We start from the raw sequence: 72,089 nt of genomic DNA, 5'->3' as shown, positions 1-72,089 counted from the left end.
GCTCACTGAAAGACCTTAGCAGAGGGGCCAGAAGCAGTGCATGTCTTGTCTAGGAAAAATTTTGATCACTGTGAATTCACATAGTATTTTTTGTTTTGTCTAAAAGGTCTCAAAGTTTCTCTTTGAGGTACCTAGTGATTGCCAGACTTTCAGTTCAGATGCAGCATTGTTGTGCCTGAATGCAGCATATTTCAATCTGCTGTGCTTGAGCACAGGGGAGGCCTTGAACATAAGGAGGAAACGGTTCAAACCCTGTCAGTAATTTTCAATGCTTCAGCTTTCAAAATTGCATTACTTTTCAGTATGTTTTCATATATCTTGACCAATTATTAAAGTTTAGAACTATTTTTCAGTAGGCTGTATTAGCATTTTAGTATCAGCTGGTACAGATGAAAAATTCACCTTTTATTTTACTTCAGTACAAAGTCTACTTTTAAATCATTGTGGAATTTGTTTTAAGGCATTAGCTAAAAGTCTTCAAACAGTTTATTATCATGAAAGTTTCATGGTAAAACCTAAAGTGATGATAAAGCTTTCAGAGAATTAACAAACACCTTATATTGCAAACAAATCTGTAATTCTCTCATTATCGAGTCCTTTTATTTCTCTAGTGAAAAAGTTATCTAGAATCTTAAAATAAAAAGTGGTGGTATTAAGCCAAACACTGCCTTGCCAAGCATACAGTGTTGCTTGCAGGGTTTTTTTTGGGTCTTTTTAGAAATCTTGATGTCTGTAGCATTCATGTCTTTTTTGGGTACCAGCTGACAAGCTTGGGGTCTGCAAAATACCCCTCCTGAGATCTGACATTTGATCTCAGCAAATAGGAGATTGCTATTTTCATGTACAAATAGAAACATAATTGCATTATCATAAAAGTCAGATTGCTGTTGGCTGTACTGCAAATGCCCATGAGTGTCCTCTTGATCCCAAAGATGATATCTAATGTAAAAGATTTTTACCTAACTGAAATAGCTCCCTCTGCTAATGTCTTCAGGATGAAAGCAGCAAAAATCCAACCATAAATATACTTTAACATCAGTAAAGACACAATTCAAAGTATCTTAAAATTTTTATTTTAAGTCCACAGTAAAATAAAGGAAATAGTTACCAGCAAATGGAAAGGAAAAGTTCATTATCTCAGCTACTGATATGAAAATTCAGACTCACTCGAATAAAACCAGTGGAAGTGTTTCACTGTCCAGTGCTGCAGCTGGAATCAGAATTGGGATCAAACATTGGAAGCATCTCTTAAAGGCCAGAAGAAACAGCAAAACCAGAAATTATAATTTTTAGCCTGCTTTCCTAAGGAGAGGAGACACTAACAACCATGCTGTATGTCTGTCCCATCCTTAGTAACCTGGAGGCCACTGGTCTCTTTTAAGGAGATTTAACAAAACAATATTAATTTCGAAGATGCTGTGTCTCTGTGTGTTTTCCAGAAATCAGAGGAAATGGGGAGACTACTACTGTTTGTGTGGACCAAGGACTGTGATCGGCTTCACTTTAACATGTCACGTCCAGCCGGGAGCTCAGGCACCAGCTGCAGCTTGTGAGTAAATATGGCTTGGCCAGCACTGCCCTCAGGGACTGATTGCACACCTCACCAGGTGCTGAAAGCTTTGTTGAAAGTCATGCACTCCTTTGGAAGTCCCTGCCCTGGGTAAGATATGTTGTAGTGTAGACAGATTGTCAAACAGGTGCCCAGTTTCTCTCCTCTGAGTTGTGTAGAATTGTTTCATCGGGTGGTGCTACACTAGTGGGCTCCCTGCCCTTCTCTTTTTCTTCCCCACAGTGAGCTGCCTGGCCTGACACAAAATCTTGCTGTACAAATAAGCATGAGTTAAAACAGAGATGGAGAAAGGACATTCTTATTATTCCTACTTTAAAGCCAGGCTCAGAGTCCCTGTGTGTTGTTGTTTAACCCCAGTCAGCAACTAAGTACCATGCAGCCAGTCGCTCACTCCCCTCCTCTGGTCAGGAGGAGAATCAGAAAGAAAGTAAAACCCATAGGTTGAAATAAGAACATTTTGTTAATTGAAACAAAATAAAATATTGTAATAATAAAGATAATAATAATAATAATGAAAAGGAGAAAGAGAGAGAGAGGAATAAAACTCAAGAAGAAAAGTGATGCACAATACAATTTCTTAGCACCCACTGACTGATGCTCAGCTTGTCCCCAGGCAGCGAGGAGCCTCTCGCAGCCAACTCCCTGAGTATGACATTCTATAGTATGGAATATCCCTTTGGCTAGCTCTTTGGGCACCTGCTCACAGGCAGAGCATGGGAAACTGGAAAGTCCTTGACTTCAAATAAGCACTACTTAACAACAACTGAAACGTGTGCGCTATCAACACAATTCTCATCTTGAATCCAAAACACATCACTGTGCCAACTAAGAAGAAAATTAACTCTATCCAAGCTAAAACTAGAACAGTGTGTTACACAGGACCTAAAGGGAGAGTCAGCAGCAGAATTGGGAGGTAATGCAGAACCTTGAATCACAGCCTGTAACCAGGGGTAAACTTTTTCAAAAATTCCTCACAAGCTGCTGTGGGAGAGAAAGAAGTTTTCTGAGGAAATGGACAAGTGCACAGAAATTTTCAGCAACACTGGATACATGGCAGTCAACAAAATTCCTGTAAAGGCAGTATCCATTACGTATTTCTGGATGTCCTTGATGGTCCTTCTTTGTGGGTTTAACTACACACAGCCCAGGTCTTTATTTTATCAGGAAGCCTGGGATTTGCAGCAGCAGCACTGATCGTGCTCCCTGCACACCTGCAATGCACCTCATGCCTCATCAACAAACAAAAAAAGACCTAATAATCTCTGGGATGTCATGCTGGTTCTACTTCTCCCTTTCCAAATCACACTCTGGTTTTTCCACAGGCAAGTGTGCTGCGGGTATCTGGAAACCCCTATCCTCAGACAGGGAGTCCTCAAGTCTGCATTGTCCTCCAGGACTTGGTTTCAGTTCCCTTAGGGAAAGATCCTGCAGCTGACCTAAAGCATAAGCTTTTCTCAGTGGGAGGGAAACAGCAGTGTTTTAGCTGCCTATGTGCCACCACAGGCAGCTCTCATGGACTCTTATTCCCTGCAACTGAGGTTCAGAAATCATTCCCACACAGACTTAGCAGGGCATCTTAGTACTGCTGTTTAGTGATTGAAATCAGGAACACACTGGCATCTCTGCCATGGTGACAGGGCTACACTCATAGGTGGAGATGTCCCTACTGCACTGAGCAGGTCCTATTCTCGTGTTCCACTCAGATGGCCAGCAGTACTCCCAGCAACATGCCAACAGTTCTGATGAGAGATATATAGCTTCTTCTGTGGCTGCTAGTAAATGCATTTCTATTATACATGCAGCTATCTGACTCCTGCAAGAATGGAAATTAGTTTATGTCCCAGACCAGACAGCAGAGTGGCTACAGGATCACTTTCTCCATACAACTTAATTTAGGCAATTATCTTCTACGCTGTATCCAACAATTGCTTAATAAGAATACCCTTTTATTGAAAAAGCTTTGTTCTGTGACTTTTTTTTTCAGTTCAAAGATCCGATACCCTTCATCAGTTTGGGTACAGTTACTGCCCTCATGGTAGTGGTAACTGCCCTGCTGGCTCTTTCCCTGCCTGGCTGATGAGGGACAAAGTATCCCGCTCTCATTCTTGCTTCTCCTCCTGGAGGTTGCTGCCCTGGGCAGCTGGAAGGGATGGATAGGAACACCCTGAGGTGGCACAGTGCTGCTTGAGGAAACTGACTCCTCATCCTATGTGAGGGAATGGGAATAAGACCAGGAGCTTTTGCAGCTGGTGACCAGTAATAGTGCAGCAGGCTCATGCAAGCAGTGCTGCCTCCAGTTTCAAACAAATAAGACTAATTTGAGTATGCTTGTATGTATTCATATGCTTTATTTTTTCTCTGAAGTGTCTGCAAGCCCTTTCTTTGTGTTGTGGTATGCTAAAGGGTAACTGTCGTATTGCAGGAGATCAAATGTCCCTGTGTGCCTCACTGGCCCAGCTGGTTAGCACAGCTGACACAAGCCGTAGCCAGCACAGCACAAAGACATACAGTGGCTCACAGCCTGTCCTTGTTTCCAAATGCATAGGGGCAGATCTCTCCCAAAGCCTACGACATGTCTCAAACAGTAGTCTCCAGTGGTTCTGCTCCTGTCAGAAATGACCAGCCTTTTCATTTGAAAGCTTTCAATCTCATCACAACCAGAATTACCCAGAGCTCAGTGGGTGCCATAAGTCCCTGCTTGCTTTAGTCAGGCAGGTGGTAACATTGCTTTTAACACCTTCAGTACTACAAGGAAGGTAAGCAGAGGGCTCTGAACAACCTTATCCAGTTGAAGACATTCAGTTGAAAGAGAATGTAGCTAGATGACCTTTACAAGTCCTTCCAACCCAAACTATTCTATAATTCTATGATTCTGTGATTCAATTTCATATGAGCAAAACCAAAATGCCCTATTTCAAATCTTACTCTTTTTATTTCTGGTCTTCAGATTAGGTGGGAATTTGTGCCCTATATTCAAGATGTAGTGTCAAATTTCTGCCTCTACTATCACAATATTCCTGTGTGCTAAAGCATCTCTTGGCATGCTACAGCAGTTATACATTTATCAGCCAGATCTATTTCCAGTTGAGAGGAAAAATAGCTTTTGCTTGGGAGCTTCAGAGTATTTTAAATAGCAGGGTGATTCCCTAGAATATACCAGATGAGCAATTACCACCTTTAAATCATGCACTGTATGCTACTGCTCCCATGAATATATGCCCGCCAGCATTATAAAATAAAACAATGCTACATCACAATATGGTACAGGGGACATAAAGCTACTGGGATCCTTAGGATAAGGGGTAAAACATAGCAACAGTCCTCACTCGGATAGGCATCACCAGGCAACATTGTCCATAGCAAGGAGAGATTCTCACCGTCTAATATGAGATGTCTACGGCAAAGAGGTGTGAGTTAGTGCTAGTAACTGGACACTGCCTTTTATAATCGCTGATGAGAAATAGGCAATTTCAGAGTGCAGTTTCTATGGTCAGTTTAATGTTTTCTTTATGATGACATGGTGCAATGAATCCTGTCTACTCATTCTGAAAATGTGCTTCTGTCAGCTGCAGTGGGAGAAGACTCTGAGGAAAGGGCTTACCCTTCTTTTCCAGACCATTTTTTCCCCAAATAGCTCTTTGTCCTTTCTTTCCTCACAGACTTCAGGAAAATATCTTAGAAACAGTGGATTTGATCCTTTCCAACGAAGAACAAGAGGGTTCTGCACTGTAGGTCCTGTGCAGGCAGAGCTGTCAATCACACAGGATGTTTATCAGCCCTTTGGCTTATACTTCAAACCTTTACTATTTCCCACAGCCTGTTTTAAAACAAACAGAAAAACACAATTGTCTGTTTACTGGCTTTCCAGTCAGTAAACACAGAGTTGACAAAACCCAGATCTTTTGTTGACCCATCACTACTGACATATGTGAGTGTGGGTCAGATCCTCAGCTGCTGTGAATGGACTTGGCAACACAGATGTCCTCATTTTGGGATTTGCATGGATATCTCCATGTCATGATCTGCACAGATGCCCCCATATCATGATCCAGCAGCAGTTCAGTTCTCCAGTGAGGGTGGGGTGGCAAGTCCTGCACATCAGAATGATTCGTAACTGAGGGTTTTCTCTGATGTGAAATTCAAATACCTTCAAGCAAACCAATAACTTTTGCTTGTGGATGGAAAAGGGAGAAATGGTTTTCTAGAGAACAATATTCACTAACATTTATATCATTCAACAAGCTACCATTTCTTGATGTCATTGTAGTAATGAGGAAAGGAAAAACACCTTTTTCTTGATAGATGGTCAGAGGACCCTATCAAGGAAAACACTGTCATAAAGAAAGCATTTTACAATCAAGTAGCCAATTATGCCAAAATGGAAATAAAACTGTGTAAATGACAGAATAATTAGAGCTGTAATAATTACAGTTTCCAGTAGAAATTCTGAAATGTGAAAATGTATGAAAAACTCAGTTTGTAAAAGATTAGCATAGTGCTAAGGATCAGATCAGACTAAAAAATAACCTTTTCCATCCAAGCAATAGGTCATTTTTGAACAGAAAGTGTAGGTGGCATGAAAGGTCAGGATTTTGGTACAGTCTTAAAGAAGTACAGGTACAAATCCACAGGTACAAGTACTGTCCTTTTGAGAACAAAGTGAAAGGGGCACCAAAGAGGATGAAAAAAGGTCTGCATACCCAAATCCTACAGAAACTTCATTATCCCTGAGTGCCAAAGACCAGATTTATAAGGGCAGCTGACTACATTTATCAGCCTTACCTGCTGACTCTCTCTGGAAACCGCAAGCTACTCATCTTTCCAGTAAAGCATATAAAGGAGTAAATAAGAGCCCTCTGAAAGCTGAAGACTCTGTCACAACTTTCATGTTCTTCTGTTTTCCCACTGCTCTTTCTTTGTTTCATTCACTTGTATTTCCAGACCTCTCTTCTCCAGCAGGCAGCCCCTCCAAGTACCGTAGACTGGGTGCTCGAGCCGGGGTACAACGTGAGGCACTTTCAGTAAATTCAATCTGCAGAAGCCACTCAAGGCACCCAGCCTCAGATGCTCCATAAAACTGATGCAAGCACAAAGCTGGGGGTGCAATATCAGAGACCTCTTTTGAAAAAAAACCCAAAACCCAAGACACAAAAAACCCCCTCAGGACAATATTTTAAGTCATTGACACAACTGAGCAGCAAAAAAGTCAAAAGCAGTCAATCTCAGTCAAACACAGTAAAAATATCAATGTCAGTCCAAAGTCACAATTTTCAATTTATGGGGGTGTGTATTTGTTTGTTTGTTTATTTAGGGTGAGTTTTCCATTTTTATATTGTTTACCGAGTTAAAGCGTGTCACTTCCTGCATCTCCCTTTTCTGAACACAGTCCACACGTGGGTGACAGGAGTGTAACCTGTTCTAGGCTTGGCCAGGTGATACTGTTGACATATAACCACACTTTTGTCGTTAGCAGGGCTGTCCCACATTATTTATTCAGCCCATTTACCATGGACTGATGCCATTTTGAGAGTGAAGGTGCTGCTGCAGGATACATCAGTGCAGCTCTGTCTATGTTTGTCTTCTCAAACAGCTCCCAACAAATCTAAATTTAGAGCACTACCAGCCTGTCTTATCAGCTAGACACATAAAATCTGGGATTAGTTTAATTAACATTCACACAACCCTGCTGCAGAGAGTCCCCTGAATGTGGCAGTGATGAGAATCATGTGCAGACAGCAAACACACAGATGTAAGAGGGAGCACTCACTTACCTTTTCTTGGTGCTGGCAGAGAGGTACTTGCAGCCCCTGTGCTGTATGCAACCCTATTCCCACCCTGGGTGCTGCCCTTGAGACTGGCAGCATTGAGGTGGAGGCGAAACTTCTCCATCCTCCTACTCAGTGGCTGCAGGGAGCTGTGGGGTACAGCTACAACCACCCCTGTGGGCACCATTGTATGGGACCAGTCCCAGCAACGATGGTGGCACCACAGTCGCTGTGAGACAAGGCAGCCAAGTTGAGGATGAGGGATGAAGGTCTTAGCACTAAGGAAGACCCCAAATTTGAAGGACATTTTGTGTGTCTCCTCATGTTTGGCATGCAGAGATAGCATGTTGTGCTATGGGCAGACTCATCCTCCTGCCTCAGCAGTTGCTGATGTCAGCCAGCCTACCCTTGTCCTCAGGGCTGCAGCATCCTGCAGGAGTAATAGCTGGACTGATGGATGGATTTGGGCAAGGGCAGGGACGGTGCTTTGGTAGGGTCATGGCATTTTCTGCACTTCTGCTCGGGTAACACACGGCTCATCCCAAGACATGATGTGTGTTTGGAGTGGTGTCATTAGGTTAAAGCAAGAGTGTCAGGCTGGCTGGACACGTGGTGAAGGGAGAGAGGGTCACCCTGCTGCCATTACCCACTGCAGCTGATATCTTCAGATATCTCTACAACAGAGACTGTATCTGCATGTTAGCTGTTGGGATTTGTGACAGCTGAAGTAACCTGGGAATTCTGAATTGCCAATGAGAAAGTATTCAGCTATTTCCATGTAGGAAGGATTCTATGCTAATAGCATGGTACTAGGCATATAGTACATGAGAAAAAGATTCTCACTATTTCATGTGCTCAGCCCAATCTTTAAACCACAATCAACAAAACAGAAAGACATGGAGGGAAAAAAATTAATTTAAAAATTAATTCAGAGGGAGTGCTTACACCAGGATTAGTGATTTAATTCAATGCAGAATTACTCTAGGCATGCATAATTCAGAGTCAGCTTTGTACTTCAACTTAAAAAGGAAAAAAAATTCTGACACTTGTACTCTAACAAACTGCAATGGGATGTGCTTAACTTTTTCACTCTGTCATTGCTACAAGGATTTCGTATGAGACTGGGGACCAAATGAAAAGCAGGAACTGTGATTTTCAGGATTTCAGAACAGCTTAGTAGCCACCAGCATTATGGACATGGTTTTCAGCAGTGACTTTCAAAACTGCAATAAGTAGTCCACAGAGAGAGCTGGACACCACATCAGTGGTATTTTCAATTAGTGTGGTGAGGACTAACTGGGAGAGACATTACAGGCTGGCAGCAGTCCACAGGCTCAACTACTTTAAAAACCACTGATGTAATTTGTGGCATAAATAGTGTTTTTCTGCAGCCTTGAAACCTTTCAGAAAATAAATAAAATTTTATTTTATGAATACACCTTACAAGTCTTTCCATCAAGCACATGTATTTGGGTTATACAAGATATGCAGTTTTTATGCCAAAAATAGGAATTCTAAATAAGTAAATATTAGTCATATCACACACACATTGGTCTTTTGCCTATGATAGTTATTAGTAGCTGCTAAGAGAGTACCAACTTATCTATTAGATATATGCATATATATACATATATGTATTTACATATATATACATATATATACATATGTATGTATATATGTATACATATACATCTATCTATCTATCTATCTATCTATCTATCTATATATATACAGTAGAATAGGTGAATGACAGGGAGGGATGGAAAGTTTTCCTGTGATTTTAGTAATCTCTTTCCCCCTGTACTCAGGAAATTTGGTCTCTGAAGAGTTGTTTTAGTGAAGTCTGCCATCAGTCCCAAATGTGACCATATGTCAGCCCTGGGGTTTCAATCCATACTGCCAGGCTCCTTGTAATTTTGAATCTAGAAGTTTTCAGTCTGCCACTGATACACAAATAGAGGGAAAGACTTTTTAATACCAATTACAAAGGAAAATATCATTGTTTAACAGCTGCCTGAAAAGCCTTTGCAAATGCCAAAAGATCTCACAAGATCAGGGGAATTTTTATGTTGCTCAGAATTTTATATAGAATAAAATAAAAAGAGGCTCTGAAGGGAAATGCTACTAATCTACTTAAAACTGGCATAGTTTTACTGAGTGCAGGACATTTAGTATTTTCTCCTTCTCCTTCAGCTTAGTTATTAATTTGATTTTTGAAAGCTCTGAAAGCAGGGGCTGTGGGAGATTTGAAAATATTTTCCTTTTAAAATAAAAGGAATCACATGTTAATATCTAGCTCTGGTAAAGAACGTCACAGCCACAGCCTTAAATTTCATTGCTTGGTTCCCAAAGGAGGGTTATATTATATCCCTCTTTTTGTTTCTTTGGCTCTCTGGCTCGGGTAAGTACAAGGCTGCTGAGTCTTCTTATGAAAGATGGTTAAAGAAGCATAACAGTAATGTCCAGTCATCTTACCTGGGAAGTGAGATTGGCTTTAGCAGAGGTGGGTCAAATACCTGTTTCTATGTACCAAGACAACACCCTCAACACAAGAGGCTGGGTGAACATAGGATCTCCTGGGCAAGAGCTGTGGGAATCACGAGCATGCAGGTAAGGGCACTTGGTGGGGAAACGAGGAATTTTCATCAACTTCATTTTGTCCTGTTCTTGAATACAAAAAAAGAAATGTCTCAGGATATGAAACTCCACAGTTCAGTGTTCCGAAAACTAAATACAATTTGTTGGCAATTTGGTTTTCATCAGTCTTTCTCCTATACTGTGAATTCCATTTAGATAGTGCTAGGTTGACAGTTGGACTTGATCTTAAAGGTCTCTTACAACCTTGATGATTCTATGTTTCTATTCTTACATCCAGTGTCGCACCTGAAAGTAGACCAGTGGCTTTATATCTAAAGAAATACTTACAGGCATGAACCTGTGGAAATACTCCAATGTTTGTGCAATGCAGGATTTTGTGCATACAAGTAAATGTGTGCAAACATGTAGAAAGAGTTAGCAGGCCCTTATTGTGTGGGAAGTTCATTTTTGATTCAAAAAAATCCCACGGAGTGGGAAGGAATCTGCCACAGTTTTCTTTTTAAAATTTCTGCTTCTTTCCATTTCTATAGTTGTTTCACCTAGCCTGCAGAGGCACACACAGTACAGCCAGGCCAGCTCCATTAACAACCCTAGCAAAAGCACCTTGATGAGGCACAGTTGCACTTCTTCTAACTCAAAATTCTCCTTAGAGTGCATGGAGCAAGCAGCATGCATGAAGCCAAAGGTGCCCTCCTTAGCCCTCGTTTGGCCTCAGGTCCCTTGGGGAACTCAACTTCAGAATATTTCCAGAGCAAAAATAATGCTACTCACTCCCACGAATATAAATCCATTGAAACACAGATTTCAAGCTATTGCTGTAAAATGCAAGTACATTTTCTAGGACTTAAAAGCACAAATTCATGAAAGACCTGCTCTTCTTGTCCATGTTAAATTCTTTGTGGGAAGTTTTATATGTATTCTTAGGCCTTCTCTGCACGGCACCACACTGGATGTGGGAACACACAAGGCAAACATAAGACCCAAGGCTTTAGATAACATGCAGATGCACTTGATATTGGTTATATGTTTTTCTGAATCAGATTTTACAAGTGATTTCCCTGGAAGCTTTTTGGGGCCAAAACCCCTGAGGAAATTTTGGCATGCACTAATCACAATAGTTTTCTGTGGTGACCAACATCTCTGGGCTGGCTGGTGCAGCTTAGACCCCCTGTAACATAATACAAAAGAAAATCCTTGGGACTTACTTCCTTGTGACTTACAGAAATATCACCCAATAATTGTCCTTTTGGCCTTTTGCCTGGAGAATGGGATTTCTTCTCTTTCTCTTCTCCAAGTCATTGCCTCAAAGGCTTGCCAGTTCCTAGAGTTGTAGGAGAAAAGCTGCTGAGAAAGGGTCAGGCAGAGGATGAGCTTTTATAAAGAAAAGGAACCCCCATACATCACCACACCAGGCAGTCATGTAGCTGAGTGAAGGGTATATCCCCTCTTTTTCATTTTCTGTTATTGTCTGACTCCTCACAAGAAGAACAGCTATAAATGGCTATTCTGGTATTTTTAAAAAATGAAATCATAAAAAGGGATATGCAAATTTCAGCTTATTTTTAATGCCTTCTTTAATAAGTACTGAATGTTCTCAGCACTCCAGGGGAAGCAGAAGGAGTGGTATATGCAGTCTATTTTTAGTCTCTCAAACGTTATTTCCAGTGCACCCAGTAATGTATTATGGATTTCCGGATGGTAGAACAGCCATTGAACTCATTTAATTTCTCAAAATCTATCTAAAATTCAATAATTGTCTTCAGCTGTCTGAATTTTCACTACCTATCATTAGTCTGACTGTGCTGAACCTTCCCATCACTTTAGCCATTCTACCACTGCCCACCCTGCAAATGCCTTGCAACCAGCAATGCATAAGGAAGGCTCTGATGTGGTGGCAGCTGCATAAATTGGCCTCATTTCATGGATCCAGCATGGAAGGGGTAGCTGCTCCTCTGACTGTACAGGGCAGCCCCTCACATTAAACCCTTCTGTTTCATAGGAGGAGATTACAAGATTACAAGGGGATGTTTTCAGAACTGAGATTTCAAATGTGAAAGTACTGGCAACACACATAGTGTGAGAGGTTGATTTAGCACAAAAGTTCCTACCAACAATTCTAAAATAAATTGGGCTACTGTGGATAGAAGGGAAGTTTCTTCTCAGGCTATTACATGATTAATAGGAAGAAGACAAAGCTTAGTTATCAAAAAACAGGTTGTTGGCAGGGTGCATGAGGTTCTATACTGGGAACATGCAATGCATTCTACATGTACCTACACAGGCCATTTCGTGTGAGTGTGACACACTTGGTTCAATGTGCTGATGGAAAAGAAGTCACATGTGTGTTACACAGCCTGAAGATAACACAAAATAAGTCAAGATAGTCTAATCTAAAGCTGTCTGCAAAAATTGTCACCAGAATACTAAATAAGAGGGCAATAACCTTGCAGGTGAAATTGAGCGCAAATAAAAGCATAGTCAAGCTCAAAGAGAAAGTTATCTTGACCACACATACCCATCCACATCCTCTGAATTACCCACTACGAGCCAGAGAAGAGCTCTTGATATTAATGTGACTAGTTGCCTGGAAATGTCACTCAGTGCTCAGAGACATTCAGAAAAACAATTAAACTATTAGGCATGTGGTCAGTAGTATGACTGTTGCAGTAGAGTACAAAATGTTTGTATATTACATTGTAGGTAGAAGGAGTAGATGAGTGTTCAGGCATGCAAACCCTTTTCTGCTTCTCAGGAACAGAGAGTGAAATGGGAAGCATATAAAAGCATATAAATATATCTTCAATATTGCTTCCAGTGTCAGTCATCCCAGATTAAAAATATGATAAATTTTAAAAATACAGAGATAAGACATATGGAACAGCTTCTTTTGAGAGCAGAAAAACATAGTTTTAGATTCTTCAGCATGCAGAAAAGAAATTCGACATGGGACTCTACACAGACAAGAACTGGTGCTCCAGTGAAAATTAATAGGGAAAAACAATTGATTTTCCTCACAATACAAGGATTGTGAACATCCAATGTGATTACTGGGCAGCAGGTTTTAAATAAACAAATTGAAGTGCTTTTTTATGCAATATCTAACTTAATTGTTCCATATCTGTGGAACACCTTTGCACTATTTTGAAGGAGAGGGAAATCAGAACAGATAGAATTGTAGCGATATGAGAAGATCAGAAATGTAGGTGTCACATTTAAAGGTCAATGGCTAGGAGAGGGAACAAATATCAAAATGCCCTTGTGTGCACAGGATATTTAGCAGATTGGTGAAAATAATTTATCCTGTGAAAACCCTTGGTGAAGATAAAGAGAGAGTGTTCTTTGAATTAGCAGTGAGTTAAAACTTGCTCTGATATGATACAACACTTAGTAAATCTGCAAACTAAGTTATGCCCTATTTTAAAATCCTGATTTTGTTACACTTTAAAGCTTTTTGCTCTGTGGCAAGCCAGTCAATAATTGCTGGGTTTAGACACAAAACCCCATAATCCATGGGCTAATCTTAAACAAACACACATCCCCAGACACCCTTTGTGTTGTTCCTCTCACTGCTGCAGTTGTATTTCTGCCTCCTCTGATCCATACGGTTTAGCAGCCACTGACTTAGCCACAAAATAACTTATTTCTTGTGACCCTGGTTCTCTATCAGCTCATGCTCAGGCTTCATTTGCAAGTTATTTCCTGCACAAGTTTGGCTTTTCCAACTCTTTTTGCCAGGTGACTAGCAGGCAAGAGCTTGTCACAGACACAGGCCGAGAAGGGTGGCACAGGGACACCTCAAATACACATTTAAGGAGTTTTGCCCACAGAATTATGTCAGCCTGAGGGTTAAAGAAGTTGCATGTTAGCTGACAGAGCTGTGCCAGGAGATGGCCTTGGAGAGACACAGAAATCTTGTTCATGGCAGTTTGCCAGGAGAGCTTATGTCGTTACTCCAACCATTATGAACTCCACTGGGAAAACAACTCACTCACTAACACAACCTGTGCAAAAAAGCATTTGCCACTTGAATTTGGACATTGGGCTTAGGTCGCTTTTGGCTACAGCTCAAGGCAAAGGGTGTATGTGGCAGAGAGGAGACGCCATGGGAGCTAAGTAGGACTCAGTCAAGTAAGGCAGAGATCAAAGAGTGGTCATTACCCAAGCTGATCTGCAAGAACTGGTGCAGAGTGAATGGCTCCTTGGCAGCTCCTCTCCTCCCCAGCAACTTTGGAGCAGCTTTTATCCAAACACAGCACTAGGTAGAGCAAAGCCTGTGCGTGAGATCTTGGCTTGATGCGGTGTTGAAGAGAAATATTGCACCTCCACTGCCTCGCCCCAGCTGCACTTGCACTTGCCCCACTCTTGCGCTTGTTGGTGACAGGCTATTTCTCCAAGCTGCAGAGATGCTGTTCCATACCACACTTGCCAAATTCATCATTTTGATGCCCCATTGAAATTTCCTTTTTTCACATAATTCCAGTAGTTCTGGGAACATCTTTTTACTCAGATCAAAGCTTCGGACTCTGCAAGGACAATCTTTCAGAGCTGTGCCTGCACTGGGTACTGGTTGCTCACTGAGGAGGGGCATGGACTGCTGCAGCACCCATGAGGCCTCTGGCAGCCACCTGTCTCCATGTCCCCTGTGCTCCTTACCAGTCTGACCAGGGATGTGAGGGTGTTTTGCAAATGTCCCAGAGAGCTGGGCCATGGAGGAGGAAGGGGCTGTGTTATATCCTGTCTTTAAAAAAGCTGCTTTTGGTCTTAACTTGCCTGCTTCCTCACCTTCCAAGTGCAGCACTGTGCGTCCTCTCCTCCAGAAGGTGTGAGCCATGAGGTGTTTGGGCTTCTCCTAACATGGGAGGACCAGATGGGCCAGTAGTTGGTGGCCATAATTATGCAGCCCTCCAGCAGCACCACAGAGGGGTGAGCATGAAAGCTACTTCCCGATGTAGCTGTTAGAGTACTCGTGCCCCCACGTTTGCAGACTGACATGCCCTGCATTTCACATTGCAGCTCATGCAATGAAACCGTAGATCCGATTTGTCGCTGCCCGAGAAGGAGCATCAGATCCATATTTAAACAGGTGAATTGCTCTTTCAGCTACAGCCTATAGGAGCAAACTGAGAGGCTCTGCTTTATTTCATGTTTTATGACAACCAGCATGTAAGCTTGTAGTGCTTGGCAAGCAGAGGATAAGAGAACTCCACATGACTTCCCTGTCCAATTCCTGCATTTCATTTTACTGCCTCCCTTTGCCTTGCTGTCAACACACTCCTACCTGCTTTGCCTTGCACACTCAACTCCTCCTCCTGCCTTCACCTGGCTGCCTGCACCAGCCCCTCCACCAGGGATGCATTCCCTGTGGCCAGGGCAAGGTGGGCTTCAAGGGGTACATGGTGGGGTAAGCGTAGGAGAAGTTAAGGGCATGTTGGTATCTGCAGATCAGAGAAGCAGCAGTTCAAATATCTGTCTTTAATGCCTCTAAAAAAAGGGCAGCAAAGTTCGGAGCAAAGAACAGAGCAACACCTTCATGCTACCATTTTTCTGTGCCTTTTTTTAACTGCCCACAGGAGAGAAGTGTGAAATGCAGCCCCAGAACAGGCTACCCATAAAAATTATTTTTTGCAATAACTTTTCCCTCTTTTTCCAGCACCTTGCAGTCTGGATAGATTTTTGAGTATGTTGCATTCAACTTACAAGTCTAAGGTGAAGTAGTGGAAGAAAATCAGAAGATTATGTTGCTTGCTAGGCAATGAATTATTATTTTTGTAATTTTTTTTCTCAAAGAATACCCAAGATTAATTCATAGAATTTACCTTCTCCCAGCTATAACAGACTTACATGACAGCAAACACAAAGGAATCTGATGGGTTTTTTCCTGATCTAAACATTTTGTAAGGAGAAAATATGTGTAAGGATGAGAGAAGTTGTCCCAAATTGTAAGTTGTGAACAGAGAAATTAAGAGGCAAGTCACCAAAATAAAGTCTAAAAAATAAAGAAGAGGAAAGGAAGAAGGGTGTGCTGCATGTCTTAGACACACCAGTGTGATGCAAAGCCTGGAAACAAGTGGTGACAGGAGAAACACAATTTATGCTGAGAAATAAGAAAGGTAGCCACAAAGGTAGATAGGATGTAAGAGACCCTCATTAGAGTCTACAGTTATGAGAGAAAAGTTATCCATCTACTGGAAAAAGTTTGACAAGGGCATAGACACCAAATTAAATTCCTTCAGCTGCACCCCATTTTGGTTTACTCTTTTATTGATGAAATTGGTCCCTATTAAGACTAGTGCAGCAAATTCCTTTTCTAGAAGGTTAGCTTGAACTATCCTGGACCTGGGGAGCAGAGTTTAAAGAAATCCATCTGAAAATGAGTTTCATTTGCCTCTTTGCTGTTTTGGACAGCCAAGTAAGCTTTTGCAGAAATTTTATGCTGTTATTGACATTTTTATGTCTTCCCTACAGCAATTAATTAAAGGTGGACACAACTGACATAACTGCATCCTCAGGAAACTGGTGGGTCTGGATATAAAGCCTGGAATGTGCATGCATGTGAGAGGGTGAGGAGCTGGAAACACTGTTAAGAAGTTAATGGTCCTTAAGACTTTAGACCTCACTTTGGATCCATAAGATATATTACCCTTAGAAAGGGGCATGATGTGAGTTGCTTTCAGCATTCCAGGGTACACCCTAGTGTCGCAAGAGTGGCTGCCAGGGAAGTGTCCAACCAGGGTGTTCTTCAAACACTCTACAAGTAAATGGCCTCATCACTGCGAGTGGTGACAGTCTTGGCACTACGTCACTCAGCTTGTACTGAGAGTTCAGTTTTGAGAGCAGAGAATCACATCAGTAAACTATAAAAAGAAGGTATAAGCCTCCTTAACAATACACATGAAAGGAGAAATAAAGACATCAGAGCTGTCATTCAGCAGATGTCTATGCAGAGCAAGCACAGTTACTTCCTTCACCAGGCTTCACAGCCCAGCAGACAGCAGAGAGGAAACTGCGTGACTCAATGCTCTGTTCATGAAAACTTTGCTGTCTGGGAGAGCAGGTAAATAAAACAAAGCATAGTCAAGCCTATTATAGTAAAGTCACACGAATTTATGTGTGTTTGTTCTCAAGATCATGCTCTGCAGGGTAGAGGTTTTCCAAATATTATAACCCCTCTAAAATGGAAAAGAATAGAACAGAATAAAATAATTCAGTGAAAGGGGCCTACAACAATCCCCTAATCCAACTGCCTGGCCACTTCAGGGCTGACCAAAAGTTAAAGCATGTTATTAACAGAGTTATCCAAATGCCTCTTAAACACTGACAGGTTTGAGGCATCAACCAGCACTAGGAAGCCTGTTCCAGTGTTTGACCTCACTCTTGGTAAAGAAATGCTTCCTAATGTCAAGTCTGAGCCTCCCTGATCCAGCTTTGAGCCATCTCTAGTCCCTCAAGAGAGTCAAGGGCACCTCCCGGTTTGGTATCTTCAAAAAGTTGCTAATGGTGCATTCAGCTCATTATCCAGATCATTGAAAAACATACTGAACAGAACTGGCCCAAAAGTTGAATATTGGGGAACAGCCCTGTTGACTTTCACCAGCCAGATATAGCCTCATTCACTACAAGCCTTTGAGGTCCTGCCATTCACCCAGCTCACCCAGAATCCATTCATCCCACAGCTGGACAATTTGTCCAAAAGGATGTTGTGAGAGACAGTATCAAAAGCCTTACTAAAATCCAGAAAAACTACATCCACCACCTTCCCTTCATCTGCTAGGTGGGTGACCTTCTTGTAGTTATCAAATTAGTTAAACAGAACTTTCCCTTTGTGAACCCTTGTTGACTGTGCCTGATCATTGCATTGTTCTTTAAATGCCTTTTGGTAGCACCCAATATGATCTTCCCCATAATTTCTCCTGGAACTGAGGTTAGCTTAGTAGTTCCCTAGCTCTTCTCTCACACTTGCAATTGGAATAACGTTGGCCAACTTCCAGTCAGAGGGGATGACCCCAGACTATCAAGACCTTTGGTGGATGGTTGAGAAGGGTCCTGCAATAACATTCACTAGGTCTTTCAGTACTCTGAAATGAACCCCATCAGGCTCCATGGACTTGTGAACATTCATCTCATACAACAAGTCCCTTATATTTATATACACATACTGCAATCATAATATATATGTGTGTATATATAGTGTGTATATATATATATAGTATATATAGTGCATGGGTATATATGTATAAATACTGCTTATCTATTGAATACATATGAAAGAAAATACAGAAAATAAGGGCCAAGACTAACCCTTGTGTCTGTATTACTTAAGTAAAGAATAGGTGAAGCCATTAAAAATTAAATACCAGAGATACACAGACAGGCACAATGAGTTTCCACCAAGGAGAGATGTTTCATGAAAGTATGAATTTGGGATGACCTCTAGCTAGATGCCACTCCTAATGATGTTATGTGTGTTATTATGTGTATGTGTTATTAGTGAAAAGTACCTGCTGCAGAAACTCTGGACTGAGAGTTTGAACACTGAATTATGGAAGTGAAAAGGACTTGGTTAACTATTTTTCTGGCTGAGGAACAGATCCTGATAATGAGGAGAATTTCAGGAAGAAAACTATAGAATTTACCCTGTGACTTGCTTTTTCATTTTCTCCTACTGTGTAAATGAACAAGGAAACAGCCTCTGCAGACAGGTCAAACACAGCCTTAGAAAAGAGACCTGAACAGATCCAAAGGCTGGGGATGGTCTGACCAATTGTGCATGCCTGCAACTGAAATTCTTGCATTTTCTGACTCAAATCTCAGTAGTGGAAAACAGAAATTGGATTGTCCCAGATCAGTGTGCCCCATAGAGCAATGAGTCACCTAAATGTGAGCCAGTTTCTTCCCATCAACCGCAAAGGATGGGAAAAACCAGACCTAGAAGCTCAGATTTGTGTGTCCGTTAAGTGCACTTGATTGTGAACAGAATGAGTAATTTCCAATGAAACACCTAAGGTGACAGTGTTTTCACCGAGCTGCTGTGAATACAGAGCTCACTGAGATGTAGGAAAAGACACAGAATTTCAGAGGCACAATTCCTACAGGGAAATATCCCTATCTGGAGTGAGGTGGCCCACATCAGAAGTGCTGTCACACACTGTCTTCATATTTGTGTTCACTTGAAGGTGCAGGGGTAAAAGCTGAAGGAAAAGGTTATAGTCATCTCCAGGTAGAAGATGAGGCATTTCCACACATTCCTCTCACTTCTAGGATTCCACCACTAGGTCTCAGCCTGGTCTCAGGATTATTGATAAGCCCTGCTCCCCTTTCAAGTTAATTCTCATGGGTAAGCATGGCTAGTTATTTATCCCCAGAAGTAAATGGAAACCTGACTGGAGCACCAACCAGTGCAAACCCATGGGGTGAGAGCGCCATACCTACCCACCACACACACAACTCAGACCAGCCAAGAGGCAACTGCTGCAACTCTACCCTTCTGTGTTGCTCAGCAGGTGACTTTTTGGATGCTGCAAAATTCACTTGTTTGGTATTTAGCTGCAGTGATTGTACTCAACAGCTTAGGATCTGTCTGTTTGAGCTTTTGTTCTCAACTAATGACAGCAGTACAAAAGGGATTATGTTAGTCAGGCTGATTTCTGTACATTTATCCCACTGACGTTTCAGTGGGGCTCTATGGATACAGCACGTGTTCAGAGCTCCCATTAAATGTGAAACAACTTTTGAATACAAAAGTAAATATACTGACTGACAACCTCCCCCCCTCAGGACTTTGACTGGGAAGGGCCAGCAGCAGTAAGTGGTGAAAGCCCCCCTCACACGCTGTTCTCCTCAGCCTCTGCATTTTGCTCAGCAGTACTGCAGCAGGTGTTAAGTTCACAAGCCACATGTTTTTCCCTTCCTGTATAGACTGGAGAATAATGAGCATGAAACATACACACATTCAAGAAGAGTTCCTTCCTTTCTAAGGTCTCTCTCTGGATCAGGTCAGTGGAACTTTAACATTACAGTGACTTTAATTTCTTTCCCCGAAAGTTCCCTGATGTGGGATTTGCAGATTTTAGAACTGGCTCAGGTGCACGCTTAGACTTATGCAGACAGTTCTTAAAAATCAGCACATATAAGCATATCCTAAGCATGCAAATGAGAAAGCTTTGATTTCCCCATTATTTCTTCCTTGATTACAAATAAGTGCTCATCGATCTCCATAGTTACATATTTACTATGGATAGAGCAACCCCATGGAAATATTGCATGGCTGTTGAGCACAACCTGAGTTATATTACTGTGAATTTCACACTTCAGGTAAGAGATATCAATAGGGGGTTTTTTGCCTGCAATGGATAGTAAAATAAGTTCATCTTAGATCTGTTGAAAAGTTTCAAGCTCCCATTTCTTGAAGTGTTTTTTTCAGCTTCACCCTGGCAGATTCCTTGCAAAGATATTCTAAAACAGAGAGAGCTTTTGAATGGATGATGAAAAGCACAGACAAAGCATTTCTTTTACGGGGGTAGATAAGATTATCTTTCCTAAGGAATTCAAATGATAGAGATTGATGAAGACTCTTTAAAACTAATGTGCAAGAATCATAACACCACTAATTATTCTGCAAATATCAGGTTGTGTTTCAAATATGTAACAGAAATTATTAACTCTAAAACTAATGTCTAATTCACCTCTTCAAAAGCTAATTGCAGGAGTCTCAAATATCAAACATCTGGTAAATGCCAAGTCTCCATAAACAGAGGCAATTTTTCCACTAAGCTGTTGTTATAGAAGCCGATAACACAATGTTTTCTTTTTAAATACACCCTACTCCTGTTCATGTCTTCCTTATCATAATTCTCTCTTTCAAAGAATTGCTACTAATTATGCCCATAACTAATAAACTACTGGAGAGTGGTCAAATACTGCTTATGCTGCCCCAGCACTGCTGCTGAGGCCACGTAAGTATGAGAGGGGGCAGCCCTTCACATCTGAACGGGCTGTTGCTGTTGGTTTTTTCAGTATAACCATATCTTTTCTTATGGTTGTGTGAGAAAAGTCAAGAATTTGATTTAGCACTCTCTTCATCTGCAGCTTCGCCGTGCTGCGAATGTGCAGAAGCGCTTTCAAAAGAATGTTGGTGTTGGTAACAAAAAAATTCATCCATTTGTTCTGTGCATGTTGTGCATATTCCTGCAACCTCCTTGCTCAAGGGTGATCAGTCCTCACTTGTCCACACCAGAAAGATGGTTCAAGGGCAGTTTTTTCCTCCCCATCAGCTCCAGGGTGCCCTGGTCAGGATATCCCCTACTGTCTCTAGTACCATCAAAAACAAGACAGTTATTTGTGGATTCAGTTACCACAATATTAAAACATAACTCCCAGACAGCTGAAGCTCATTATACTCTGGAAGGTGAAGTCAGGGCATTAGATTAAGAATGAGCTGAAAGAGGCCAGGAGCAGCCACCTTTCATCTGTGTGGTAGGTGCCAAAGGGTTACTGACACAGCAGGGCTGGAATGCATTAAAGCTTGAGCCCGATGACTGTAAGGCTTGTCTTCCTTCATGTGTATACTATTATATATATTGCCCACTTCCTATTGATTATGAACTTGTATCACTTATTCTCCATCCACATTTTAATTTGTTCCTGTTGTTGTACTCATGGCACGTGTGCATCTGCAGTCCAGTTATTAGAAACATTCCATGTTCAATGCAGAGGGATCTTCTTCCCACAAGGCTGGAAACCTGCATATTTCTGCAGCCTGTGCGGCACCTTGGCATGCCATTGCTCAGGTACAGATGTACCTTGCATACCCTTTTCCAGGTCTTGCAAGTGCCTTCCACCTGATTGTCTTCTGAAACCACTTGATTACAGCTGTGGCTGTCTTTCAAGACTGAGTAGCCACTATTCTTACTCTGCTTCACACTGCCTCCCCATCACAGCACAACTGAATGAAAGCTACTCCAAGCTATGCCCTTTCAGAGGCTGGTGCCTGGGCTGCAAATGGCTGGGATGCACCAAGAGGCAGCCACGTTCCTCTCTCCCAAACACGTGAACTGTCTGGGAGCTGGACACACATCGTGTTGCACTGGGACACCCATATCCAGCATTAACTCCCTTCCTCCACGCACTCTACTTGCGAGTGGAGATAAGGAGGGACTGCCCAAACAGGTGGCCACTCAAAAGGCATCAGTAACAGGCAGAGAAGATGTTGTAGGATTCCACTCCAGGATGCTACACAGACAGGTGCACATAAACAAAGGCAAGGAGACATGCATAAAAATTACTCCCCATGCTTTGTGCTGCACTCACTGTTGTTGTCAGTGGGAACTCCTTCATACTCTGCATAAGGCCAGACATGCTGGCAGCACTGCTGGTGACAGGAATGGTCTGGATCCTGTGTCATTTCAATGAGGGCTGCTGAAGAGTACCTGGCTCCAGACATCCTTCATTTCTGCTTGCTGCTCCAGTCCTGTTGCACCTCCAGAGTGGTCACTGCAAATCTGTATGATCGAAATGATCTCAGCCTGCAGTAAAATAAGATTTGGAAGAAAAAGATAAAACTGATAAGGGAAATGCTTACATACCGATGTATAAGAAAAACAAATCTTCTGGGGACATCCAGTATATTTACTAAACAAGCTGTGAAAAAAGGGAAAAGAATAGGCAAGTTTTCTGAAGTTATGCAGCATGGATGGGCATGAATTCAGGCAAGATCAGACAGGCCTGTAATAATCCATGTTTTCTGAATAAAGCAAGAAATTAAATTCTGAGCTAGAGCTGAGTTAGAGAATTACCAAGCACAGAGGAGGCTCCCCACAGCATGGAAAGCTATCTGTGTTTCCCCACATGGGATGTGAGATATTCCTCCCTTGAACTACCACTGTAACCTGGGCTCCCTGTCACTTACAGTAGAAAGGGATTTGTGTCTAAGGAATTTGAGTTTCACAGATCCAGAGGGGACAAATGACCCAGCACTGGGATGAGAGTTATTTTCCTCAACTGCCTGTCTGTCAAGTGCAGAAAGTGGCAAGTAGAAGAAAAGACGTGCCGGTTGCTGCAAGGCACAGCCCAGCCCCTCCGTGAGCAGTTACAGTAAGTTCATCTTTCTGGAGAAGCTTCCATTGAGTTTTACGTTGTGCAGACATTTCCTTTATTAAAGTTCCTGTATTACCATCCCCTCCCTGTCCTAGTTTGAGAGGACTCACCCACCTTGCTTCATTGAGGACTTTAGGAAACCATACTTGCCATGAACTTCCCCTAAAAGCAGCAACACTTGAACCATTCTCCTTTGGGGAAGTGGAGGTAGGTCACACAGATCCAGAACTGTGAAGTGGTTTAAATGCTGAACACTCAGTGTCCACCTGCTTCAGTGGTACCCTGTATATATTACAGGGTATTTATTATGTATACATATACATTATGTATGTCTTTCATTTATCTTCTAACCCTGGGTGCCCAAAGCACATATTACTGGACAAAAGTCACAGACTTATAAGATATTCAAACATTCACACTAATCTGTAGTCTCTGGAGTAAATCCTGCTTCTATTTTCAATCCAGCAAAGCTGCTGAGACCACAGCAAAGTGTGAATGCAAATGAAGACTCTGTTTGACTCACGATTTGTGCATCTTGACAGGCAGGGAACAAACGCAGTGCATCGTTGCCTCAGATAGTTCCTAATCTACAAAAGCAACCAAACAAAACCAGCCAGAAAGGGTTGGTAGGAGGGAAACGAAATTAAATAAAAGTTTTACTGTGCATTTTAGAAAAGGTCAAGGCTGGTGGAATTGCCTGCATATTGGCTTAAGCCAATTTTCCGGTAATGGATCATTCCTACTCTTATTCAGAATTATGTTCCTAAATGTGACAGCTAAGAAGAATTTTTGGGAAATCCCAAATAGAAATACAAGACTGTGCTCCCTGAAGACCGCTTACAGTGAGTCCAAAATCTGCAGTGTGTGGGTTTGCTGGCTCTGGACTGCACCTGCCACATAGATCCATCTCCCCCTGCATCTGTCCAAAGGCAGCAGTGATTTGGCCCAGGGCCACAAGATTTCAGTCATGGCAGCACAACAGTAGCAAGGAAAATGGCTCAGACATCTGGTTTGGTCTTGCTGTCATCCAGACAAAGTTTTCACATGGCAATATTTCTGAAAAGTCAACTGTGTCACAAATAGCAGCTGCAGATACTAGAGCTGCTGAAGACTCATAGCCAGAAAAGGTTTCCCCACAAAAAGATCCCTGTTAAGTTCAGGTTCTGTATGTAAATGAAATACTGCTGTTGGCTATGTTTATTGTTTAATGAAAAATATTTTGTTGGATTGAAGCCCTCTGAAGAATGTTACTGAGCTTATCACAAAGACTTTCTTCATACATTTCTTCAAGTAAAAAGATATTTTAGAAGGGACTGAAAAGCCAGACAAAGCAGAGAAAAACAAACATAAATACATAAATAAAGGCAGATCTCTATGTACATATGAGATAAAGGAAGATGTCACTCTTGTAATCAACCCTCATAACCAGATGATGCTGTAGGTCAATTTGAGGAATCAGTCAGCATTTTGGACTCAGAGGGTGTTGCCTTTGCAAGGAGGACCTGAGGAGGCATTTATTTGCCACAATATTGTAGATTTACTAAGAACAGACACAGAGGCCCCCTAGTCCTGTAGACCTGGTGGCTCCCATTAGCTGATTTTTTTATTAGAGTTAAGAAGAGAACTGCTGGATTGCAGGTGTGGATTACTGGAAAGGGGAGGTGAAGGCAAAGGTAAGCACTGACCAGGGCAGTTCAGTGCTGTCTCAGTGCATGACAGGGCCTGTGCATCCCCCCCTCACACTGCTGCAGCCACACCTAGTCCTGAAACAGATCCACATGCCGTCCTTTGACTTTCCAGATGATTCATGTTTGGGGCAGAGCCTCCCATTGCTTTACCTGTCTGTGACATTCTGCATTTCTGACCTGTGAGGGGCAGCTGGTGTGCAAGGCAGCAGAAGAATGATGGTCAGACAGAACAACAAAGGCAACAGGACAACTTCAAAACTAGGACAATAGCATGAAATCTAGGGAGTACACCATTGAGTAAAATGTCCAGAATAAAAAATTAGGCAATCAAGACAGCAGAGCAACCAGCTGAGGCCATGGGGATCATTGCCAGAAGGCACCATCCTAGAAGCCTGAGGGGTCCAAGGCCCTCAGTGGATGGGAACTGCCACAGCTTCACTCAGGCCAAACTGCAGACTTGCCTACTTACTTGTTAAATCCTGCACACTTCACATTGATATCCATCTGACAGCATTTTTAAAGCTGAAATCCCAATTTTCTCCACATCTTTTAGAGAGAAGTATTAGGCTTTACACCAGCTCATTAAAAAAGACTAAGCAAAGCTTAAAAATTTAAGCTGTAAATTTTAACTTAGTCTACAGGAAAGGTTTAGATTAGATACTGGCAAAAGTTTCTGAACTGAAAAGGTTGTCAAGCATTGGAATAGGCTGCCCAGGGAAATGGTGAAGTCCCCATCCCTGGAAGTATTTAAAAGACATGTAGATGTGGCATTTGGGGACATGGTTTAGTGGTGGACTTGGCCGTGCTGGGTTAATGGTAGGCTTTAATGATCTTAAAGGTCTTTTCCTATCAAAACAATTCTATGATTCTATAAGCATTGATTCAGAAAGGAAAATGCCTTGTTCAAAGGGCCCTTGTCTTTTTATAAATCAAGGGAATATATCCATGGTCTTGGTCCTTCATTTGCCATGCGTTGCTTTTACCCCTTGTAACTTTTTTGCATGGGAGATAAGAGATTTAGATATTGTTTGCAGCTCTCCTTTTCATGCAAACACTTTCTGCTTTTATTTTCTATTTACTGAAGCAAGGTATAATTGCAGTTAGTGTTTGTTTAAAGAGGATATATATATACAGTGTACTACTATGTATACATATGTATGTATATTATGGACTATTATTAAGCATACTATAAATACGACACTATAAATAACATATTTATTATTCCCTAGAACACATAGCCATTGTACCTTAACTTCAGCCCAAGGGGCTAGTTCTAACAGCTTGCTATAATTGAGCAGAGTGAGTGTTCAACAAGGGAAAGGACCCTTCAAAGGTGAGATGAGCCCACTTGTAATCATGGAGGTTTGACTGATTGAAATAACTCTGAGGAGCTTTAGTGGTTGTGGTACCACTGAAAAGTCAGCACCTTTTCTCAAAGACCAGATCTTACATATTTGTATTTATTATGCATTATATATCACCATGAGTGCCAGCAAACCTGCAATTCTCAGTCCTTCATGCATTTTTAGAAATGAGATAATCTGCACCTTACTTCTGGACTCCCAGTGTTCTAAGAAGAATATATAGTTTGGGAAGGAACCATTAAAAAAGCAGCAAAGAAACACTCACAGCAGCTCTGTGTACTGATTTCTATGATGTTATACAGGTCTAACTATAATTTTTCTTTTAACCTGATCAAATTCTCTGAAAAAGTGAATCATACGCACAAAGAAATATTGCTGTTCTAGTTATATTGTTGTACACGTCAAGAGATAGATCACATTTATTATTGTTTAGGCTTAATACATTACTTACTCCATTTCATGAATAGCTGTGCCAGTGTACTCAGGAACAAAAATAAATCCTAATGAACATTACAATGGCAGAAAGTAGTTGTACTGAATTGTGGGACATGGCCCAAGCAATCAAGAATGACTGAGAGAATCCAGGCAAAACTGGCAAATGCTTACTAACTGTCTCAGAAATACTCTATGAGGGTATGGAAGAACTCATCACCCCTAGAAATGCACTAAAGGAAGGAATTTCAGGGCTCCTTCATGTTCCAGATGAGCCACACAGGCACTTTGGACTTAGATTGGGACAAACTTACAATGATTTGTAGGACTTTGCAGTGAGCCAGAGATGGTTCACCAAAGAGCAAGAGATAACAAGGGACAACTCCCTATCACTGAAACACCCAGCATTTCACCATGGGCTCTGCAGAGGCAGGATATTTCTTTACATTTAAGAATTCAGTTCAGTAAAGGACTTAAGCAGATATTCAATAGCAGAGAGAAAAATCAAGCACTCATTGCTGCACAGGAGGGTTAAATCTGCTCCTAACCATGCCACAGGGCACTCCACTCTCAGCATCACAAATACAACTGTTGATCCTCTGGCTTCAGCTCTTTCTTTTCCATCCCTAGGTTTCACAAGACTTAATGTGAAGTCCAGTAGTAAAGCACGAGCATGAAAGGAATCCCTTTGCAGATGATTCAAAATCCATCCTGGCTTGCCTTGCTCCATTGCATGCTGTCATTCCTGTGATTGCTCCTTCTGGTGTAACTCCATTTTCTTAAAATAGACCATCTCTGAAGAGACAGTCATTAGAGTCAGCAGTTTATTTTGAACAGAGGGGAATACCAGGCATTTCAAGAGCCTGACAGCTTCTTCTTTTCAGCCCCATGATCAAGACAAATCTCCTGAGCACGTTTCTGTGCGAATCATCTTTCTGGCTGAAGTGATGCTCCCATCATTTTCCTTTCATGTTTCTAATTAGATGAAAGAATTTTGCACGGGATTTTTTGTAATGAGATTTATTGTCATGTCTTTTCTATATGGGCACCTACCTATAACCTGAGTGGCAATGACATGAAGGTAAAACTGAGCCTTAATATTGCAGGTTCAGATAATTGATGTAGTATGACAGAGGCTTTCTTTATGTCTCCTATACTCTGTGCCAGGGAGTTTTGTCCACTGTGTTGTAATCTTGTCACACTACTTCCCACAGTAGGAAATAAGTGTCCTAAGAATTAATAGGAGTCTTAAGGAGATTAAGTTATTAGGGCCTTTGCTAAGTGAACACAGTATTATTCACATACTTAGAGTTTAGCATGTGCTTAAATGCTTTTAACAAGTGCAGCTGAAGGAAGGAGACATCTCACACAGAAACATGCTGCATAATTAGAGGTGAAACAACAATATGCCCCTTCTAGGGCGCTGAAATGAATATGACCTGACCTGCTGTCTCACCCCAGCTTTCTATGTGTGAATATGATTTCAGTTCCTGAGTCACATATGTCCTTTTGCAATGCTCCCTTTCACTCAGATTCTTTTATGATCACTGCAGATGTATTTTGAGAAAAATCAAAATAAGGCACTTCTACTGAGGCAGAACATCTTCCCTTCCCAGAGATGATTTCATTTTTTTGTCTGTAGTTTATCCCACTGTAACTCATTTCCAACCAGCATTTTGAAAGGAACTCTTCTTGTAAAGCTAATTTTTAAATGCTTTTCCTTTTTAAGGCTGTTGCTTCTCAGGTAATTTTCCCTGTTACTATGATGTTGACTCAGAGCAGCACAGGATAGACAGAGGGAGGGAAGCAAGGTCTCCAGGTCAGTACTAGGACTTCTCTGTCTCCCTGGGACAAGGCATTTATATCTTCAAGCAGTTTATATCTTTCCTTGTGGAAAGTCAGTAAAAGATATAGTGAAGTGTTTCCTTGCAGTCATGAAGATAAAATATCTTTAGCGAAGTGGGACATTTTTAAACATCTGCATTACAGCAGAGCTGTAAACATAAGCAGAAATGCTTCCACACCTACAGATTACTTTGCCCACAGTTCAACTTCTGTAAGTAGCACAGGAACACAGAGCAGTGACGGTCTCTTTGCTGACACTCTTTCTGCATGACAGCACATGAAGATCCAATGCAAAAGATGGATTCATCTGAGACTTAAAAGCTACTTAGAGAAAAAAACTTGGGAAAGGTTTGTGGCTTTTCTGTCTGTTTCCATTATGACAACTTCTGGGCCTAAGCACTTACTCATGATTTTTCTAGTCTACTAACTCCTCTCAGCTACTGTCAGAAGTTTGTGCCAATGTCATTTGGCAGGCCTGGCCCTTGGAGGGAGCTGTTCCTTCTTCTGGTGACAGCTGCCGTGGCCTCTTCTGCTGTCAAGACTTTTCAAGATGTGAAGACAAGGAAACAGGCAGCAGTTTTGAACAAGATTTATTCAGGAGTTCATTGTTACAGACTCATAAAGGCTCAAAGGGGCCTCCAGAGGACACCTGCTATGATCCCTACTTAAAGGTGGACCAGTGAGAGCAGGTTGCTCAGCAGAACTTTAAAATCTCAGTGCTGAATGCCATGGGATTGCAGTCTGCCCATTTCCCTAGCCTGTCCAGGTCCCTCTGCATATCAGGCTGACCTTAAGCAAATTGACCACTTCCCTCAGTTTGATATAGTCTGCAAAACTGCTGAGAGTTCACTCTGTCCATCCATCCACAAAACTAGTAAAGACACTCAAGTGTTGGCCCCAGCAATGGTCCCTCTCACTAGTCAGACTTTGCAGCACTGGTCATATCCTTTGAGCCTTCCTGTCCAGCCACTTTTCCTTTCATCATCTCCTGATTTTGTCTGTATCTCACCAGTTTGGTTGCATGGATATTGTGGTGGATAGGTACAAAAGTCAAGGTAAACAGCATCCCCTTCTCCACTGAAATGGTCATCTCATCATAGAAACCAATCAAGTTTATCCGGCACGATTGGCCCGGTCACCTTCTTGCCCTTCACAGGATCATAAACTGCTTTCAGGAGGATTTGCTCCACAGTTTTTCCAAGGGCTGTGGTGAGTCTTCAGTAGTAAATGTAGAAAGATTCTCAAAACATTTCAGACAGAGAATGAAATATCAACTCCTGGAAAAGAAGTATTAACCCTGTAAGCGTTTAGCAATATATGTATAAAAGTGGGTTATAAACCTCAGGGATTATTGTGCTACTTTTACAGGAACTGCAGGTGAATGAGAGCACCACTGAGGTGGTGTGAGGGTGCTGCACTGCATCCCTCTCCCACTGAAACTTCCAGTGTTGAGGTGTCAGTCAGCATTGTCAAAGCACTTTTATCTGTGTCCACCTCTGTGCTACACCATTCTGTAACCCCTGACAGTGAGGTCTTGTTGATCAGAGCAAGAGTACCAGGTAGTCGGTGCTTAATTAAAAGTTAATCTATTTTTAACCCTCAAGTGTTAATTTACAGATGTTAGTGGCATAGGATCTGTGGTGAAAGGTACAGTATTCAGGGTGAGCAGTGAATTGGTTGATTTCCTTAGGATTTTAGGAAGCTGTTCATCTGTCTGCAGTGTTTCCTTTCAAGGATACTCTTTTGATTATTTTTTTTAGTCCCCCCCCTCCCATTTGTTACTGATTATTGTGTTTCTGGTAGCTGAAAAACACATTTAAGTTGGATATTAAAAAAAGGTTCTTCACCCAGAGAGTAACTGGGCACTGGAACAGACTCCCCAGAGAAGTGGTCACAGCACCAAGACTGACAGAGTTTAAGAAACATTTGGATGATACTCTCAGGCACATAATATGACTCTTGGGGGTGGCCCTGTGCAGGGTAGGAGCTGGACTCAGTGATCCTTGTGGGTGCCTTCCAACTCGACATATATTGTGATTCTGAGAAAAATACCGTTCATCTGTGCATAGAGATTATTAATGATATTACACCACCTGTAATATTTTGTCAGAATGAAATTTAAGTAGCTCAAGAAGCTCATACAAATAAAGATGCTCTAAAAGTTTGTTCTCTCTGGGAACAGGTACTTTTTGCTAAAAGTTTTCTGCTTTCTAGTTCTCGACTTATGAGACCAAATACAGCAACAAAGGACCAGGAGGGGAACAGTCCAGCACAGGCAGTTAGGAGTAAAACAACACCCTGTGAAGGTAGACAGGCACTGATATTTTGATTATCAGTGCTACAAAGTTCTACTTCCCTTTGTAAATGATATAGAATAGCATGTGACCATCTACCCCACTGGTATTCATTTTGGCAACCAGTCCTTTTCATGAATGAGTAGTGACTCATAAAACCTGATCCAAAGCTCACTGGATTTCAGGGGAACTTCTCTTTTGGTATCACAGGACTTGGTTTGGCTGCATGACAGGCTAAAGGGGTTTGCACACATCCGGCAGGAGCATGGAGTAATTAAAAGCTTATCTGTAAAAATGTGCTCTACAAGATCCTGTTCTATGGGATTTCTGCTTGCCCTCCTGAAATAGTCTGCTTCCTGCTTTCCTGCCTGAACAATGAAATGAACCTGATTGATTAGCTACTATAAAAAGTATACTCTCCATGATAAAATAAAGCCTGCCATTCCCTGATGATTTCTGTTGCTGAATTCTCTAATAATTGAGACTACTCTGCCAAGAAAAAATTGCAAGCTTCTTGGCAATTTATTGCAGTGTCTGAAGGGCTACATATTACCAGCTACAACCTTTGACATCAGCTCATAGTGATCTCAGAAATTACATGGGGAACAAGCAGAATTTGTGTGTGTTCGTCCTGTTAAATTATTGCTGCAATAGAAGGACCATCTGTCCATTTAATGGGAGAATCTGCTTTAAATTACCTAAATCTCTACACAGATAAGCATGTGTATAATTTGTTCTTTTTAAACAAACAAAGAGAAAGGGTTGTGTTCCCCTCCCACTCACACGCAAAGACCAAGGAGAGCCTTTTCTGACACTGTTTTGTCCCATTTACCTATGTTTTAGCACCGTTAACATCAATGGCTTTTATTGGTTCTAATGTACCTTAATTCGGTGGATATCAAATCTACTGACGGCTGAATCTGGAGTACATTTAATGTCACCTGCACTGAATCATCCTGGTCATCACCTAAGAATATCCCAGACTGACTCACGATGGTTTACTGGCCCAACAAAAGGAATATTAATGTTTTTCAGGCTAATGGAAGAAGAGCTGCACCCATGAGTCCATGTACTCCACAAAAAATGCTGTTTTGAACTTGTTAGTCAGACAAGATTTGGACAGGATTTTCTGCAGTAAATCCCCTGGATTTGAGGGCAGCAAGACTAGCTCTTTATTTAAAAGCAATACAGGTCAGTGTCAAACATCCCAAAGGGCAAGTGGCACTTCCAATTCTGTATACATCAAAGCAGAGCCTCTTCTTTGCTTCCCTGAATCAAGGTGGCCTCATCCAGGGTGTTGGTAGGGAACCAATGCTGCTTTGCACACTCCCCAGGGCATGTACCAAACCTCTTCTGGATTTGCATGAGTCTCCAGAAGGAAGCCTTCACTACCAAAAGTCTTCTGCAGAAATGACAGAAAAACTGGCTATTGTTTACATGAATGGCCAGTCTGGACAATGGTCAATCTGGGTAAGTCTGTAAGAATGAAGGTTGCTTCGAAATATATGGAAAGACCTGTAAGTTGTTTTCTGGCTTCTGTTTATCTTCATTGTGGGCAGAGGTGCTTATTAACATTTACATATAACTTTACTTTGCCAAAGTGTAATTTGCCTGCTTCCCAAACTAAATTGGACAACGAACATATGACCACTTTCCCAGCTTGCAGTGCAGTGTTGGCCGCATGTTATGGAGAGTGTTGAACCTCTAGTCACATAATAGTGCAAACTACCGTGAAGAAAAAATATAATTAGCTCATTAAGAAAACAGAAAATCTCTTCTGTCAGGCCATATCTGACTTAGCAATTTCATCATTCATGTCCAGCCAGGCAACACAAAGCACAACCTTCCTTTTCACCTGGTTGCAGCCTACATAAGGCATATGAAAACCTCAGATGCAAAATTAAACCACACATAGTAGGCTACTATGGAAGTAACGATTGGTTCCAGTTATTACTTAGCTCTTTTTTCAGACTTCTATCTATGATCCCAACCTCAAAGAGATATCTGGACTGATGCAAATGCTGCCTTCTGTCATGTTGTCCCTGTGGCTGCAACATCCACTCCATATATTGCTGCTCCTTGTCCTCCCCACACCTGCTCACAGCTCTGGTAGTTCAAAGGAATGCAAACCCCCAAGCTCACGTGGAATAAAGCAAATACAGGAAAAGCTAATAGTAACCCCTCCCTGCATGGCCTGTAATAATGTCACAATAAGCATTCTTGAGAAATACGTATTTAGGTGAAACCTGAAACGTGTTAGAGTTGACCACTCTCTTTTTGTCACAGACAAATATGAGAAGTGTGGAAAACCCACATTTCAGCTGAGACACACAATAGCTTTTCTACAAAACACATAGTTATAATTCTTTTATTTGGTCAAAATTCAGAATTTTCATAGGGAGAAATTCTAAACTTTTCTGTGTGATCTGGCTATGCAGGAAAAATAACATTGCCACTAGCAGGGCAGTGGAGGTCACTGCTTGTAATCCACTGTGTGGAGAGAGCAGATGTGTGCCTTGCAGATGTAGCTCAGGGCCCCGCCTTCCCCTCCCCTGGCTGCTTAAGGATTAGCTGTGCTTGGTCAAATAAAAATTATCCAGTCTTACTGAAGCATCATCATCTGACAAACCAGTATTTAAGGGAACAGGGATGGAAATGGGACTATGGTAAAACTGTCAATAAAATCTTTCTGCTAATATCAGATAAAAAGGTCTGAACATCAAGAGGTCGTGGCAGAAGACAAGAAAACTGTTTCCTGCCATCCAGGGGTAACAGATGAGGCAGCAGATGCCAGCCAGCATGACAACTGTAGGAGTGCAAAACTTTGTATAGGGAAAAGACACATACAGGTGGGAAGAAAACTGAGCAAGTGAGCCTCCTGTCAGAAGGTTCAGCAACATCTGCACACCCTTGTATGTGGTGCTAAGGCATCCTTCCCCATGTGAACCCCCAGCTTTGAAATATTACCTTCCCATCTTATTTCCTCATGATCTTCAAAGAACAATTGGAATGTTCATATACTTGCATCAAATTTTCAAGAAGCACTATGTGAAAATCAGGATCTGAAGGACAAATATGGCAGTGTCCTTGGAAGAAAAGAATGGTCCAAAGGATTCCTTTTGAACTTTGCAGCTCATCTGCATCCCTGTATGCTCCAGGCAGATAATTTCTTGAACCAAGAATGAGAGCTAACAGTGACTGAGTAGAAAAAATCTACAAGAATTCCAAAGAAGATTGCCAGCTCCAAGATAGGATCCAGACCCCTCAAAATCAGAGACAATCCTTAAAAAATTTTCAAAGACTATTTGATTCTTTTTCTCTCTCTTCTTTGCTTTCACAGCACATGTCACTAAGCAGTTCTCTGCAATCCATTGCATATCATGTGACTCCTCTCAGTCACATCTCGGAGGTGGAAAAGTTAATTGTGCGTCCACAATTTGACTGCATAATCATAAAATTGAGTGAAATGGGACTTTGGGAGAAATGCTGCGTGCCATTCAAGTTTTGTGATAACATAAGGAGAGCTGGGAACTGTTGTGCTATCTCTGGGCAGCAGAGTGCTTGGGCAGGAACAGCTCTGCACACCCACAGCAGGTAACAGTGTCAGTAATTTCTTTAAGAAGAGTGATTTTTTTATTAAAAAGAACCATGCTTGGCAACTTTTTGAACCATCCTTAAACATCAACTCTTACTTCATCCTAAGCTGAGTTTCAAAATGTCTTTAAGAAATGGATTCAGTTTGCCCGCTGCTAAAAGTCTGCAGCCCTAGCCTATGATCCATGCCAAGCACCGAACCCTGTTCCATGGACACACACAGAGCAGAGCCACCTCTGGGGACATCTCTTTCAGTCTGCACACAGGAGTTACCCTCCAGGGTCTGCCACCTCCACCCTGAGCATCTCTGTGGAGATCTATCCTGTTCAGTAACATCAGCTCATCTTTCTTCTGTCCCTGCTTGTTGAAGAATTTTTATAGTACCCCTTAAGACAGCTAATTACCAGGAGAGATAATTCCACCAGCAGGACAAACCCACTCTCCTCAGGCTCTTTACAGGGAGCACCTATCCTACCTTTAATCAGCATCAGTACCTAGAAATGCTGAAATGCCACAGTCTGTTGAGAAGAATGAGGTCACCTCCTGGTAATCCCTCTCTCCTTAGGAGTACAGATGAATACAGAGCATTCAGCATATAGTGCTCCATACCTAGTGCTGCCCACACTCACAGAAGTATGCAAGGCTAAAGTTCAGAGGGGGTTTTCTAAAAGCCCTCCACCCAATTTGAGAAGCCGATCATCTTTGTGGCCCATAATGTTTCAAAATGATAGTGTAAAAGTCCATGAAGAGAAACAGAATCGCATTTGCTGTCAGATCACAGCTAAGCAGAAAACACAGTAGGCAAAGAACTCCCTGCTGAGCCCTAAAGCTGTGTCTTGTATTTGCAGTGAGTTTACCAAATCAAATCACAGGGTAATTTAGTGAAACTGAAACTGTGTAAAGTCTCACAGGCAACGTTCGCTTTCAGATGCAGTGGAGCATCTCATGTTGAGCTCCAAGTGAGGAAAGGCTGTATATGCCACTGCAGGCAAGGTTTCAAAGAGCAGTGCAAAATAGGTAATAAAAGTGCACCAAAGAACCAGGAAAAACATCTGAGTGCTTGAGTTGAGAAATAGACCCCATTTACAAGGGACAGACAAGTTTAGGAATGCAATTGCAGGTAAAATAGTCAAATAAAGACACAAATAGGCTCCTGCTTGAGAGATTTGTAAATCACATACCCCATAGGCAGCAAGCCCAGAAAGCTAAATTGGATTCAGACTTACTTAGAAATCCTTAGAGAAATTATGTTTTCTTTTATTTCCCTGTGGATGTATATTTTCACTGCTCTACCTCCCACCATTTACAAAGAGGACAAATAAGAATGATTGTCAATGAGTGCAATGTTGTGAGCAGCACAGGAAAAGGAAGCTGCTACCATAACCGTTGGGCTGATTTGTGCCTGTGATTCCCATCAGATGCGGGTGTAACAGCACTCTCTCTAAGGTGGCACATTTTTGCATCTAAATTGATTGAGTACAAAGACTTACAACTGAAGTTGTCAAATTGGACTCTGCTATGAGGCAGGTTCAGTCGCTCATTTTTGACAGAGATTGTTACATCTCACTGATGCCGTATCTTTCTAAGAAAAGGATTGGATTGTTTTTCAATTACAGGTCCTGGACAGTAAAAGACCCTGATTCAGATTGCGTTTTGATCACCTTCTGCATATGCCAAAAATCAGAAACACTCAAATGGAAAAAGATTAGGGAACATTTCTTAAGTTACATTGTTTTCCAGTCACTGATTCTGGAAGAAAATTACCAGACAAACTGCCTGGTAATGTTCCTTGACAAGTGATTATATTACCAGCAATAAGGAGATATTATTTATTGACTGTAGCTTGAATGAATAAAGCTTCTCTTAAGCGGCTCTGCTCTTTTCTTGCTGATATAATAATAACACTTACAACAGCAGATGACTGCTGAAACCTTCCTAAGGCTACCGGAAAGAAAGGCTACGTTACCTTTATGTGCAAGATCACGCAGGAGAGTGACAAGAAGATCTGTACCGCTGTGTTACCACCAGTCAGGGACTGTTTCCCTTGATGTGCTCAGTACAGTCAGACAGAATTAAAATGGTTTTGAGGGAGAGGTTGGACTGCTGAAACAAAAGACTGGCAGACACTTATTTGCTCTTTTATATTATCACTGATTCCAGGGAAGGAGACCTGCAGCTTGGATTCTCAAAAATGTTTGTTTAAACTCCATTAAAATCCACGCAAATAGACATTGTTCATCTGAAGTTGCAGACTCCTTCTGTAGAGGTACCATAACATTAACTTTCACCAAGTACTCCTTACTTTTTGCTGCAATTAAGTGTGGACTGATTTAGAGAGGAATTTGTCTGCATTTGCTGATAATTACATTGTGTTTTTATGGCTAATTTATCCAATAGCATTATGCAAATGCAAACTAAAACAAAATAGATTATTCTTCTAAATGGAAATTTTCTGGCCATATTACTGTGACAAGAAACTGAAGGCAGAGGTGCTTTATACCTAGACCAAATGTCTTATTGCTGAGCAAGATGAAACAGCACATGCTGATGAATGTGCAAAGAGAATTTGTTATTGAACCATCGGTCTCCTATTTCTTGTGCAGATCCTAATTCACAAGGCTGCATTTTACCCATTTATTGGGTTGAAGGTTGAAGGAAGAGTTCAGTGACAGCCTTTGCTCAGCAGAAGAAGCAACTCCTGTTCCTCCTCGCTTCTCACAGCTGGGCTTGAGACATCCCCTGCACTGCTCCAGATGACAGCAGCAGCTCCTTCTTGGATGTGCTGATGTTTGTGAAATCCCTGCAGGAACATGGAACCTTTTGGAGTGACGTTATGTCCCATACCTTCTTAGATATCAACTTGTTCCTCTTCATTTCTGTCCTCTATTTCCTTCTTTCAGCTTTTCCCTTTCAGCTTTTACTGCTTTTTTCCTCTGTATTTTTTCCGTATCGGTCTTCTAATCTTTACATAAAAATTTTCCTGGAAATACCATGACAGCTTTGGCATTTTAGTCAGCAGAAATCTGTGAGGCAATAACCTTGTCTATTATAAACAAGAAAGCGTTAATGATCCAGGTAATTTCATTTGCACATTTCTCCATTTTGCCCAATACTGTAACGGACAGGGTCCAACTGAAAGTAAATATTTTGTGTTTTCCAGCCTGCTGATGCATGGTAAAAATTTTATTGAGTTACCCTGCATCAATTTTTTTTTTTTGGAAGAGAGCATTAAAATAGTATTTGTCTCATTCCCAATTAATTGCTGAGAGGAAAGTATTGTGATGGACTGTGTTAAGAATCGTGACATCTACTCATTTAATGTCTTTTGCTCTGCAAATGTACACCATGTAGTTGCAAAGAGGTAAATATAAAAACACGGTAAAGGACAATTTCCTTCAAATATACCCAGTGCGAGAGGAGATAATAGCTCATTGCAGGTTAAGATACCAGCTGTAAAAAGAAATGATGAAGGTGAAGTCTGTCCAATACTAATTGCGAACCTGAAGGTCTACCAAGCCCAGGCAGACTGAGGGTGCTTAAAATGTAGTACCACTCCCCTGAGAAAGTTTAAACGAGCCTGCTGTCCTCAGGCAACTTCAAATATGGGATGTCACCTACTACAAGAGTGTCTCTTACTTGTCATGGGCACTGCAGGGCAGTCTGTGCACATCTGCAGGAAAAAGTATTCACAAACATGCAGCATAACTCTGGGACAGTCTACAGTTTTGGGAGAGGGATATTCCATGAGCATAGAAAATTGCCCTCAAAGCTTACCTTACAGAAATAGTGATGAAAGGTACATCCCCAAAGAAACTCTGGGAGCATTTTTCATCAGATATACCGAGTTCCACGGGGTCCCATATCACTGAAATTTTTAAAGGATGGTCAAACATTTGATGTATACCAGATTGAGCCTGAGATGATGTTTTTGTGTTAGGTGATGCAAAATCCTCTACAGCCCATGTCATACCAGAAACTAACATTCAGCATAAGCAACAGGATTTATAGATGAGATACAAAGCTCTGGATCTACTTCTTTAATTCCAACACAGCGTTTGGTGTGAGCACCAATTCGTCATATGAATGAAACACCATTTTCTTTACAAGGGATAAAGCAAGACTGACCATCCAGAACAAGGCAGGTGAGTAGTACTTCCATTGGGAAAACAATGGACTAGGCTGCTTTTTGATACTAATTTCACACTGGGACCACCTAGAAGCTGCATTTTCTCTCCATTGAAATGGACCTCCTATTTCCTCACTGGAAGGATTTAGGAGAGTTTCTGGGTCTGAAATTATCTTTCAAGGCTCAAATCACTGTAATTAATGGCTTGGGAGGCATTTAATATGCCTTTGAAAAAAAATGATACATGAACTCTAGGATATGCTGAGAATTAATGAGATAAGAATAGCAATAAAATAGTGACATATTCCGTCAAAACATGAACCCATAGAGAGAAAACCTTAGTGTTTTTAACTATGGGAGTAGACTAAGATTTCTTTATTTGTTTGATGGTGAATTCCAAAACAGCAGCATACTGTCAGCTCTCCTTGTCAACTTTGAAAGCCACAAGATAGCAAAGCATTAGGCACAAATCACATTGCATACACTCAAACCCACCAAAATTTCTCTGTCCCCATGGGGCTCTATTGATCTAAGTGGAAGCACTCTGCTTTCATAGTGCATATGGAGGAATCAGAATCACTGCCTAAAGATGGTTTCGAGAATTTTGGCAAATAGTTGATGAAAGAGCTCAAAGCACAAAGTGAACAAACTCGCCTTTACCTCCTTCAGGTGTTCAAAGTAGAAAGATGGGTGAGGCTTCCACATCACTCGGCTTTGGGGTATGCAGGACACATTAAAACAGGGTAATGAAATAATTGTATGAGACTAGAAGTGAATCACACACTTTCTAACCATGTTACTTAATATAATATTACTATAATATTCCAAAAGCTTTCTTGTCCTTTTTACAGGAACTATATGTCCTTCTTCAATCCATTGAACAACTTTATTTGGGAGGAATTATTCCACATATTTCTTCCACTTTTCCTTCACTCTTCATGTGCTTTGAATTGATTCATGCTCCACAGCAGTTCCAGCAAATTAAAATATGAAGGAGAAAAATAGGTGTCAGACTAAAAATAACAGCTGATGAAATGCAGTTTAATATCCATAGATTAATATCCCAGTTGCTGTAGCCAAGACTGTGAGTTCCCTGCATTTTTACTTACGTTTTAAGGACAGAGTTCAGTCCACGTAACTCCAGCTGTCTCAGATCACTGCAATAGCTCCTTAGATATCTAAGGGGGACAAATAGATACCTGTAAACATGAATGTGACCCACCCTAAAACTATGAGTCAAGAGAGGGTACATGAATTGCCCTCTGAAAGTGCTTTCTGGTCCAAGGAGTGCAGAAAGAGGCTTAGAGACAAGCTTAGCCCTGATACATGCATTTAAGTAAAGTAGAAGAACACAACTCTCCTAAGTGACATATTTATGGCTACTACATCAGAGGTTCTAAACAGCTGTATTACTACCTCGGGCCCCTTAACTCTCCTTCAGTCCATTACATATACACCTGTCAAAATCATCGTCCATAGGTGTGTGTGTCACTTTCACCACATCTGGGAACCTCTTCACTTCTCTCCCACAGCTCTATGAAATTTTTATCCTCTGCCGCTGCCAGCTCCTCACCTGCAAACAATCTCCTCAGTCCCTCATTACCCAATGAAGGATGATGCAAATCTGATGGCCTGTCTTTTCCACTGCCTCCAGAAATATTCTAAAATACACAAAAGGAGCTGAATAAAGCTTTCCACTGGCCCTTTCAACTCTCATTCCTGAGATCACTTGGGTCCAGCTGCAAGCAACCAAGCAGAGAGCAACTCCAATGTGGTGTCTGTGAATGTGTGCATGTTTGTATCTGTTGTATATATCTGAGTATGGAAAGATATACGCACAGATAAACTTTTATATGCACACTAAAATAAAAATTTTAAAATATTATTATAAAGAACTCACTCCTGCAGATACCCCATATGAGCAGTTCCTCACACTCGTGTCAGTCCAGGTGCAAACCCAGCCTGGGCAGCCTGTGATGCCTTTGAGATGTCACTGAATTTTGTTCTTTCGGAGGCAGCAGTGTCTGGAGCTTTCAGACAGTCTAGCTTTCTATATACACTCCACCCAAGAGGAGTGAGATGACCATTTCAGCCCAGGGGCCATGGCAGGCATGATAAAATAGGTTTGAAATTCAGAAAACGGCCCCTGTCAATGAGGCTTAAAAAAACCCCCAACAAGCAGACTGTGTTGAGATCTTGAAGTTGGATGCCATACAGACTATATTTAAACCGAACTTCAAAATTGCTTTCAGGCTCTTGACCTCGAGAAGGATGCTCAAAGAAAACGGGAGAAGGTAGAGTGCTTGTTTGGGATTTTCACTCTCAGCAGTAGAAACCTATGCATCTGAAAAGCAGCAGGTGAGCCTTTGATGGTCTTGAAACTTCCAGTACTTCAGCATCTGATTTTCCTGAGTGTCCTAGTTAGAACAGCTGGGACTAGTTCATCACTGTATGGGTGTAACCCAAAACTGTGTATTCTATAGCCTTCCATGCCATTTCTCAGAAACTGTTATCAATAGACCATTTACACCATCTGCCCAGAGCAGCCTGACTCCTCAGGCTATAAACTGGGTGTTAAGAGGCTTGAGAGATAGGAGGGTGATAGGAGGGTGCTCTTGTCCTCACACCCATTGTGGAGCTCCCCGCTCTGAGGGAGGTACTGGGCATTCCTACCTGAACTGGAGGATATATAATCTTGGGGTCTTGGGACTTTTTCAACCACTTGTGGGATCCAGAGGAAGACTGCAACCACCACTCTCAACCAGACTGCAATCACCACTCTTGACCAGACTGCAACAGCACTCTCATCAACAGGTTTTTTCCTCTCCTTTTACTTTGGACTCAGGGGGCCCAACAAACACCACTCTGTTCATGCCCCACGGTGCTGGGTTATACATTTGGGGGTTGTGGGTTAAAACCAACTGTTTGTCTGTATAATCGTATTTACTGAATTATTTTATTAAATTGTTATTCTGACTTATAATCTCTTCTTTTGAATTGAGTTAATTTCCCCTGCTGGTTTACCTTTAAACCAGCACACTGAAGAGACTTGCCCATGAAAGTGCTACCAGTAATCATTGTGAGTATATCAGGCAAGCAGACAGTTAGCCCTTTACAAAACCTTAAAGAGTGAAAAATTGCAAATATCATATGATTTTTAAGAGCTGGAAAACTCTACCAGCAAGTATAATATGCACCATTGCATCTTTGAAGAGCTCAGCAGGCAGCTCTTCCTGTAGCAAATGAGTTTACTGTAGGGTTACTAAAATGCTGCAGATAATGTAAATGCAAATGTGTTATAAAAGTGAAACAGAGATAAATAAGGGAAAAAAGAACAAAATCTGTGTCCAGAAGATAACTAAAAAGTTGTCTTTCACAAAAAAGGTGCAAAGAAAAGATTGAAAATACCACTGAACTTCCTGTGAGCAACCTTAGGAAATAGAACAGGAGCAAGATTTAAAGACAGGGATGTTTTGTGGACTGGTAGGAAGGTATTGGCATTTTATACTTTACTGTTTTAAGAGTAGAAGCATTCCTAACTGATCCCTTTTTAACCTCCAGCATTTAGAAGTTCAAGCTCGTCTTAGTCCAGCTCCATTACTCAAAACAGTCATAAGTAAATTTGCTCTCTGAGTAAAAAGACCAGTGCAAGAGAATGGGAAGGTAAAACTCACTCAACGGTGGTCATAGCAAAACAGCACCACAAGTCACATTGGAAAGGAAAGAATAAACTGGTGTTCTTCCATTCTTATGTTGATGGACATTCAGTTTCCACAGCTTTCAGGTTTGTTTTTGTAAGGAAAATAGTCAGCTTCTAGAAAAAAAAGTACAAAAGAAAACAATTCTGGACTGAACACTTTGTTAAAATTTCTTGGAATTACTATTCTTAAAATAAATTGTTGGGAACAGTCCTTAAATACCAGAGCAAGCCTGACCACTGTACTGAAAACATCTGCAAATAAAAGGCTTGTGGTATCCTGTATCAAGACTCTATATTGAATGATATCACAACAAAGTAAACTTTCCCCAGTGTTAAATTAAAACCTTGCAAACCTAATATGCATGGTACAAGTAGTGGCACAGAAAGATGATAGCCTACAATTAAATGCTTAGTGCAAGCTTTTAAAGGTACTTCCATGCAACACTTTTAGAAATGTTTCCTTGTATACATATACAAGGATTCATCTCATTCATTCACGGAGAGTCATACAAAACTCTTAGTTGTTACTGCAGCATGATGAAATGTCATTATTGTTGTTTCTTTTGTTGTTGTTATCATTTTTAAAACTGCATGTCGTCAGTGGCTGTAAACTACTAACTCATTGGAACCTATGTGTCATCATCCACAAAAAAATTAATGCTCAAAGCAGTTTGGTTCCAAAGGAGTCAATATTTGGCAAAGAAGCAGAATGGAAAGAAATTCTGGAAGTTCCAACCCCTAAAAGTGGAATTTGAGTGAATGGGGAGAAAAACTGGCAAATAATGCTATGATGACAGATGGCAACTTGCAAGTTGTGCTTTATTTAACTGAAATACAGGTCACTAAAAAAGTTGCCTCTTTCCAGAAAGTAGCAGGTATGGGAACTTTACCTTACATCTTTTTTAATTAGACATTAAACCTGTGTTAATAATGCAGGGTTATTTTCTAGTGTAATTTGTATATTTACTGAATATGATGTTGAATAGAAATGTCCAAAACCATGTATAAGGCAATTTTTCTTTCAGTCTATCAGATGAGATACACAAACAAAAAAGCCCAGTTACCAAGAGCTGCTCCCTTTGTTCTTAACTTCGATCTCAATCCCTTTGCTTTCAGGTCTCCACCTGCTCACTTTGGGAGTTTGTACCCTTGGGGTCTTTCACTCTGACTCGCTGGCCTTTGAGAGCACAGCCCTTTTAACAAAACTGAGCACAGCCCTTTTAACAAAACTAAGCACAGCCTTGCAAAGAAAAGTACTTTATGCTAATACTCCATCTGTGAATTGGCTTGGCTATTCAAAAAATTTAAATATGTCCACTATCCACAAGCCATTTTCAGCTGACTCCCATTTAGGAAGAGGTAACTCAGCATTAATCCACACATTGTCCTCCAGAACCATTTAATGCCATGGTAGGAATCAGTCTTCAGAGCATCTTTTGGACATCTCTACATGATCCTCTGTAACTCATTCTCCTCCCTAACACTTTTGGCATAACAACAGGGAATATTTTGTAGCCCTCCATTAATAGAAAGCTCACAGTGAGACAGCTGCATCTTTTCACTCACCGCTTTGCTTACCACCGTGCTCACACTTTTAATATTGTAATAGCTAGTACACAGCATGTCAACATCAGACAACAAGGAGAATTAATTAACCCAGGCTTTGGGCCTTTGAATCACATGCTATCTACCAACGTTTTGTCTGAAGCAACCTAGTGCTTGCGAGAAGACTCAAGCATGTAATTAAATACCAAGGAGACATTTTGAGGGCAATATTTCAGTAGCAAGTAGAGAGGTAACTTCTTTGATAAGCCAGTTACAAGAAAAGGAAAGGAAGATCCATCCAGAAATATTCCCTATTCAGTAAACACTCCTGGAGTGCACAGCAAATTAACCTCAGGCACAGGTTCAAAATGAAGTGATTTCACAGCGATGATGTGACACTTTTGCAGCTGATAGCGTAGTGACACCTGCTGATGAACATATACATTGCAAACACTTGTAAGATAAAGAATTGGTTCACATCTGCATTAAGCCTATTTTTTCTTTTGTCTCTGATCCCACACGCAGCTTACAGTATTACAGTACTACCAAAACTGCATTGCCAAGAGCACTGCAGACCCCCAGCCATTCTCCTCAGCCTGTGCCTGGCTACACCAACCACTGATTGGCCAAGACAAGCTCATTTGCTCTCTAAATTTAATGCCAAGTCCTTTTTTATGGGACTACGGGTTCAATCATGGCTGTGTGAGGGAGGATACATTATTTTTCTGGACATAACATTCGGTGATAAAGACATCTGCTCTTCTAATCTGAATCCTGTCCATTGGTTTTTTTGACCCAGTCCTCAGCACAACAGCTGAGGCTCCAGTTTACCTGAGCCTTCTGTACGGCATGACCATGGGGGGTGTCCACAGGCTGCAGCCTCCTAGGTCTGGTGTTGCAGGAAAAAGCCAAGCAAAAACCAGGATACACACCCAAGAACAGAAAAAAAATCCTCTGAATGAAGGGTGTGCTGGTCTTTGAAGGGAGCTGTGCTGATCCTGCAGCAGGGCTGTAATTATACTCCTAGTAATTGGAATAGATATAAACAGGATGAATGATCACAACGTTAAATCTCCTTGTGTCTCAAAACTCAATCAGCAAAGCCTTCTCTTCCTGACTCTTCTATCTACTTTTCAAGAAGCCAGAATATCCTTCACCATAGCAAATCTCACCAAGCAAGAGGTACCAGTTCTGCTGTGGCCACCCTCAGTAAGTCATTATTTATTAAAATTCATTCAACTAATATAAGAAACATGATGGTCTATAAGAGGCTTGTATTGAATTCCTTGCCAAAGAAGGTGTTGTCAGAACAGTTGTACCTTCCCTTTCCCAGCTGAATTCCCAAAATATCTCCAGTTATGTTTAAACTATCTTAATTATTATCTTTGGCAATTGTACAAGGAAAATAATTACGATAGTATTTGTCTTTATTGCTTAAATGCTGCTGGGAGAGGCAATATGTCTTTTTTAATTCTGTGGCAATAATTAAAATTAATGCACAGTTTCCTTTTAATTTAGATTTTTGTACTTTTGAAGGCCTTATCTTGTCTGCCTCATACAGCAGCTGGAAGGGAAGGCACAGCAATGAAAATATGGGGGAAATTATCATTGAAATCAGAGTTGTAAAAGAAAAATATCACATCCACTGATTTTTTAGAACTCATTTTACTAATTAAGCTGTTATCATTAACAGAATCAAGCTGTCATTAGCAGCAGACAACTATGTACATTCAGCTGTGTCCGTTTGCAACCTCTGAGGTGGGATCTGGGGGATCTGGGCAGGACTGAAGGAACGAGGTGAGCAGAAATCTAGGAGGGCTGCCCACTCTCCTGGCTGCCAGCCCATTCCCAAAACCCATTTGATGTTGTCAAAACCAGCTTTTTCCACTGGAAGGTATTTCCCACCAAATATTTCTGCCCAGCTTGAGGGCCGGATGTTAAGCGAGCTTTAGCCCTCACAGTCTTCATTCACTGTCTAGTTCCCCTTCCCTCCCTCTATAAGCTAACAGGCATGTCTCACATTCCCATTGCTGAGTGTGTTTTATGGGGGCATTAGAAAGCAATGCTCTCTGCAAAGGTAATTACGGTGTGCAGTAGTGCAGAGCTGTGAAAGCAATAGCAGCATCATATCTCTGGCAGTAGACTTCTCAAGGGAATTGTATGCAAATGTATTTTAATTGATAAGAAATCCTACATTTGTTGCCTTCCTGATGGCATCATACAAGCCACTCACAGTTTCTTATAATTGTTTCTGAATACGTACATCCTGATTTGAGAAGGTCTCATGCTTCATTGAGACCACAGGAAAGGTCCCATTGGAACCAAAAGGACTAGGCTCAAGCTTGTCACTGGACAGGGATAGGGCTGAGCAGACAACCTTGTTACTTCTGTTGAGCAGAGCAGGCATGGGCAGCAGCACCCGACCGTCTCTCTGCTTGTAGAGAAGGACAATGTGCTGCAGCTCGGAATATTAGCTTGTTTATATTCTCCTAACCTTTACAGGCATTACCTTTCACATTTATTGGGGCAGTGGTGATTTTTCATGTATATTATCTCCCTTACTTTAAGATACTTGAAAAAGCCATTGCCGTGCTGCGGTGGGGAGATATTTCACATCTATTTGGATGTGTCAGTGCAGTTTTGGGCAATCTTCTGCATATCTCATTATGCTCTTTACACCATTGCTGAAAACAGCCAAAGGCACTGCCTAACCTGTCACATTTTGAGTCAGAGTCAATGTTAGAGTCCAAACCCTGCCCAGGCCCCTTTAGGGCAGCAGACTGACACACTGGGCACTCTGCCAGACCTCTGTCCCTTGCTTGTTAGGCCATCACTACCACGAGAACCGCGATTAAAAGACAAATAATTCCAGACAGAAGCAGGGAAAATTCACCTTGTCCAAGGTATCCTGCTGGTACTATCCCTGATCACAGAGACTGGGCAGACTGGAGTTTGCAGGGATTTTTTTCTCCTCACACAAAATCTCATCACAAAATGGTGCACTTTCTATTGCTGCTTTTTTTCTCATTTGTCTTTAGGAAATTGTTTTGGAGAGAACTGGTGATATGAACAGCCCCTCTTTATTCAGAATTGGCTGATGAAGCAATTCTGCTCTCCTTTTGAGCAAGGGAGCTGGTGTGGGAAGAGCCCCTGAGGCCAGGCAGGAGCTGCCCTGAGAGCATGTTACTGGACATTTTATCGAGGACTTGATGCACCTCCAAAAGGGGTTGGGTTATTTGAAGGGCTTTGAGCATGTGTGCACATGCCTGTGAACTAGTGCAGCTAGACAGTTTAGAAGTAGGTACTAAAGGTAGGAAAAAAAAGCAAGGTCAACCTGTGAAAAGTGAACCACCAGAAAAAGATGCAGGGGTATGAAGTGGGGGTACATTACTGGATGGAAACAGAGGTTTGAAAAATGGAGGAAGGAGATGAATGGCCTGTCGAGGACCAGGAATCAGAATGGGAATGATTTCAGAAGTGGAAAAAGATGTACAGCGATTGAAAGGACTTTATGATACAGACTTTACAGTTATGTATATACACATTGTATGTTTCCCCAGAATTTGTATCTCCCAGGCATGCCCCGGCTCGCCCACTTCCCTGCTTCCCTGCTGATTGGCCGGAGAGGAGGCAGCCACCATCACCCCTTCCTTCCCCAGCTTCTTTCACGTTCCTCCCCCTTTTGCCTGTGTCCCTATCCTGATTTGTTCCCTTGTTTGTCTGTCTCATGCTCAACCCCATGTTCTGCCCCTTTCTCCACCTGAACTGATAAAAAATCCCATGCACGCCTCAATAAAGCATTCCATCTACACCCTACCTTGTCTCCGAACCCATCTGTGCTGTGTCACGGCCCCATCCCTCCTCGGACCTTGGCAATGGCCCCCATTCATAGGGACTATGTTCAGCAAGACACACATTTACACACTTCATAAATTAAGGAGAATCACCAAGGACAATACCTGACTTAATCACCAAGATCTTCCCCCAGAGGTGGGGGGTGATACCTTCTCCTAGTGGGTGTCCACAACCTCAGACTTAACCCATTGCCACTCTTTTCACTTCTGGGGCTACAAAAGCAGGGGGATGCCCACCTTTAGCAGTCAGCAGCCCACCAGTGATGGGAGCAGCCTGAGACCAGCAATGACTACCCAGCTGTAAGACCGCCTTGCCATGCTTCTCAGCCACCTCCTCCCCTCCTTCTTCTCCACCAGCAGGACTGATTTTAGCCACTTTAATAAATGCCGAGATAGGTCTTGCCTACAAATGCCTTTAAGCTGCTTTTATCCTGGTTTATATATGCTTAATTTTATTCTAATGAAGTAGATTAGTCCTATTTAGGATTGTTTTAAATGACCTGACTTAAATAAGTGTACTACCTGGGAGCAGACTACCCCTATCAAGTTAAGGAATCAGGAGTCACTGGCAGTGCAGAGCACTGGCAGTGGCACGTTTCTCTGTCACAGGATACAAATAACACAACCACAGTGTTATTTTTCACATTAAATATAGTCCTAATCATTTTCCATAGTGTTGGGTTTGTTTTTAATTTACCACTTCTATGTCTGTCTTACAGCCCACGTGAAAGCAAAAAAAAAAAAAAAAAGCTTGTACAGAAGGTCAATTGGAAAACACTGCTGTTAACTGAAAATCCTATTTGCACATTCCCTGTTACAAGCAAATCCTCATCATTTCGGGTTCTGGCAATACTGAACAATACTAGTAATCTCTTTTTATGAGTCTATAATTGCACTGTGCTATTGTCTCACTGATACCAGAGCACATTCTACCAGTAAGATGCCATCCCATCTATTCACTACAAAACCAGACTTAGATCATACAGAACTTTCTCCTGCTGAATGAGATTGCTTTTATCAAAGCATCACTGACAGCCATAACAAATCCTCCCACCACTTGATTAGTATCATCAAAGAGTGAACTGTGACGGGCAGAAGATGAACTGATTAACTTCAGACAGTTGCTAAAAAAAAAAGGAATACAGCACACTTTGGTACCTCTGCCAACAGAGAGCAGGGAAGGACTGGGATGCCCAGTTAGGGGCCAAGGACTGAGGAGTGGTCAAGTGCCCTGTGGTCAGCCAAGCATGGCACCACATCAGGGCACAGGCAGCTGTGGAGGGCACAAAGGGGATGGCATCTCATCCCACCAACTCATTTCCAGCCGTTGGTGGGGCCATGTTCCCCTTTGACTGGCATTGCAGTGTAAACTGGGGTAAGAGGCAAGAATTCCCAGATGGATAATAACCCTCTCCCTACAGACTTTTGGCACATCTGGCTTTCCCCCCAGGGAGGTTTGTTGTGCTGTGTTTTGTTTTTTTCCTTCAGCTGTGTCTCTTGCTCACAAAAGTCAGTAAGAGAACATATTTTGGCATGAATTTAGAGCATTTGGAGTCTATTTTGACAGGAATTGAAATGTGCCAAGAGTGATTACACCTTTTTTTGCTCTCATTTTTTAACAGAAATTCCATGAATGAAGCAACTGGAAAACTTCCACATCACTAGGACACTTGCCTAAGACAGATTCAAGTCCCCTCAATCCAAGAAAGTATGTGCTTTGGCCACCAGCAGGGCATGTTGGAAGGCACAGGCAGAGAAGTTGGCTCTCAGAATAGCCACTGCTCACTCCTGCACCCACTCCTGCACACTGCTTGGGTTCTGGAGGCACCTAAAGATCTGAACTCACAGACCAGAGTTACTGATGTTAAAAACTGCCTTTCCCAGATGAGGGACCAAATCTGACAGGAGCACAAAGGGGTGGGAGGCTGGCCACCCCCATTCCAGTGGCACAATGAATTTAGGGGAACACCAACAAAAATGAGAAGCAAAAGGTTTTGAGCATGCAATAGGCTGAAAATATTGGAGGCATGAAACAAAAAGGGAATAAAAAAGACATTTTACAACTAAAGGTTGTGGTGTACGGAAATACCACAACTGTAGGATCAACAGCCCAGGATGGCCTCTGCTACCAGCAAACTGCTCAACTTTTCAAGGCCACATGCAGCAAAAGCTGAAAATCATGGATATAAAACACAAATTGTACATATGGATTTCAGAACTAAGACAAATTGTTTCCAACATATGAACATTAATGCTGCTTTAAAGAAATGTGATGAAATTTCAAGAGAGGCTAAGAGAATGTGATGTTTGCAAGGTCTGTGCCTGATAGCTTGCACATATCAGGAAGAAGAAGCAGAACAAATGTGATGCAGACACTTATCACAAGAGATTTTAAAAGAGTCTGTGCCAAGTCAGTTGGAAAATCTCATGAAATTAAATAATTCAATGGAGAAAAATATTCTTTTACAAAGCAAAGAGGAAAGGGGAAGGAACAAGCTTTATAGACAAAATGGAAATGTGGATTAAGTATTGGAATAAATTGAAATAAGTGAGCAGCCATTGTTGGATCATGTTGCGTTCTGTTTAAACAAAGAATAGGTGAATGTTACAGTGTAGATTTATCTGACAAATAGAGCTCTAAAGCACCGCACATTCCTGGGAAGGAAAAGCAGGAAAAACTTGTCTTACAGATGGAGAGGTTTGTTTTGGAGTAACTGTGGTCAAGGCTGACCACAACTAGTGGAGATGTGTCCCCTGGTTTAGGTGGCTTTTCTGCCACATTGCAAATCCTCATAGGGAAAGCCTTCAGATCTAAGCTCCTGAAAGAGGATCAAAGGTACCAAAAAGTGCACAAAATAGCTCTGCCAACTGATGTGGAAAACTGTGATCACAGGGAAACTATTTGGGCTGAACCCAGACTTCCATATAAATAGCAGGAAAACTGCTGCTGACTTTGGAAAGCTCAACCATGACTTGAGAAACAGGTAACTAATGATTTACTGGGCTGGTTTTTTAACCGCCAGTGAACAGGGTAGTGCAAGGATATTTACTGAAAAGGACAGAGCAGTTAAGTGAGGAAGGGATTGTCTGGGACTAGCAGTGGGTGAGTACAGCAGGACAACAGATGTGAGACATAAAGGAAGAGGTTAATGGGTAGGACTTGTGAAAAAGGCTCTTAAGGTAATAGAGCTTCCTTGTCTGTGTCCATGTCTCTTGTGTACTGGTGTCATAGATCCTAATTTAGGATCCTGATGACTATACCAATTTGTCAAAAATTTAAGTTGCTTAAAGAATCACTGTCCAAGGTATTGGCAAAAGCAAGTTTTAATATAAATTTGTGAAAGTGCAACAAAGTTTGATGGCAAGATTCATTCTATTACTTACTATATAGATGAAGTATACAAAGGAAAATCATCTTAGAATCACTTTAGAATAATCTGCACAGAGACCAGGGATCCAAAGGACAAGGGTGCAAAGGGTAAGGGAGACCCTCCTGTGGAGTCACGAGGTTCAGAGAGGACCTCTTGCTTTCTAAACCCTTGACAGATTCTAGGTGTGGCTGAGTCCAATCTTACCAGTCCTGAGCCTGGTCAACAGCCTATGGCTACAGGATTTAGCAGCACTTAATCATTGACTAATTTAACAATTACAAAGTGATTCAATACCATTTACTACAGTTACAACAGTGACTTTATTACAGATCCAGGATCGCAAAATTTATGCTATACTTGCTATAGGATGCTTTAATCAATTCACACAAGCATGCACACAGACACAGAGACGTATATATACATATCTACATGTACAAAGGTACCTGTTGAAAAATCCCTGAGTGTCAGTGAAATATGTCAAATGCCTTGTCATTTCTCAACAGGCCAGGGTTGAGCCTCAAGGGTGGTGGGGGGGGTATATCAGCTGAGGCCCTGTCATCAGCTTTCAGCAACAGTCCTCCAAGTGTTGCAAATGTGGGAGTTCATGAGCTCCAAGGGGTGTCCCTCTCAGAGGGAGGTGCTGGTTCAGTCTGCTTGTGGCCCGGGAGAGGTCAATGGGCCTTGCTCAGGACCACTCTTTATTGGGTTGTGAAATGATTGTCTTCAGTTAGCAGTAAGTTTCCATTGTGCCCACAGTCCAGGTCAGTAACTACTGGAGTTTCCAAAACTCCACCAACAATGGTATTGTTCCACTCAAGCCATGATTGAGGTTGAGAATATTCCAAGCCTGTCAGGGCTGAATGATCATCCCCACTCTCATTCTTCACCTCAGCCAGGCAACAGGAGTTCCCGGTATGGGTGGTGCTTCTACCTTACCCCAGGCAAGAGTTCCCAGTATGGTCAATGGACATCTCACCACCCAAGTCATTACACAAATGCCAAATTTCTAACAGGAATTTCTGCAATCATAAAGCAGCCTTGAGGGCAAGGGAAGATGCACCACCTCAACTGGCAAGCCCAGAAGTTCTGCACAGTTCTGCAGGCGTAGCTTCACCCACGCTGAAAAAAGAGTCAGGAATGTTCCCGCAGTGATCTGGCAGTGTTCTGTATAGCTCTGAGGAGAGCTCATCATTATCACAGAGGAACTCCATACTGTCTTTCCTCAGCTCCTTCTGGAGAACGTGGCGTCTCCAATGGATATGACAGAGGCCTGACCATAAACAGAACTGAAAGAGCTGAGAAAGCTGGCTGGGTCATAAAAATTTTGAATATCCTAGGCTTCATGAGTAGAAGAGCAGACATGGTAAGCTTCGTGATCTTATTTCCTTGAATATGTTTCATATTTCACTTTTATTTCCTGGGAAGGAGAGATACAGACAGACCACATTTATCTGTGTCAGGAGCAGGTCCAGCCCTCACTAAGGTAAAAGGAGAGGGCCAAGCCAGAACAAGCACTTTCCAGTGTAATTACTTTGCCTCAGTGATTTTGTTTTATCACAGTTGAGTAAGTGAAGGCAAGTGAAAGGGATCTGAGAGCACAGCTAAAAAATGACACAGCACATGAAAGGCTTCAGCTTTCTCAAAGATAGATTGAGTCTGTCTTCTTTATCTGACACTAATTGGGAGCTTTTTCATTATCACAGACAAATTCTGCCCTTGGCTACTTGCCCATAAATCCTTATGACATTTTCCAGTGGGAGCTGGAGGTAGATAATCTGAGGGCAGAATCTGATAGGGAATGGGTAGAAGGACATGGAGGGGCCCAAAGGCTCCCCCTTGGAATTCATTCCCTGCCCTAACCCAGACAATCCAATAGTGACAATGACACCTGCTCACCCTTTTCCCTGAATCTGGAGTGAATGGAGAGCATGAGAAGGTTTGCTAATTTGAGAGAGATGGGCTTCAGCTTGTATTTAATTTTCATTATTTGCTTGGCAACTTCTGGAGGTGGGCTGGGGACAGGTTGCCCACTGTACCACCATTGTTTGCACTGGGATTTCAGCAGAGTCTTAAACTGCTTACACTTTTACATAGCTTTACAACTACTTTCAAATGTCGTGTTTGAATTATGTACTTGGGAAGGGACAGAGTGTAGTGATTCTGACCAGCAGGCCACTGTGCATCAATCAGCTGGTAGTCCACGGAGCAGGTAATGCAGGTGGGTGCCTATACAAGCTGAAATTAAAACTCTCTTAAAGAAGAAAACATACCTGAAACAAACAATATCATAGGATGAAAAAGGCTCATCAGCTCAGGTGAAAAATGTGAATGTATGGACCAGAAAAGGAGTTTTAAAGTTATTTTGAGCACAGGATGAGACTTAGCCTTATTTTAGCACTTCTTTCTCTTAAAAAATGCAAATGAACACATAACCCATAACTTCTACAGCATAGCTAAAATGTTGCAACATGAAGAGAGGCATTTTATAAATACTTGAAATCCAATAGGGAAATAGTAGTACAATTAAATAAGGGCACTCCACTGTGCAAGCGGTCTTCTTTGGCTTACGAGTGTCCACACAGTTATTCGCAGGTTTGCTTTAAAGATCCTGTGCCTAAATTGGAAGCCTGCTAAAACGAGGCACAAATAGCAGTTTGGGGAAGAAGGAGTCTCCTTTTTCTGCCTACCCTTACCTGTTACTGTGCCTCGTGGATTGAGAGTACTGACAATGAAAGCACAAGTGTCATGCTGGAAAGACAGGTAGCATTGTTACAATGGACAACATACCACTCCTTTTCTTTGTTCGTCTCTGATCATTCTTCTAACCTCAATTTTGTGTGCAATGGCTGATTTCACACACTGGCTTATATATTACAATGGAGTTGGAGGATGGGTTATTACATTGCTTACATTACTTTGCTGTTGTACAAAGCAGGCTGGAGGGCAGAGTCAAGTAAGGATATTAATATTTCTGTGTGAAGGTACTTCACAGGAAGCCCAAAGATGAATCAGTGTCCCCTGGCAGCTTTTGTGTGAACACAGATGGAAAAAATGATCCCTGCCTTTAACAGCAACTTAGCTTCAAGGGTACTTTCACCTGAGCTCAGCCTGGAGCAGCAGTGAGTGAAGGTTCTTGGTGTCTGGTAATGGGACTGGAGTGGTCTCAGTTCACATCCTGGCTCATCAGTATGTAAATTATCATGACACCTTTTCTGGTTTCCACGGAGGGCTCTTCATCCTATGAGAGACACTCAGAGGCTTGGAAACATGTCCTCTGTCAAGGACACAGCCAGCTTCTGTAAGGCCAGAATCACTAATCCCTTGGAAAGAAAACTCACATGTTATATGGCCACCAGGGACATCTAAGGAACTTTGAGAATGTAGCAGGGGTGGAGGTTAAAGGGGAAAAAGTGAAAAACTTCTACAAGATGAGGTTCTTGCTGCTGTCCTGGCTATCAGTTAGTCCCTCCCAGTGCCCTTTAGCAATTTTTTTTTAATCTTTGGTCTGTCCCACGACAGTTCTCAAAGGAATTAAGCCTGGCAGTAGCTGTCTGACCTGCAAGCAGGAGTATAGGACATGAAATCACCATCCACATCAGTTCACATCATTTACAGTATGTGCTGCCTGCTCCTTGATTTTCAGGTCAAAAGATAGGTAAGAACAGGGGGTAAGGAAAATCAGTGTATTGCAGAAAAAGTGGGAGCTGGGAAAAAGCTAAAAATACTGCGGTAGATATACAAAAAAAGGGAAGAGCAGCAGAGGTGCTGTGAGTTGGGGTGGACTTGACCAGAACTAAGGGTCCAGTACTCTACAGTGTGGATAATATTGGGAGAAGGAGGAAACAACCACAACATGATCCTGAAATGGTTATGGTGGAAGTACAGGGAACACCAGAGAAAACCAGGTCTCATGTTTCTGAAAGTAGTTCAAAACCACTTTCTATTGTATTAAATACAGCATATTAATGAGGTAATACCTGTTGCCATTCTCCCAGACTCTTTATGCACAGATGCCTTTTGAGGGTGATTTCTGCCATCTAATCATTTGTGTCACATCATGAGACGAAGGATGTCTTATTTAACATTAGAGTTGACTTTTTTCTGCATGTTAGGCCCTTTATTACAGTTTGTAATTGAGAAAAATTGAAGATGCACTTGGTAACCAAAACAGTTCAGTCCCTGTGTCAAGAACAGACATTTTTTTCCTGATTCCTTCAGTGTTTCTAAATCAATATTTTATTTTTCAAATCTTTCTGATCTAATTATATACTAATGCTATCAGTTTTAAGTTACAAACCTAAATCACCAGCACTACAAGGATGACTGACAAATGTATTCTGGAATGAATCTCATGCTTTTCCTTCCTCAAAGTCATACTCATTTGTCAATGGGAGATTGAAGGGGAAAAAAAACAAGCCAAAGTGCACTGTGTCATTGAGCATTGTCTTTTATAGAGACAAGACCTACTCGTCTATTCAGAGCAAGGTTAATTTTGTATATACATATATATATATACACAAATAACAAATGATAGCTGTTGACTTTGATTCAATGAAAGCCATTAATTTTAAATGTTGCTGCTCTGCAGATCAGTTGTTCAGTCTCCTGTTACACTTCAGGCTCACAACCCATTGTTCATCAGTGTGTAACAGCTCATTGGAAAGTCACAGATAAAGGTAGGGATGGCACATGCAGTATTGCAGGTCAGATTATTTGTCCTAACCTCAGCTACATGCTATGAAAGTGTTCGGTGTCCCATTTCTTCTGACATAAATTTCCAATGTCTGTTTCAAAATTAATTGAGGATGTGACATCCAGTGTAAATGGTTCAGGTGCTTTTTTGTGTTCCCTAAATACAGATTGATTTCTCATCCCTGTGCAGTTCTGCCTGTGAGGGTTCTCAGTATTTGGTTGCAGGGATCCCTACTTCCTTCCTTAATATTAGCCAAACTAAGCTTTTCCCTCTTTGTCTTTCCTCTCCCAATAACTCATTTAATACATATTTTTGAAATACAATAATGTAGTTTTGTTTTCGAGCACAGTAAGGTTTGCCTCTTTTGTATTCAAGTGTGTACTCTTCTGTACACTTTAACAATGAGTAGTGAGAATTAGATTGGCAGAGCTGTAATTTTATGCCATCTTTCCAGAAGTGCTTTGCAATCTGAAAACAGCAGTTCACATCATGCTGTGCAGTGGCTGCTTAAAACACTTACAGGTGCTCAGTCCAAGTGCTGTTTAAACCAAACAAATCTATGTCAAACTTTACGACATGGGAGATTAAGAATCTTACTTCATTTTCTCAATTCTTTGGCATCCTGGTTTTTCTGCTGACTACAGTTTGTACACAGATGTTCTGGGGGGAAAAACAGAGAAAAGGTGCACAGGCTTTTCTGACACAAGAATGAGGTGGCAGCAGGTAAAAATAGCAGGTGGTAAATAGCAGATTCAGAAGGAATAAAAACCCTCTTTAAATTCGTTTGAAGCTGTCTGACATAATCACAAGTTTGGGGGGAAGACTGACAGACAGACTGCATAAAAATAAAAATGGGAAAAAAAGACACAGTTTTCCCTTCAGAAACAAAGCATGCATTTAAAAGAAAACAGCATCTTCCTCAGCCCAGACAGGGCATACCTGTCTGGCAGGGGGAATTTATGTATGGCCATTGCCCCCTGTAGATGTCCAGGGCACTTAGGCCAGCGAGGAGGATGAGACTCCTTCACTGCATCTTCCTGCAGGCTCTGCTGGGGGCTGAGACCTGACCAGGGTGATGTCCCTGAGCCAGTTTAGTGCTTGTAGAGGCTGTGTTTGAAGCTAGGCTGAGGCACAGGGTGATACGAGAGCACCCAGGTGGAGGTGGAAAATCAGATTGCCATCACTTTTCCACGTGGAGTGCTGAAGTGTTGATGATGCTGATGGCCGACGTGCTGACAATAACATGTTCTGTGTGACAAAAGGCTGGGTGATGGGAAGAGGGTCACACTTGGTTAAGGAAAAAGAAGAGGTGTCTGGGCATTTTTTGTGGTCTCGAAGCCGTTAATAAGCAGGCAAGCATTGATTGTGTCTCACCATAGCTTAGCAGGATGCACTCAAGAAAACCAGGTGTCTTGACATTTACTCCTCCCAGGTCCACATGACCACGGGCTGCTAATTACTGACAGGCTGTAAAACAGCTGGCATAGAGAGCACCATCAACTTCTAGATAGGCACTTTGCAGTACTGCCTGCACACAAACCATCAAAAATCAGGTTGCCCTGTGCCATAAAGCTTTTCTGGAAGTCCATGCTAAATTTGTTCAGCTTTTCCTGGACTTTCAGCACTACTTCGGAGATGGTTCAGGACAATTTGTCATACATGGCTGAGTTGCTCAGCTGCTCTGTGGACAAGGATGGATATTAAAAGATGCTGGAAATCTTTTGATGCTTGTTGGAAATGACAGTGATGGAGAACTTCAATTACAGTTTCAACAGAAAACTGAAACTTTGAAAACAGATCTTCTACAGCAGTTTGTTGTGGTACCATAAATAGTAACAAATCTGAAAATATCAAAAGGAGAGCAAAAAATACTAGCAGCCAGCAGCTTGAGTATTACCGCTCTAATACTTGCAAATTCTGAATAAATAAAACTATGGTTCTAATTTTAGATAATCACTGTGCTAGTGATACCCCATTAGTCTAATAAATTGCCAGCAAAACAACAGAAACCACCCGTGCAATGATGCCTTTGTCTCTCCCTCCCAGACATTTCACTTGCACAAATTTATTAAATCAAGACATAAAGCATGCATAATAATCCTTGGAAATCAACTGCTAATTTGCATAGAAAATCAAACAAAGGAATATATTTTGTATGTGATGCAGGGTTAAGAAAGGGCTACAGAGTTGTGCGGGATTGGATAGGTTATATAATACAAAATTGAAAGACAAAATGGATTGAAGGAGCTGAATGGACAAATAAGTCTATGAACAAGGCTCAAGGTGGGCTCAATGGGCCTGTAGGGCCAGCTGAAGTATCAGGACTAGGCCACAGGACTTATTTCTACGAATATGTGTGGGGATTTATGAGCCTAGAAAACTCAAGGTAACAGAAGTAAGTTAAAGAGCATTGCTAAGGTTGGGAAGCCAAGCAAAGAGAATTTAGGATCTGCCAAGACTCAGGTCACTGGCATTGTTCTTATTTTTAATATGTCCTATGGCAGTCCCTCATGATGTGTTCATATACCACTTTCCCATAGGACCATTATCAGATAGATATTTTAGGACTCAACAGAGGTCACGCAGACACGTAATCCATCAGCACTTGCTCTGTTACAGGAGAAGGATGAGGGACACCTCTGTGGTCAGAGAATGCTGGATGTTGACTGAAGATACACCCCTATCCCATCCTTCCTGCTGTTACTCAGAAGCACCAAGTGAGTCACTTCTCAGCAGCTGCTGAGTGTTCTTCAGTTCGCGGTGCCTGGAGTGTGATTTACAGAAGTGCTGAGCACTTTGGAAGACAAGCTAAATCAGGCAGAGGTGCACCAGGTGAACCAAGGGCAATTCAGCAGGACCAAACTCAGATCAACTCCTGCATTTCCTTCCAGACTTGCACTGGAGCAGGAAGCACAGAGAAATAAGGAAGAATGAAAAGATGGGCATTGAAAAATACAGCATGTGAAATTCTCTCTCTCTGTTCAGATCCATTCTATCTACCTGGGAGATGGAACCATCCCAGCATGTCTCAGGACAGATCATGAGCAAAAAATCAAGGTAATAGGATTCATCTGTTTTATAATACCTTAATAACAGAGAGGAATAGGTAGCTTTGATAGTCTAAACCAAGTGTCTAAGGTAGACCCCTTCAAAACATGTTGCCTGGCCTGTTTCTTTCTCTTGATTATGGTGGGACACTAAGGCCATTCGTAGCTTGGCATCTGCTTTGGCACAACAGAAGAGAAAAGCAGATGGTGCTGAGGTCCCAATGTCCATTCCATATGCAATTTGTGGGTTTGCTTTGGACTAGATTTACTCTGGCTCTCCTAGACCAGCTATCCTACCTAGAACAGCTATTCCGCCACACACACATTTCAAAAATGATTCATCTAGAACACTGTGCCTTTTTAGAGATAGAAGGCTATTTGATGCACACCTGGAACAGAGCTTTTGGTTAAGTTTCCTCCAGTAGGAATTCAGCTAAGCAGACCAACTGCTCCAAGAACCATGCTGTAAACAGACACAAGGATGAGATTTGCTTTAGAACTGCATCATTGCACAGATTGTAAATACTGCTGCATATGCATCATAACTCAGACTCAGATATTTAATTTTTAGATGTGTATGCTTGTTGAATGCCAGGCTTAGTTGCACAGATAGTAAAACCCAATCGTATAATTTTAACAAAGTCAATCAAACCTATTAACACAGCTGCAATGATCACAAATCCTTTCAAAACACCTTTTGTTCAACAGATCATAAAGTGTGCAGGGAACAAAATTAAAACATAGCAATGGTATTTTTCATTAGAAATTAATCAGCTACTGGGGATTATTAGTCAAGTTACGGGTTATTGTTATAGAGTAACTTTTCCTAGCAACATAAAAAGCAAATTCCTAATTCAAAGAGTTATAAATTACAGCAACTTTAGCAGGATTAGAAGGAAAGGCCCTTGGCTGAATGCAGAGCACATTCAAATACAGACTCAATGCGATTTCTCCTTCTGTTTTCTTAGATGTGATGGGAATGCACCCAAATTCTCAACTGTGACAGTGAAGTCTTTTTCTCTGTATTCACTGCAACTTCCCTGGGGGCATTCTGGCTCTGATTGCAAAAGACCCCTTCATCCTGTGCAACAGGGCTTAGATTTTTTCCTAGGCTTTCCTTTCTAAAAATTAACACCTTTGAAACAAAGATTCCTTGAAACATTGCAGGACCAGCATCCTTGGAGCACAAATAACGACAAATTCCCTGCTCAAGCTTTTAAAATTTTCTATTAGTAGAAAATGTTTAACATCTTACATGTTGCTCTTTTTTATGGCAAAATCAGTGAGAACATGCATAGCATTTCCATTCCCATCAGAGATACAAAAAACACATCACTTTCTCAGATGCTTGGTCTGTTCACCTAGTTACGCATTCTTGTACTAAAGCTTGTGGGGAAGATGAATTTTAATGCCAGAGTTAGGGAAAAAAAACAAGTATTTATGAGTGAAATTGATACCCAAGAAAATATTTTCCTGAAAACTTTGTTTTGTCTTTATTTATAATTACTCCCAGTGATAATAAATGATGAATAGTATGATAGACCACTGTATGGAGACAAACAGGGCTTTTATCCCTAACCACCAAATCATCGTGTAAGCAAAATAAAAACATTGTTACATTGCCTCCTGTAACATTCAACAATAATTAGAAGTCATATAAACTTTGCAGCTACTTGACCCAGTCACTTTGTTTATGTATTCCTGGGCTAAAGTTTGTAGGGAAGATGGTTAATATATTGTAAAGCCAGAGTAAGGGAAAAAGAAAGGTATTCATGAGTGAGAAGAAAGGAAACCCAAGTAGTGGACTATGCGAAGGGCTACAAGTGGCTCTGTAGGAGGCAGATAAGCCTCCAGCAGAGGCAGGAGTGCACTGGCCTAGCTGGGAAGGGCAGTGGCTGAGAGTTCAGTGACTTACCACCATCTGGTTTGCTTTGAAAATGGATCTTTGGTCAGATGTGTTTCATGGCCATCACTGCCATGGCATCTGAGTAGATTGCAGTAATAGCTGGCCATGGCCAGTGTTGCCTCCTAAGCCCCAGAAGTTACCCTTGTGCTGCCTGTGTAAGAGGTGTTTGCCCTAGAAACCTGCTTCCCAATAAAGCAGTGCTCAGTTCTCATATGTAGGCAGGCAATCAAAGGCAACTTGGGAGAGCCAGGGTGACTCATGTTATTCTAAGGCATCAGATTATTTTATAGCCCTGACAGAAGTTCTTGCATTGAACAAGCCCTAGCTGTCACATTTTATCACCTATTTCTGCTCTCAAACAATGATATTATTCCAACTCAGTTGTAAAGTGTGGATGCAGAGCCTGAAGTGCTGAATTCATCTTTGTGCCTTTAATGAGAATGTCTGGTATTTTCCTATTGCATTTTATTTCTCCATTTTCCTTTGATTCTTTTGTCCTTGGCACTTCAAAATGTCTGTGAGTATCCTCCTAACAGCAATCTCTAAGCAAACCATGAGGATTATTTCTGTCTGTCTTACCAGCCATGCAGGTAGTAGACACCTTCACTCCAAAGCCCTGAGCACCTGGAAAATTTCCCAATGCTTTCACTGGGATATATGACACAGCACACTTAGACAGTCTACTCACTGTGGGTAGCACAGGCCCAGGTTCCTGAAGTATTTTGACATTTCATTTTTGCATACTGCACTTTACATGAGCCATCAGATGGTAGAAAGCTTCTTTGAATAACAAGTAGAAGGGAAATTTTGTAAATCCTGATTAATTCCGTGTTTTGGTTTAGAGATTGATTCAATAAACAGCTCCAATCAGGAGTGGAGAAGTGAAACATAGCACAGAGGGAAGAAGCAGGAGTCAGATGGCAATATGGAGAAGAGCAGGAAAACCTCAAGATGTCATTGGCCAAAAAACCAGTGTGTTGTGAAGCTGGATGACTAGCACAACTGTTCCTAAATTCCCAGCTAGATCAGTTGGTCTAAGAAAAGGTATTACCTCTCCCTCCAAATATTTCTGCTGCTATTTGGAAAATAATAATTCTAGTCTTTGTTAAAATATCACTTAAAGTGTTTGAAAATCATATTGAAAGAAGAATCATGAAGACAAACCCTTCTCCTCTGACATAAAAGGACTATTTTATTTTAAAGCTTTTCACAAACTTTTTTTTCAGAGCATAAAACAACTCAGAGTAATGTTGCCAGCTTTTAGCTACGAGCAGTTAAATCTGCCCCTTTCTCCTCTCGCTCCCCCAGTGCACCACCACACCAACACTGCTGACCCCAGAAAAAGTGTGCAAAGAAGCAGGACTACAGAGTTAGTTTATTGAGATGGTCCCTTAGGATGTGGCTTGCTTTTAAAGACAGGAGCTGAGCTGTCATGAATCCATACCACGACTTTCCTAGCCTGCATAACCCAAATTTAGCCAGAATAATTAAACTCCTGATTGAGAAATCAACACCCATTTATATATTTCTTGCCACTCTTTGCTTAAGGCATCTTGAATACTCAAGACACTTGAATACCTTATCCATACCATGAAGGTTTAGCTCATTGACTCATAATACACATTTGAGGTATGTCTTCTATTTGAGGAATGATGCTTCTGAAAATCAGACAAGACTTGAATCCAGATAGCATTTCCAGACAAGATAGTGAGTTCAAGAAGGTGCAGCAGTGGGGTAGGACAGAGGGAGGACAGCTTGAAGTAGACTGGGATGTGTACCTGAAGTCACAAGAGACGAAGGTGAAACATGGAAACCTGTAAGTGGAAGCGCTCATTTACAGCAAAAAAATTGGTTTTGCCATGGGCCAAGTTCTTAACTGCATTAAACTGTCTGCCATGATTTAACCTCAGCCAGCAAACACACAGCTGCTAACTCACTCCCCCAGCGGAAGGATCAGAGAGAGAATTGGAAGGGTTGAAGGTAGAAATCTTGGGGGTTGGGATCAAGGCAGTTTAATAGGAAAAGCAAAAGCCACACATGCAAGCAAAGCAAAATAAGGAATTTCCTGCTTCCCATGGTCAGGCAGGTGTTCAGCCATCTCCAGGAGAGCAAGGTCCCATCACATGTAACAGTGACTTGGGAAGACAAACACCATCACTCCAAACATCCCCAACTTACTCCTTCTTTCCCCCACTTTCTATACTGAGTAGGATGTCATGTGGTATGGAATGTCCCTTTGGTCAGTTTGGGTCACCTGTCCCAGCTGTGTCTCCTCCCAACCTCCCATGCACCCCCAACTTAGCGTGGCAGTACAAAATGCAGGAAAGGCCTTGGCTCTGTATAACTCCTGCTCAGCAATAACAAAAACATCTCTATATTATCAACCCTCTGTTCAGAACAAATCCAAAACGCAGCCCTGTACCAGCCACTGCAAAGAAAATTAACTCTACCCAGCCAAAACCAGCACACCATCCAACTGAGGTCTCTGTGCTCTTAACAAAAAAATCCTATCTCAGTGTGGCCCAGCATCTCATGGCTGTTAGCAGAGTCTACCTTTTGAGAATTTTTTTCTTTTGCAGAAATCACCACACTTACTGCTGTGAAGCCTCAGGAGCCAAGTCAAACAAAGTGCAGAAGCATGAGAAGTGTTATTTATGCATCAGGATTTAGTTCCAGCAGCAGCCTTGCCTTTATGCAGTACTATGAGCCAATTTCTTTGTCAGCTTGGGGAGGAGAGGTTTGTCCTTTATCTTTGTGCTTCAGCTCTCTGCACAGTATTCTTCAGCAAATATTTAAATTCACCATAAATCCACAAGAAATATTTTCTTTTTTTTTTTCTCTTGCATAGACCCCTTTTCTTTGTTGCAGTTTACTCTGCCTCCATACAATCACTTACTCAGGTTTCAAACCCTTTTCCAGTGTTCCTAGACTTAATTTGAAACTATTGCAGGAGACACTAAGAATTAGTTTAGAGAAATATTTTTTTCTGCCAGCTGTCATTCCACTATCTCCTCTCCCATCAATTGTCCAGTCTACTTTATTCCTTTTCTTCCTAACACAATTTCTGCATTATGATCCCTAAATTATTCATATTCCTGTTTAGGCTATAGTGTTCTGCTTCCAAGCCACAACAGTTTATGTTTTGTGCTTGAGGTATTTCTTGGAGATTAATCACTGTGCAAATGCTCTGCTAGAGTAACTCGGTGGAAATCAGTGAGACTCTGCCAATTTTTGCTACCAAACCCTTTGACCTGATATTTCTGACACTTCACTGACACTAAATCTATTTTGATATAACTCACATTTTAAATTATATACAATTTTCTTATTTATTATGACTATTTCAAGCCCTGGGTTCTTCAATTTGGACAACAACAATAAGTAATTTTACAGCCCAGAGAAACTAATAACACTCACCACTGAGCTCTGTTGTCAGGCCAGAGACCTTCCAATCTCAATGGATTGCTTGGCACTGTCTCAATATTCATTATGTAACTGGAAATAATGTATTTTTTGCTCAGCATGATTGAATTTTTGGAAATAATTCAACTGGAAGGAAAGTTACTGTGTCAGAAAGTCAGCATCTTAACAACTGAAAAGCAGATTTAAAAGATAAGAAGAAAAAGTGTTTGAAGAAGTAATATTTCTTCAGAACAAGTCTGAGACTTGGACCTCTAATATATGAAGAGGACCATTATCAGCTGTGCTTATCCTGGGACGGATTGGTAGGGCACTAACTTGCACTAACTTTCATTGGGGCTAAAAAAATTATCACGTCTATTTCCAAACAATGAGAAAAATTTATCTTCATCCACTCTGCTTCCAAGTAGTGTTTAATTGTTTTTTCAGGCATTTCTACACAAATAAGCTGTGTTTTAATAAACATCAGGACACAAACTAATTTCATTACATGTATATTACCACTGTAAAACTTTGTGTACCCAACCGTATCATTAATCTTTCAATTTTTTCTAAAAGTTCTAAGCAAATTCCTGCTTTGTAGCAAGACAAAATTAGTAGCCCAAATGGAGCATAAATGATCTCCTATTTCAGTGGTAACAGATATTATTTAGAAGGGGATTCTTCCAAATATTCATTGATGTTACTTTATGATATGTTCCTTCACATAACTTATAAGATTAAGTGAAACAGTTCTACACTCAGCAATGTAGAAGCTTGCAGCTTCTTGACTACTGATGGACAATCCTGTTCAGCTTCAGAAAAGATAATGCTTCAGTATGAGAGGAGAGAGGAAGGGCAGGAGTAGCAAATGCTTTTCATCTTTCACGGCCAAAGACAGAAAATGCAACTCTGATTAATATGTTCTAATAGCCAGTCATTTGCAAGAGTGAAATGACTTTGGGAGGTCATTTCTAATTCCAAGATACTCATTCCTTCAGAAAAATACCTGAACATTTGGAGTAGTTAAACATCTACAAAAACCATTGCTTGTGCAATATAAACTGTTTCCAACTCCTTACTACCTCTTTTGAAATATTAGTCATCTTGCCCAGCATGATGACTGATTTCACATTTGACTTCTGAGATTTGAAAGACCTACATAAAATTCACTCTATAATGAAGGAAGAAAACAAAAAATGTTTAAACATTTGGGGCCAGTTTCTGCTCTGAGTCCATGTTGCTACCTCATCAGCAAGTGACAGCATTGCTCTGAACTAAGCCCAACACTTGCAGCAAAAAATAGACTTAAAATAAAATGCGTTCCCACTTTTAATGAATATATATCTACAGCTATGTTGAACTTTGCCAAGGGCTTCCCTTGGTGAAATATTGATTTTTCTTTCCATCTTGCACTAGCAGCAGGGATCTTAAACCCCTGCATTGGCTCTGAGAACAAGACTTCTCGAGCCAATGCCACAATATCACCTCTTTGCAAAATGGTAATTTACTCAGAGAAAGAATTTTCGTCTTCCCTTTCTTGATATCTTCCAATCTCTTTTTCCTACTTTACTGAAATCAGCATTTTTAATCACTCATATATGCAGAGCTTATAATAACATAATTTTTATATATTGATATGTAATATTATTTATACTTATATGCTGGGGGGCCCTTTACCTAACAATATTTCAGAAAGATGCCATTCTTCATAAACCTGTACAGATTATATTATGTTTAGACCAGTGTGTCCAGACAAAACTTAGTATTGGATTCTTTTCCCTGTTCTTTGCAAGGCCAATTCTGTTGGGCTGAAATCCTGCTGCAGTTCTTTCAGCAATTAATTTTATTCCCCTTTTTTTGAGCCAAAATCAAGGAATATAGGATGAAACTGCCTGGTAGCAAACTGAAAGCCAATAAAAGATCATGCTGCTTCATGTAGGCAAATATCCCATCTGTGTAAGACAATACAGAAACTTAAACTCAGGTCTTCTGGGTCACTTCTTGGACTTCCTAAATCCTCAGTTGCATTCCTGGGATATTACATTTCTAGGATGAACAGGTCTCTGTCAGAAGAAAGCTCCAGCCCTGAACAGCAATCCTGTCAGAGGGACCCAACAAAAGGGTAGAAATATGAGATGCTGGTGAGAAAAGCAACACTGTCAGTGGGAGAAGACAGAAGGAGGGACAGAAAGATGAGGGGGAGGAGGGAGGCAGGATCATGCTGCAGAAGTGCCAAAAACAGACAGAAAGGACAGAGTTACTTCCAAGAAAAGTGAACTGGTGCAAAAGAAAAACCAAAGGGAGAACACAGAGGACAGGTGAAAGCAAAACTGCAGTGTAAGCAGCTTGTGAAACACAAGGCTTCAAAGGCAGCGGGTAGACAAGGGGCAGAGGGAAGCCATTTCGAGGCCCCCTCTCTCACCCCTGGGTCAGCATAATCTGCAAATGTGAAAGTTCTTTTCTTAATTACTTAGGGCTTTTTGCCTTGTAGGCTTTATTTTTTCCTAGAACTGAAAGATTATTCCCATGGCAATTTTATTTCAGCATGGATCCTACTTAATTAGAGACACACACGTGAAACCATGGGCCAGCAAAAGGAATTAAAAACAATCTAATTTATTCACTTACCCATGGGGGAAAAAAGGCATTTTTAATCCTTTTTCTTGGAAGTAATGAAAAAGATACTGACTCACATGCCTTTCTCCTTGGGGATGTCCTGTCTGCTGTCAGATGTCCTGGAGCCAAAGGGAGTTGGCGGAGCTGACTGAACTGCGTGGTGTGGTGTTTGTGGATTACTGCACACAGTAACCAAGCCTGGCCTTGGAAGTGTACTGGGAATTTGCAACGTAGTTATCTGCACATGTGCAGTTGAACCAGGGGGGAAAAAAAATTAAGAATCAGACAGAGATTGTTCATATGGAATATATTTTCGCAAAGTGAAAAGCCATTTAATGCAACTGTCTTTTAAGAATATCTTCCAAAGTCACTATTTAGTTTAAAACATGTAATGTCTTTTTGCAGCCAAATTAATGAACACACTTCCTTCCTTGGAAGAGTTTACAAGTTGAACCAACCACATGGAGTGTAAATGAAGATTAGATACAATATGACATAAATTAGCGAGAACTGAATTTTGCTCCAGATTTTCTCCCATGTTTCAGGGACTTGGAATGCCTGAAGGTCAGTCTAGTCAGTAAAGACCTAGGTGAAGAAGGCACTTGGTACTTTCACCTTTTCCATGTTCTCTGTCACCAGAGTCTTTGCACTATTAAGCAGCTGTCCCACATTTTCCCTAGTCTTCCCCTTGCTGCCCATGTACCTGTGGAAGCCTTTCTTGATACCCTTTACATCCCTCTGCAGATTTAACTCCAAATGAACTTTGGTTTTTCTAAGCTCAACCCTTCATGATGCATTCCTCCTGGCTCCTCTATCCCTGGTTCCAGCTCTTGTATGCTTCCTTTATATGTCTGAGTTTTGTCCAGAGCAGTTTGTTCATCTGTGCAGACCGCCTGTTTTCACCTTAAAGGACGGGATCCTTGAAAAGCAACCAGCTTTCCTGAACCTCTTTTCTCTCCAGGGCTGTATCCCATCAGATTTCTCCAGGCAGATCTGTCAGTAGTTCACAGACTATTCTCACAGCTAGGGCTGTGATCTTCCTAGCTTTGCTCTGTCCTTTAAGGAACCTGAACTCCATCATGTCATGGGTACAAAGCCATCTGCAGAATTCACATGGTCAGTATTGTCATGGAAAGGAACTAGTTTTGAGTTCTTCAGCTTGCCAAACCAAACTGAGCTCAGTGACCTATCACAGCTCAAAATATTTGTACTTAAATGAGAAGTTTTGACACAGGAATACTTTAGAATTGCAGATATCTGTTGTTATTTTCACTACACTACAAACATGAACAGACTCACATTTGTGATTGATCTGTATCTCCTGGGGGAAACAGAACCCGCCATCACCGTCCTAAGCATTTTTAAGAGCTCTTAGAAATCTGCAGTCTGATCTTTCTTCAAGCATTAAGGAAATATTCTGCCTTTGACAAGAGCAGTGATCACATCCGAAACATGAAATTATGTTTACACCTGAGAAAAAAAAATGAGGTGTTAATTTTCAAAGCTCTGATTTCTCAACATCTAATTCTTACATCTATGTACTCTCAAGTACACATTATGGTAAAAATCCTTTGTGGGTTACTACTATATTTTCTGTCACAGCACACTCAGAAGGTCCATAATAGGGATATCCTTTCTTAAACTGAGACATGGTAAAAAGCTTCAGCAAGTAAAATGGTCTCAAAACAACTCCAAATTTTACTCCAGGACCTTGGTAGACCTTTCCAGAGAATAACATGATGCCCTTTCTCAACCATGATTATCACAATGTTTCTGTATATTCCTCACTGCTCTGGAGGAACTGCCTTGTTATATATAGTAATATATTTTACAAAGAGCAAAGCCTATGAGCTATACATTTTGTGGTTTTCTGACAAATCCACCTAGAAAAATACCGGTAAATGTATTTACTTGGCAGTGCGATCACTTTTCCAATGATCCATACCTATGAAATGTACATTCCCAGACACTGCTAAGTATGGCAAAGTGCAGGCATATACATGCAACAAATATGGACCATACTGAGCTATCTGAAATCGTGAGTGAATCACACTTTCTCTACCTTTGTTGTTCGTACTTTGAAGTTCAGTTCTGTACCAAAAACTGTCTCAAAAAATGTTTTTTGTACCTAGACATATGCTGGTGAATAATTATCTCTTCAGTATATCCAACACATTTTCCCAAATTTTTAATAGACTTTTCCTAATAGAAAACACTTACTACAACAATAATTTTTATTTGCTTACAAAAAGAAGAGCCAGTACTTGGAGAATGGTATTTCAAACATAAGAAGGGTTTACCTTGTACAGACGCTCACAGTGTGCAAGGAAGGGTTATCAGTGGACCAGCTGAAGCAAAGAGAGTTAAGGAGTCCAGTGAGGGACCTCCACTAGATCCATGTGATCTCAGTGAGTGCTGCAGAGCAATTACTGTGATAGCTTCCCAGCAATTCAGTGCACAGGGCTATTTGGAGGCTTGTGACCCTAAAACAGAAAGTCCTTCCCCCTGAGCCAGTGTTAAGTCTTTGGAAAAGTTTTATGAGATCTGAGCAGCTCAAAAGGAGTAGAAAGGAGTTGCTGTTCTTCCACTGAATGAATTTCCTTGGCTGTTTCATGGCAGCATTATGGTACAAAAGTTTCTTGTTAAGTCTTATAACGCAAATTCTTGGAGATATATAAAGGTTCTGGATATTTTTACAGCAATTTTAATCATTCTGCTGACTACAGGAGGCATTGAAAATACACGGAAAATAAAGTGATGAGCAAAGAGATGATTTGTATTCTGCTCAGCTAGAAAGATTGCTTTCCAAGTACAGCCAAACTGCCCTTGCTGACATCCATGCCAATAAATTACAGGGAAGATCTGCTATATTTGCTATATGAGGAGACAGCTTTTGGTCTATATAATTCTCAGATGTGAAATGTTGCTCTCCTTGAAACAAATGTCTTCTGATATGTCAGTGATGCTTCTCTTTATGGGGAAATATGTCTGTGACAACACGAAAACTTAAAACACAAAGGGCCATATCTATTGCAGATGTAATTTTAATGACAATGTGAGGTTTGGATGTTTAGCACTACCAGGTTCCTGCTTTTTATGAAACCTGAAAATAGGATAGAAGCAATTGTGAGTGGCATATCAGTTCAAAGCAGTGCTTAGTAAATGGCATCCTGCAAAGCAGCTGTTATGGTAATTCACTATCAGATGACAAAAAGCCCATTGAAAGAATTTTCTGTTCCTCATGACTGATGTGATTTCTTCAAATTAAAAAAAAAATAGAGAGAGAGGGACGTTTTCTAATCACAGAATTGCTTTACGTTCCAACTGCAGCTTCACATCAGTTGGCAATTTGAAACTCTAGACATGTTATTTCATTTCACTGCAGGGCACAACAGGGTTCAGATACTTTTAACTATGAACAAACTGGTAAAGTTCTCTGGCTATTAAAGCAGAAAAAAGAAAATCTCTGTGCAAGCACTGTCTATTTGTTGGCAAGGGATAAAGAAAACCAACTGATTTTGCACTCCAGCCTTACTAACTATTTTAGACTGAAACAGGTAGATCCTTTCATGAGCTTTTTATATATTACTTCAAAGCTTTATTGTGGGGTTCCATGAATTTTGAAAAGCCAAAACAGATAATTATTTAACTGAAAAAATTTTGAAGTTTATGTGTTTTAAAACCTTCCAGGAAATTAAAAAACTCATCTGATATTTGTAAGAAGCCTGATCCAAATCCCACTGAAGTCAGTATGAGTATTTCCATAAATGTAGTGGTATTGGATCAGATCCTTGGTTTAAAAACATGGAATTCAGAAGGAAGATCATTAAAAAATATACTAACCTGATGCAGGAAAATTCATCTATAATTTCCAGTGTGTTTTACTGATAGTGAGAGGTCATTTAAGATTAATTTCTCTGCTTCATTGCTTAATTATATGTGTTGTAAATCCTCAAGCTTATATCTGAATACATCACACAACCACAAATTCTATGCATCTTCCAGGCATTCAAGAAAATTAATTCCTTGCCCGACCACTTTATATTTTAATTGTTTTGCTGATTTTTGCTGGATTGGAACAGATCAATTTTTCTGAAGGCAATGCCTCAGTTACTCACTGAACTCTTCAGTCCCTTCTGCACATCGACGAGCCACAACCTTGCCGCTGCTCAAAAATTGGGGTTAATTGCACAACCCCCTGTCTGTACATCCAACAACACTGCTCAGTACCCTGAAACAGCCAAATTGGCAGGAACAGCTAGAAGCTATAGTAGACTTCTGGTGGTATAGTTGGAATTTTTTTTTTTTTTTTTTGTATCACACACCGGTTCATGAGGCTTGGTTACAATGTGCATATGAAATATCCCTACAGGATGATGCCCATCCATTTATCTAGGTTATATGGAGCTGAATAATGCTTTTCCTGGAGCTCTAAGCACAGTACCCCCCCTCTTTCCACAACTCCTTTCTTCAGAAAGAGTGGAGTGGAGTGGAGTGGAGAGGGTCTACTAAGCACTTAAAGAAAAAAATGGATTACTAGAGAGGCCCTCTAGATAAAATACCGTTAAAGAGACTGTAAGGGACCATACAGAAGCTCAGTGTAGATGTTCAGTGTGCTCTGTGGCTGGAAGACCTTGTCATGACAATCTCTTTCACCATGCAGAATCTTTCTGAGGAACTGCCAATCTTCATAACACTGCAGTCTTCTCAGCTTATGGTGCTTCCCAGCTTATGGTTCTTCCCAGCTAAAAAGTACCATCTTCTACCCTCTTTGCTTGGGATATACTGACAAAAAGTCAGGTTAAAATTGTGTGTGCACGTGGATGTGTACCCTTCCAAATTTTCATGGTCCCTGACACAGCCTCCAGCCTGTGAGGATGATTTAATTCATGTTTTGAATATCAAAAGACCCTTATGCCTCTTCCTGCCTATTTCCGGAAGAAATGAACATGCAAGCTGCAATTGCAAAACATTTATGTGCCAAATATATGTGTTCTTCCCTCTGGTAAGAGCATGTTTAACTGGGTAGATGTGGCAATTTCTGTGTGTGGGGAATCTGAAGAGAGACAGCTAATCTGCAAGCATCTTGTCCGCTCTGCATGATGCAGGCTCCCACGGTGCACAACAGAGTGTAGTGGAGGAATCTGAATGCACATCAGGGAGCAGAGAGACCAGGGCTACTTCCCTGGGGCTGGGAGGTGAGCAGGACAAACCCTGGGACAGTGGCCAGTTCAACCAGGAGTGCAGATCATAAAGTGGAATTGTAGTGATAGGGCAGGTCCAAAATCAAATAGGGAGGTCAGTCTGCAGGTTAGGATTGGAAGCAGTGATCCCCAGGCAGTGCTATAGTAGTGAGGCAGAGCCAGGGTAAAGTCAGGGAATTAGTTTGTGGGTCAAGGTTGGAAGCAAGGAGCAGCATGGCCACGGGCCTGCACTTCTACACATTGATGAGATCCCCCTAAGTCTTCTCGTCTCTGGAAGGAACAGCCCCAGCTCTCTCAGCCTTCCTTCATGTGTAAGATAATCCAATCCCTTCATCATCTTCAGGGCCTTTCACTGGATTCTACAGTATTACCATGTCTCTTTT

At 41.3% G+C, this 72,089-nt stretch overlaps 2 long non-coding RNA genes across 2 annotated transcripts; both read right to left on the bottom strand.

The window, feature by feature from the left end:
• Nucleotides 1–4,857: 4,857 nt before the first annotated feature.
• On the bottom strand, nt 4,858–11,250 carry LOC127466760 (uncharacterized). The gene is made up of 4 exons (XR_007902846.1): nt 11,139–11,250; nt 9,811–10,001; nt 6,353–6,664; nt 4,858–5,387 (listed from the first exon to the last, which is right to left on the bottom strand). It is a non-coding gene; the product is annotated as an uncharacterized LOC127466760 (long non-coding RNA).
• Nucleotides 11,251–22,200: 10,950 nt separating this feature from the next.
• Nucleotides 22,201–66,691, bottom strand: LOC127466763 (uncharacterized). Its single transcript, XR_007902849.1, has 3 exons — nt 66,580–66,691; nt 39,478–39,546; nt 22,201–22,454 (listed from the first exon to the last, which is right to left on the bottom strand). It is a non-coding gene; the product is annotated as an uncharacterized LOC127466763 (long non-coding RNA).
• Between the last annotated feature and the right edge of the window lie 5,398 nt (nt 66,692–72,089).

This window comes from Manacus candei, unplaced genomic scaffold (assembly GCF_025592945.1).
Source record: "Manacus candei isolate 608988 ecotype Guabito, Panama unplaced genomic scaffold, ASM2559294v1 h1tg000011l, whole genome shotgun sequence".
Lineage (NCBI taxonomy): Eukaryota > Metazoa > Chordata > Aves > Passeriformes > Pipridae > Manacus > Manacus candei.
This window is presented reverse-complemented; position numbering and strand designations above follow the sequence as displayed.